Source organism: Macaca mulatta, chromosome 8 (assembly GCF_049350105.2).
Source record: "Macaca mulatta isolate MMU2019108-1 chromosome 8, T2T-MMU8v2.0, whole genome shotgun sequence".
Lineage (NCBI taxonomy): Eukaryota > Metazoa > Chordata > Mammalia > Primates > Cercopithecidae > Macaca > Macaca mulatta.
In genome coordinates, this window is record NC_133413.1 from 59,147,481 (window position 1) to 59,219,569 (window position 72,089).

Genomic DNA, 72,089 nt, shown 5'->3' on the forward strand with positions numbered 1-72,089 from the left:
AGCATCTATTCACATGGTGCTTAAAAATGATCTTCTGTGATTAAGAACACCATGGCCCTCTCTTAGTTCAAAGCATTCATCTCCATTATCAGAGATTTGCTTTCTTCTCCTTCCCCATGGGCTCTCTTTAGGGAGCCCTTACGTTTGCCTCTCCAGACAGATTCATTGCTAACCGCTGCCTCCTCTGTTCCTATCTGTTTGCTACGTTTTTGATTTTTCCTAATTTGATTGGTAAGATTACATCTTTGCTTTTCTTGCAAGGTGCGGTGGTTCACGCCTGTAATCCCAGCACTTTGGGAGGCCTAGGTGGGTGGATCACGAGGTCAGCAGTTCAAGGCCAGCCTGACGAACATGGTGAAAACCCTTCTCTACTAAATATACAAAAAAAATTAGCTGGGCGTGGTGGTGGGCGCCTGTAATCCCAGCTACTTAGGAGGCTGAGGCAGGAGAATCTCTCTCTCTTTTTTTTTTTTTGAGATGGAGTCTCGCTCTGTCGCCCAGTCTGGAGTGCAGTGGGGTGATCTCGGCTCACTGCTAGCTCCGCCTCCCGGGTTTACGCCATTCTCCTGCCTCAGCCTCCCGAGCAGCTGGGGCTACAGGCGCCCGCCACCTCGCCCGGCTAGTTTTTCGTATTTTTTAGTAGAGACGGGGTTTCACTGTGTTAGCCAGGATGGTCTCGATCTCCTGACCTCGTGATCTGCCCGTCGCGGCCTCCCAAAGTGCTGGGATTACAGGCTTGAGCCACTGCACCCGGCCAGAAGAATCTCTTGAAACTGGAAGGCGGCGGTTGCAGTGAGCCAAGATTGCGCCACTGCACTCTATCTTGGGCAAGGAGAGCAAAACTCCTTCTAAAAAAAAAAATCTTTGCTCTTCCCTCCATACACAAAAATTAAACATCGAAAACCAAAACGTCAAAGCAAAACAAAACCTAGATATTGTCTAGAGAATTTTTTTTATTTGATTACTTCTTGAAATTTCATTTCTATATAATGTGTTCTTACAACAACATTTTGCTTCAATGTTTGGCCCAAGGAAGACTTTACAAAATGATCATCTTTGTGACTTTCTCATTGGGTAGTCAGTAGCTAGTGGGGAACTATTTGATGAATGGAAGAGCATAGCTTTTAGGTTTTCTCTCTTGGAGAATGGAGCTATAGAGGAAAGTAGCTTTGAGGTATTCTCTCTTTCCAGAAATGCTCAGCTATGTAGTATGAATTAAAATTTTAAAATTCGTGACCTCAAACCCCCATCTAAAGACTGGACATTTTATCCCTGCTCCAGTCTTGTTTCTGAGGAGGTGTTGGAGGGAAGCAGAGTCAGGAGCATTTCCAGCCCCCTGGTGCTGCTGTGTGGACTCTGCTGGCTGTTTGATGATCAGATCCTTTAATGGAGGATGATTTTTAAGGGAAATGTAGGACTAGGCCCTCTGTGGGTAAGTTCCAATGACTGCTCGCCTCTTTTTCAGAGGAGTGAGTAATTCCTGGACCTTTGCAGTTGTTCACAGCAGTTCAGACTCCTGCAGCTACAGATAAGCAATGGATGAGAGTGGGCTCAAGCCTACTTAAGACTTGCGTGTGGTGCTAGCGATGCTTGTGTGAACATGGCATGCTCCATTAGGACTTCTGTAGGAAATGCTGCATAAACCTGTGGTGCCATGGTGGAGGAGGAGCTACGTAGGGAATGCTGAGAGGGCTGTCTGTATGATGGTCCCTCTGCCTGTCTGCCCTTCTAGATAACGCGCATCATGTCTGCCTCCTTTGCCACCATACACCTGGTTCCTACCATATTGGCTGGTGAATTGTAGGCATTCAGTAAAAAATGTGCTGAACGAATGAATGACCAGGGACATTCTTTGCTTCGAGAAATTGGGAAATATAGCAAAAATAGCAGAAAGTCCGAGTCTAAGCTGGAGGGATAGTAATTCAAATAATGCCCTTTCTCCTACCATTCCACTCAAAGAAGGCTTTGCCACGTAAACATATTTGTCATTATTACTATTATTGGGAAGCAGCATTATGCTACTACTAGTGGTGGTAATAGGAACTGGAGTTTTGCAATGGGGGTGATACTTGCAGACATATTGTTATATCATCTTCATCTTGTGTCCTACAGGCTTCTGGTTTTGGTTCTACCGGAAAAGGGCAGGTATCTACTGAACAACAAAGATTTCTCATTTTGAAATTCAAATTCACTTTTGGTTTGGCAACTTGATGTGCTGGAAAGCAAAACTTTGCACAGAGAGAGAGGAGAGAGAACACACACACACGCGCACACACAAACACACTTTCTAAATTCCTTAGCATAGCAAGTATGGGTGCTTCAGAGCATAGTGTCACCCACCAGCATAAAGAAGATGCCACCATGGTTGTGCTGCTCCAAAGAAAAGGAGGGCATTGACTGAGAGGTCAGAGAGCCCAGGGCCCCACTGCTTCTAGCACAGAGGTCTACAGGTCTACAGAAAGAAGGTAGAGCCTGTGTCAGTTCTTTTTTTTTTTTTTTTTTTGAGACAGAGTCTCACTCTGTCGCCCAGGCTGGAGTGCAGTGGTGTGATCTTGGCTCACTGCAAGCTCTGCCTCCCAGGTTCGAGTGATTCTCCTACCTCAACCTCCCAAGTATCTGGGATTACAGACGCACACCACCACGCATGGCTAATTTTTGTATTTTTGGTAGAGACAGGGTTTCACCATGTTGCCCAGGCTGGTTTTGAACGCCTGACCTCAGGTGATCTGCCTGCCTTGGCCTCCAAAAATGCTGGGATTACAGGCGTGAGTCACTGTGCCCAGCTTATGCCTGTTCTTTCTAAGAGCTTAAGGCCTACCTCAGGTGCTTTGCTTTAGAAACGTTCAGATTAGCGTGGGGAGTCTGGAGAACTCGAGGGCCGTAGGTATCCCTATCTCTCAGGATACGAGGGCTGTGGCTCATGGGAGCCCCATTCATAGCCACCAGGACGTGGGCCCTGTGCCCACCCTTGGCCCACAGACAACATCGGAAAGGCTGGTGAGTCCAAGTCATCCAAAGGGGAATGTTTGAAACAACCCTGGTGGGGGCTGTGAGGATGCTGGACAATCACAGTGCTGCTCATACCTTTCCTTCTTTGCTGGTTTGCAGAGGTAGGGAGTGACAAGGATTGTGGGCTCTCGAAGGCAGGGTACAGTCCCTGTCTTCAGGGACAGGTGCTGTAGCATCTAGCACATCGTCTAGCATGCAGAGGCTCCTCAATGAACAGGGGCACATCGACTACTCCTGTAGCAATGCTCAATACAGCTTTGTTTAAATCAGAATGGTCCTGTCTAGTCCAGATGTTCTCTTATTAAGGTTGTCCCTGACTACACAGAAATACGGGACTGAACAGCAGGCTCACAGCAGCCTTACTTATTGTGTATATGTATGTATACATATTTCTATTCTATTCTTCTGTATCCCTCTTTTACCAGGCCAATAATAGTTTATCTTTGTTTGGACATCTGTGGAGTAGTGGCCACAATGGTACTTCTGTTTTTGTTTTTAATTTTTCCATTTTTTGCTTCTAAACTGTGCAGATTTTTCCAGTGTATCATATGTACTGCTCTCACTTTACTTTTTCTTTCTCTTTCAACCTCTGTTCTTTTATTTTGCCTTCCCCTCCCATTCCCTACAAGGTGGTTACTCCAAGCAGTGATCCTAGCTGTGACTGCAGCTTGTTCAGGTTCCCCTCCTAGCTCAGAGCTTCCACTCATAGCCCACACCTCACCATCCCACACACAGCCCTCTGGCCACTGTCTCTCTGGGAGGTGGATAGCAAAAATAACCCAAATTCTCCCTTCCTTCCTGCAAAGATATCCATACCATTTGCAATGTGACTTTGCAATTTTCCCATTTGAGGCTGATCTATTTCCCTGGGGCTGCACAGTCTAGTGACTTGCTTTGGCCAATAGAATGTGACAGAACATGCTGGCTCCAAGGCTAGTCCCCAAGAGGTCTTGCATGCATCCTGTCTTTATTTTGGAACTCTACCACTGACTGCTATGAGAAGTGTCTGGGCTAACATGCTGGAGAATGAGTTTTTGTGGAGCCCAGCCACTCTCAACTGTCAAGCCCCAGCTGACCTACACAAAGGACCAACTCATGAATGAGGCTGGAGGACACCAGCTGAGCCCTTTCCAGATCAGCAGAGCTTCCAGGCCAATCCATAGCCCGTGACAAACAATACATCATTGATTTTTCAAATCACAACATTTTTAGGGTGGTTTGTTGGGCAGCAACTGCTAACTGATACAGTCAATAACTACCTTTTGTTGCTACATGGGAAGGATCTTTCTTATCAGTCCTTGTGGCAGAAATTGTAAAGGTTAACCAAAATCTGTTTCCTTTTCCATCACAGGCACACAGCTAGGTGATACTGCCTGTCTTGCTTGTGGCCATGTGACTGAGTTCTGGCTAATGGGATATAGGTAGAAGGATGCATGCCATGTCCGAGTCCAGTCCATAAATGCCTCCATCTCTTAATCCCTTCCCCATCTGCTGGCCCAGTGGAGAGGAGCTGGAGGAGGCCAAGCCACTGGATGGAAGATGCACAGTCACTGAGTGACCATGTGGATGACTGCAACTCAGCAGGGATGTCTACAGAGGACTTTGTGCAAGTGAGAAGCAAGTTTTCATTGTGTCGAGTCACTGATACTTTGAGGTTCATTATCACAGCCAGAGTTACTTACCATCACCACCCTCCAAGAGGGAGAAGGAGGCCTTCCTGTGGCCTCCCTATGGCCGTGAGCAGTAGATATCTCTCTGCTTTGTAACTCCTCTTCCCTTGGTTTCCTGGATGCCACACTTCATGGTTTTCCCACACCTGTATCAGTGACTCCCACTACCTTCCAGATAAAGCCCAAGATTCTGAACTTGGCTGAACTCTCTGCCCTTCCTTCTCACCACACACCTTCACACCCTGTGTGCTTCCCTAAACACACCATGCTGTCATTTACTCTGTGGGTTTACATTTGTTGTTCCCTCTTCTTGAAATACTGTTTCCACTTTTTGCCCTACTAACTGTTCAGGGCTGACATATTGCTTGTTCTGAGAACACTGGGCCCTGAGATTGGGTTGCTCCCATGGGTTCTGATGGAGTCCTGTGTTTGCGCCACCATGGGTCTTGCTGTTGTAACACTTCTCCTTCTCTTTCACCAGCTGACTGTGCAAGCTCTGAGTGGTTTCAGCCTGCTGGGCTCATGACTGCATGCCAAATATGTAAACAAGTACTTGTCACCTAGCCATACTAATCACCATTTGGTGAGTGCCTGAATTAATGGGCTTTGTAGGACTGGGGAACCAACAGGGCATGGAGTCTAGAAATTGGACTCAAAGTTCAATAACTGCTAATGAATGAGGAAGTCAACCAGAAAAAATGATGCTGCTTAACCTTCCTTGGAGATTATCTGTACTTGGTCCCTGCAACAATGACTAGACTGTTTGCAATTATAGGTACATAATTGCCTGCTTTCAAATAGTGTTTCCTTCTATCATCATTAGTGATGAAAATTGGGCAGGATTTATTTCACATATTACAATACAGAATTTGATGTTGTTTTTATGTGAACATAACTGCTCTGTAAAACCTCAAGCATTTTTCTCTATTAGAATTGGCAGAGGAGAGGTTATATAAACTTGTGGCCAGTTGAGAAGTTCCCAAAACATCACTATTGAAGTAGAGGGAACTGAGAGCATAGCATGGTGTGTGTGATTTACTTCTTTAGGATAGCTTAGACCCATGATTGCATCTGTTCTTGATTATGGCACTGCTTTTAACCACAGAGATGACTCAGCATGGGAAGGTTAGCTGTGCTGCCCAAGGTCACACAGCAACATGGGTTTGATGGTGTATCCAAAAGCAGGGATAGGTGTTTTATCCTAGGAGCCCACACTGACTCCCTGCCTCCAGCACATGGAATGAATCACAGACAACCTCTGTTGAGTCATAATGACAAACGTTGAAGTTGACGGCATGTACCCATGAGGTCATATGGAGAATTCCCAAGGGACACCCTAGCCCACGTTCACTATTGAACACAACGGAAGGGGGAATTATTGTGGTTCTTGCTTCGGTTGCCAAGCTGGTGTTGTCTGAGCCTGTCCGGCATGTGCTCTGCCTGCCCTGACTTCTGACCTCAGGAGAAGCATTCAGGGAGCCAAGGAACGGGTCCAGGCATTCTGCTAGTATCTAGCCATGGCAAGATACTAGATTTAACCATGACGAGAGCAGCTAAGCTTGGACTCTACCTAAGTGAGCTCACTGAATCCTCCGCCAGCACCACAAGGGGTTTCTATTGTTTGTCTCAGTTGCAGGTGAGGAAACTGAGCTGGAGAGGGCTTCAGTGGCTGGACCCAGGCTGTGTGGGCTTCAGACTGGTCCCCAAAAGTCCTCTTCTTACAGGGTACCTGTCGTGATGAGCTCTGCCCACTCTATGACACATTCATCCCCGGGGGTCTTTTCTGTGGCCAGGGCTCCTTTCCACAAGTGCTCTGTGTGTCCTGTCTTCAGAACAAATCCTCTTTCTTGTTCCCTTTCAGAGTCCATTCCCCAGATATCGCTCTCCCAGCCTCTGACTATTTAAGCTTACTTGATAAGGACTATTTCTTATGCCTGAAGTGAGGGCATATGAATGTGAACGTGCAAGGATGGAGGGTGAAATGATCCCATTGGGAGTAAATGAAGCATCCTTATAGCCACAAAATATTTGTGTTTGTATGGAGCAGATTGGCTGAGAAACCTACATTCTTTGCCGTTTATTTTTATGTTGATTTGAATATGCCCATCACAGACGGCAAAGGACGATTGCTGTGGATGCAGGCAGGAAGGGACTCTCCTCCAGGCGACATCCATCTCGTTATTTTGAGTGCATGACCCTCTTATGACTCGACCCTTCCACACAGACCGCTGTGCAAGACCTACTCCCACACATCCTGTTCAGGGTCAGCGTCAGACCCTGCAGAATTTTCCTTCTATTTTTCAGCAACATAATATGAGACAAGGGCCAAGAGCTGCAGAACTGCACACGGTGTTTAGAAGAGGCCGCAAGCTGCTGCTCTGCGGAGTGGGGAGGCACTTCCGGGCTCTGCAGGCTCCCTGCAGGCCATTGCTGACTGTCCGTGGCCTGCACCTGCCCTACCCACTGAGCCGCCCCATCAGCTATGCCTGGCTGTGGTTTCCTGAGCGGTCCCATCTGTATTGGCTGCCCTGTGTCCTGACACTATGATGGGTTTGCAAGTGGCAGAGTCCAGGGAAGGAGACTGGGGAGCATGGCCATCGGTCATCTGGGGGGCACGGAGGGTTCTGGCTTCCATCCAGGTCCACCTGCTTCATCAGCGGTGGTCACCAAGATTGCATAACCAGGACGATGACAACGGTGAGAGCTCTGTTGCAGTTAAAGACTTAAGAACAACTTGTGCCTGCTGACTAATACATTTTATCACAGGCAGTGTCAGGACTCTGAGGGCCTCTCACATGCTGCTGTCTTCTGAGCGAGACCTCAAGATTTGTCATCCAGCAGGCCGACCCCTGCCTGAATGGACCTCACATTCTTGCGGCAGGGAGAGATGTGCAACCAGCATGATTGATAAGCGATTTTCATAAGACATTACAAGTCATCAGAGCTTAGGAAACAGGGTGAGGAAGCAGGGGAGGAGCCGGAAGGGCCACCATTTAAAACAGGGTGGCCAGGATAGGCCTCTCTGTGGGGGTGACGTTGGAGAAATGGTGGGAGAGGGTGTGGGGTGGACACCTCTGAGGACAGAGTGTTCTGGAGACAGGAAACCATCTGTGCAAAGGTCCTGTGGTGAGAGGGTGCTAGGAGCCAGCGAGCCCAGTCTACTCAACACAGCCATCATTTTAAAACCTCGGTGAGCCCTGTCCCTTATTTTCTGCACACCCTCTCATGGAAGCTGATGTCACTGAGAGTGAAAGCTATGGTGTAGGGTGGCCTCCTCTGCATGCCAGCCCCGGCCCTCTGACCTCTTCTCCCCCATGATGGTCCCTTCTGTCAACTGGGTCTAGAGTGGACCATTGGGGCAGCCCTGGAAGGGGAAGGCTGTCAAGTTCCTGCTCACCTTAGTGACATACAGCAACACATTTGTTTCCCCGTGGATTCTGGGGATCAGCAACATGTGCGGGCAGGGGCAGGGCAGTCCTGCTGCTCCGGGATGGGCTGCCCCCTCAGGGAGGACTGGCCAGCTGGGTGGCTCTGCTCCTGGAGAGTGACCAGCCATTGGCTGGGTGGATGGGGTGACTCTCCTGGAAGGTTGGCACCATGAGAAGTATAGTCGAGGCAGCCCTTCATAGGTGGCTCAGGGTGCCCAGCGGGATAAGAGGTGGCCCTCAAGCTAAGCTTGAGCTTAAGCCTAAGCCTAAGCTTGCCACGCTTGGGCTAGGATGCCAAGTCTCCATGCTGGCCGCTGGTCATAGCTCTGTCCCTGTGGGAGAAGATGATTAAAGCCTGGCCAGACTGGGCCATCTCCCCAACAGCCACCAGGGCTTGCTGTGAGAGGGGGGAGCCGTGCTAGGGTCCCGCCCAGGGGCTGTTGGTAGACCTGGTGGGAAGCAGTGCAATTATGGAGATTTTCTGGACATAATCATCAACAGGATTTGCCGATGGAATGGACCTGGAATACAAGAAGAAAAGGAATCAAGGATGGCTCTGAGGTTTGGGACTTGAGCAGCTGGGACGGGGGTGCTGCTGAGCCAGGTGGGAGGGGAGCAGGCTCAGGGGATGCAGACTCCATTTGAAGTGGCTACACTAGAGATGTCTGTGGACATCCACGTGAAACGCTGAGTGGCCAAATTGAACATGTGGATCTGGTGTCCAGGGGAAGGTTTGGGCTGCAGATATAAATTTCGCCAGGACATATTTTTAGTGATGTGTAGACTGAGTGGGCTCGAAAGAAGCACTGGGTGTGCAGCCCCACTCTACTAAGCATCTCTGCCTTTACTGAGGTGTCTCCACTGCATCCTCGATTTAACAGAATTCAACTGGACCATCATTGAGCATCTGTTGTATACGATGAACTCTGGAGACATAAAAACTATTTGGGAAATGAGGAAGTAAATAAGTAATATTGATATAATTCTTCTATTAATAAGAATAAATTTATCTGAAAACAAAGGGTCTCTTAAGCATTTGAATAAAATGGAAAGCCTTTATTAACATATGAAGATAATTCCATACCCATAAATAAAAACCTGCACAATTGTGGGTGCTGACCAGTGTATCCTAGCACACCAGCACAGTGGGCTGGGTGTGGAGAAGGTGGACATTTAGCTTTCACAGCAGGCAGAGGGGGCCCTGCAGTGGAGGGTGCTGGCTCAGGACCACTGGCCCAGCCCGTGTTGGAGTCAGGCTGGCCTGCAGTTGGACACTCTTGACTGATTAAACATTAATAGGCGATTCTAACAACAACAGAGAGGACGGCGACTCCATAAGAAGGAGGGCCACACATGGGGGTGAATTCCTAGTCAAACATTTTTCCCAAAGAATTTGTTGTTAAACTTTTAATTTTGAGATAACTGAAGATTCACATGTAGTGGTCAGATATAATATAGCATGATCTCCTGTGCCTTTTACCCAGTTTTCCCCAGTCATAACATCTTGCCAACATAGCACTATGTTACAGTATGTCAACCAGTGTATAAATGGATACACTCACCAGTGTCACTGGGGTTCCTCCAGTCTCAGTTCATTTGTGTGCCTTGATTTCCTGTAACTGTATCACTGCTGTAGAGTAGGATGGCCACCTCTACAGTCAAGAGGCAGAACAGCTCCACACAAGGTTCCTGTCTTCCTTGCTCCTGGAACCATTAATCTGCTCTCCATCTCTATAATTTTATCCTGGGAGACTGTTACATAAACAAAACCACACAGTATCTAACCTCATGAGGCATTTTTGCACTCAGTAAAATGCCCTTGAGGCCCATTCACGTTGCTGTGTGTGTCAGAGCCTGTTCCTTTCCACAGCTGAGCCATGTTCCTGGTGTGGACATACCACTGTTTAACCAGTCGTCGTCGAAGGACGGCTGTCTTGTCCCCCATTTTCTACTATTACAAATAAAGCTTCCATGAGCATTCATGTACAAGTTTCTTTGTGAACTAAAGTTTTCAAGAAATAAAAAAAGAAATGTTTTCAAATGCTTGAGCAAATAGCCAAGATCCCAGGGCACCGTGGGAAAATGTGGAAGTGAGGATTTTTTTTTTTTTTTTTTTTTTTTTTTTGAGACAGAGTCTTGCTCTGTCGCCCAAGCTGGAGTGCAGTGGCGGGATCTCGGCTCACTGCAACCTCCACCTCCTGGGTTCACGCCATTCTCCTGCCTCAGCCTCTCCAGTAGCTGGGACTACAGGCGTTCACCACCACGCCCGGCTAATTTTTTGTTTTTGTATTTTTAGTAGAGATGGGGTTTCACCATGTTAGCCAGGATGGTCTTGATCTCCTGACCTCGTGATCCACCTGCCTCTGCCTCCCAAAGTGCTGGGATTACAGGCGTGAACCACCATGCCCAGCCGTAAGTGAGGATTTTAACCAGAAAATTGTATGACTAAAAATTACTAGTTGGCAACCTTGACCATGAAACTAAACTTCAGCATGGCTCATGTGGAGCCTGTGACTTCGAGAGCACTGCCTCCTGCTTCCGCCTCCCTCCAGGAACTGAGTTAGTGAAGGACGCTATGGAATATTACCCGTTTGAATGCTGGAGAATGCCTGCCAAAGACCACTTAGCTTTGCCACGGTCAGTGTTCTTTCTGACTGCACCGAGCTGACACTGAGTCTTCAGCATGCCTCTGCAAATAATACAATTATGCTACCAGCCGAGAAGATAGCTCCCATCTTTCTTTTGGCTTGGGCAGGATGACATGTGTTCATTTCATTTTTTTTTTTTTTTTTTTTGAGATGGAGTCTCGCTCTGTCACCAGACTGGAGTGCAGTAGTGCGATCTTGGCTCACTGCAACCTCTGCCTCCTGGGTTCAAGTGATTCTCCTGCCTCAGCCTCCGAGTAGCTGGGACTACAGGGGCGTGCCACCACATCCAGCTAATTTTTGTATTTTTAGTAGAGATGGGGTTTCACCATGTTGGCCAGGATGGTCTCAATCTCTTGATCTCATGATCTGCCCACCTCGGTCTCCCAAAGTGCTGGGATTACAGGCGTGAGCCACCGTGCCACGCCAATTTCAAACTTTTAAGTGGTTATTTTGAGAATTTAACACGTTGGGGACGAGGACTTTGGATGCTGCTGTATCTGTAGTGATACTGAGAGTTGTGTTATTTTGTAGTCATACCTGACACAAGGCCTCCTCTCCTTTCTGAACGTGGCATGCAGGGGAGAGGGTCTGCGCTGGTCCGCAACCCGGGTACAGCTGGAGTATGTGGCTGGCGCCAGGGTGAGTGCTGTCCTTGGAGACTGCATTTCCCAAGTGGTGCTTCAAAAGAAGTTCCTGGAATAATAGTGGAGGACATTTCACTTTGATTTTTTGGGCATCCTGTCTCAAATGTCCTTCATGCCCTCAGGCAAATTGGAAGTTGAGGTTGGTCAGATTTAGGGGTGTCTAAGACAGGCATCTCCATGGCGTGCCTTATAACGATAGCAGTGACATCATTGTTTAAATGATCGTCTCTGAATAATCAAACATAACATGTTATGTGTGGATTTGTCTGCTATCACTGAAACTGTTCTGGATTTGGAAGAACTGGACAGCAATGCCTTGAGTGACAGTCAGTATTTGAGTGTGAGGGCCATAATTTATCGCCTGAATGAAGTAGGGTGCCATTTCCAGAGAAGGCATGGAGGAAGCGGTGCTTCTTGGCTGGGTGCCGGCTTATCTATTCGGCCTGACACAGTTCCACATGTGCCTTTCACCAACACCAGCCCTGGCCTGCCCTGAAAAGCCGTGGTCTCTCTTCTTGGTGTGTTTCTAGACCTTGATGATCTTCCTGCCTGGTTTTCCTCTGAATATTGTGTGGCCATATATTATCTCCTCTTGAAGGTCCAGATTCAAACTTTTAGGAATTCATTCACCAAGTATTTACAATGTGCCACAGATTTTGTTAGTGTTGGGGATACAAAAGGCATAGTTCCAAGTGCCTTCAGATGCCTTCAACACAGACACAGGACACAATCTGCACACGAAGTCCTGGTGTGGTGGCCCTGGTTGAGAGGTGTGACGGGAGGACTGATGAGGGACCCCAAGCCACCTGGGGCCAGAAGGGTCTTTTCCTCTGAGACCTGCTGGGCCACTATCTGTTAGCTGGGTTAGTGGGTCTCCTCGCTAAGCATCCACGTGGCCCATGGCACACTGAGAACTTGACTCCCTGTCAGGCACATAGGCATTCCCTGTGTGTCTGTCTCAGGTCTTTCAACTGGCATTGCATTTGATTTCTTTTCAGCCTTTGGTTAGTATTCTCACTACAGTAGGAAAACATGTGAGGTGACCTCCACACAAATACACAGGACCATTAGAAATAACATCAGGAGGAAGGACCAGCCAGAGGAAGAGCGGCAGATGATGCCAGCAAGCGTCCGTCTGCAGGCTTCCCTGGGCTCCGGTGGCCAGCGTGCTCTGTCTGCCTTTGCATGATCGCCTACAAATTAAGTAGCTTAATATTTTTTAATTTTTATTTTAAGATAGTATCCCTCTGTCACCCAGGCTGGAGTGCAGTGGTGCGATCACAGCTCACTGCAGCCTCAGCCTCCCGAGCTTAAGGGATCCTCCCGTCTCAGCCTCCCAAGTAGCTGGGATCATAGGCACATGCCACCACGCCCGGCCAGGTGGCTTACTTTAGTGTTAGTTGGTGTGCTACTAAAGAATTTTGAAAATTATCAATGAAAGTGTAATATAGGCTGATAAAAGATTTAAAATGCTAGATCTTCCATTGTTTGTAGAAAATTTGGAATTCCATGTTGGGAATTCTAGAGTGACTGCGGCCGCCAGCCCTCATTAGACCCTGAGATGAAGGAACTCAGTCCTCTGGTTTGTTTTTAACTTCCTTTCTGTTTCTTTGTCCCTCTCTTTCTGAGCCTGGCTTTTTTTTTTTTTTTTTTTTTTGTCAATCTGTGTTTAATCCAAACTCCAGTACTTTTCCCTGTGCAAGTCTTCAGGATGTTCCTTGCTGTTGAGTCCAAGTATTTGCCTGTGAAAAACAGGGAAAATGGTATGTATCTTATGTTGATGTCACTGGGTAAATTAAATGATGGCTAACTATATAAAATGTCCAGTGAAGTGCCTGGAAGAAAACGAGTTCTCAGCAGCTCTTAGGAGTCCGGGTTTCAGTCCTGATCTGCTCACTTCCACTGGACTCCTGCTGGCACTCTGGGAGGTTAGAGGAGAGGAGAGCCATGCAGTGCACGGGGAGGAAGGCAACAGTGCCAGCTCACAGCTGGCAGGCTTCAGTGGCCCTGGTGTTGGGAAGCCCATATCCCCCAGCTGCTGTAGTGTGCTGTGACCCACTTCACCCGCACCCGTCTACAGACCTGCTCTCGGGGTCCCTCAGCAAGAACCAACTGGGATTCAACGTTAGCTGAAATGGAAAAGTGATCTATCTCTACACTGTAGATGAGTAAAAGACAAAAGCCTCGTATTTAATGATATCAAAGCATGGTAAATTATTCAAAACATTTTATATGGAGTAGTTGTTTTGAATGAGGTCCACTTAAGGCTACTCGATAATATCTTAATTTGTATATGATTTCACCATTAAGTCTATCATGGTGCAACCAATAATAGCAAGCATTGGTTAAACACGTGCATTATTTGTAAGGGGATTCCATAAAATATATATAGTCATTAAAATTTTTTTCAGTAGGTAGCACATTCATAGAGTTCCAAATGCAAAATGTACAAAAGTTTAAATAATAATATATTCTTCCACTCTTGTCTTGATAAATTCCCTTCCTATGAAACAGCCAGTTCCATAAATTTTCTAATATTTTTCAGAAATAGCTTACATCTCTACAAAGTAAGTCAATTCATGTTCATATTCTTCCTTCTTTATATAAGTGGTAAAAATACTGTACATGCTGTTCTGCCCTTGTAACAGCAATATATTTTCAGGTGCATTCCATATTACACACAAATAATCCTTCCATCCTTTTTACGGCTGCATTATATTCTATTGTATGATATGCTGTATTATTTAAAAGTCCTTTAATGATGGATATTTATGATTGTCTCCAACGTTTTGATCTTACTAATGATATTATAATAACAAGTATGTGTATATGTCATCTCACATGTATTAGAGTATTTCTGTATGTTAATTCCTAGAAATAAAATTGCCAGATAAAAAAATACATGCATTAGTAATTTGTATGTATTTTGCCAAACTGCTTTTATAGAGGTACGACCGGTTAGCAGCTTCACCAGCAGCACAGAAGCAATGTAGACATGACATCCCCACACTTTCTCACTGACACACCATGTTACTCAATTTTTTTCCTCAAATATCCTTGTTCTGACCATTATCCAATGTTTGATCTCTATAAGAGAGGTGAAAAGCAATGTAATATAATTTTATTTGACATCACCTTATTAGAAGAGAGGTCAAGTCTTCTTTCCAAATATTTGAAGGCCATTTCTATATTCTTCCTTTCCCCCCCACATTTTCCTACTCTGTTTTGACCCGTTGCTTGTTAGTTTGTAAGTGTACTGTATTTATTGGAAAAATTAGCATTTTTCTGTATGTGAAATGCAATTATGTTCCCTAGCTTGTCTTTTTTTTTTTTCCTTTTTTTTTTTTTTGAGACGAAGTCTCGCTCTTGTCGCCCAGGCTAGAGGGCAATGGCATGATCTCAACTCACTGCAACCTCCACTTCCCGGGTTCAAGCGATTCTCCTGCCTCAGCCTCCTGAGTAGCTGGGACTACAGGCAAGCACCACCACACCCAGCTAATTTTGGTATTTTTAGTAGAGAGGGGGTTTCACCATGTTGGCCAGGCTGGTCTCGAACTCCTGATCTTGGGTCATCCACCCACCTCAGCCTCCCAAAGAGCTGGGATTATAGGTGTGAGCCACCACGGCTGGCTGCTTGTCTTTTTTTTTAAGTACTCAGAGTGGTTCTTTTTTGTACAGACCTTTTTACAATTAAAATTGCTACAAAGTTATTTTTTCTTTTATATCTCCTGGGTTATATGAAGTAATTTTAAAAGGCTTCTTTCATTGGAAAATTATTAAAAATGAATTATTCCATACTTTTCAAGAAATGTATTGATATATATTCACATGGAATATGTATAAATATGTATATATAATTCACATGAAATATATATACAAATATACGTTCTGTATGAATTTTATTCTGATTATTAGGTGTGATATTTTCAATGAATCTATATAATACTGTTTTAAAAATTGTGTTACAATATATACAACATGAAATTAACCATTTTAAAGTGTACAATTCAGTGGCATTGATGGTGGCACACACTAGCCATGTGCACAACCATCACCACTATCTGCTTCAAGGCCTTTTTCATCGTCCCATGAAGAAAACCCATAAATTAAGTAGTCTCTTCCCATTGCCGCTTTTCTCTAGCCCTAGGCAACTACCAATCTGCTTTCTTTCTCTATGGATTTGCTTATTCTGGGCATTTCATATAAATGGAATCATACAATAATGTGGTTCTGGCTTCTTCGGTTAGCACGATGTTTTCAAATTTCATCCATGTTGTAGAATGTGTCAGTACTTCTTTTTTCATGGCTGGTTAATATTTACTGGTCTGGATATGTCACGGTTTTTGAATCCTCTCATCAGTGGATGGACATGAAGGTTGTTTTCACCTATTGTGGATAGGGCTGCTGTGAACATTGGTGCACAAATTCTCGCTGGAACACCTCTTGGCAGTTCTCCTGGCTGTGTACCTAGATGTAGAATTGTGAGATCATATGGTAATTTCATGTCTACTTGTTGAGGAACTGCTAAACTGGAATAGAAGGAACTTTTCAGAGCCTCTATTCCCCCGAGATGTCACGGGCTGGTTTTTCCTCCCAGGCTTTGGGCATGTCTGTTGTCCGCTGCAGCTGTTACTCTTTGCTCCCAGCAGCAGAGGCTTGCTCACTCACTTCTGCTGTTCTGGGAAGCCCTGTCCTCTTAGCCACCCGCTGAGTTAGACAAAGCAAGGACAAGCCCTGTGACCCGGGAAATCCTCATCGGGTCAAAACAGACACAATTCCCTGAGATCCCGGTCCGGTTTGCTTCCTTAGAGCCCAGTACTCACCCCAGGCATGGGAGCAGCCACCTCGCCAAGGAGGGCAGTTGAGGCTGCAGCGAGGGTCTTGGTCGCCTATGTCCTATCTGGGCTTTCACTTGGTTGCTGCAAACCATTGACTATCTCCCAGCATTCTGAAAGGTTGATTTGACATTTTTTGTAAATTTTTTAAAAAATTTTTTTGTATTTATTTATTTATTTATTTGATACGGAGTCTTGCTGTTGCCCAGGCTGGGGTGCAATGGCGTGATCTCGGCTCACTGCAACCTCCGCCTCCTGGGTTCAAACAATTCTCCTGCCTCAGCCTCCCAGTAGCTGGGGTTACAGGCACGTGGCAGAAACCTGGTTAAATTTTGTATTTTTAGTAGAGACAGGGTTTCACCATATTGGTTGGGCTGGTCTCCCACTCCTGACCTCAGAAGATCCACCCATCTTGGCCTCCTAAAGTGCTGGGATTACAGGTGTGAGCCACTGTGCTTGGCCTTTTTGTCATATTTTTCTGTGTTTTTAGGAGGGACAGAACCCCAGAGTTCCCTACTCTTCCATTTTTGCTGTACAATTTTTTAAAAATTTGAATAACTTCTGTCCCGTAGTTGTAGACTAACAGCAAAGTAAAAATGTTGCTGTGGTTGACTGTTCAGCTGCACGCTCTGTCAGGCTGGCAGCTCAGCAAACCCTCACAGGTGCTCGATAATTACAACCCTCGGAACTTATGAATGAGCCCTTAGATCATCACTGGAGGTCAGTGAGATTTTTGGCCCCATCATCAGTTGGGGATTTAAGCTCAGAATGCAAATTACCTTTGAGATGTCCTACCTGAAGGGGGCTGCCGGCTGTAGGGTCCCCCTTGTACCCGCCTCCTCCTTCTTGTCTCCTATGTCATGTGAGGCTGGCATTCCCACGCATGATTCCAGGCTTGTTCATCTACACAAAACTTTTAATACAATTTTGACAAAAAGCATAGAAAAGAATGACTTGCCCTACTGAATACCGAAATGAGCCATGGACTAACTATGATATTTCAAACAATCCATTAGCGGCTGAGACACAGACAGAAAAATCGATGGCCCCGCACAGACAGGGGAGAAACAGGCTGAGGAGCATGTCCAAGTTTGTATGGTCAAGAGTGTGCCTTTCAAGTCTGTGGGGAAATACATAGGGAAAAGCAAGACAGGAGTGTATTTCATACCACAGGGCAGAAAGATTCCAGACTTATGTGGCAGGAATAGAGTTATCACAATGTGAGGTTACATGGGCCTGTGGGGCAAAGGGCTTCCTAAGTATGACTTCTAAGGGAGAAATCATAAAGGAAATGCATGAATAATAAAAAAGGATACATTTTCTATGGTGAAAGAATATCATAGAAGGCAAACTGCAAACTGTGAAAATATATTTGCATCATATGTCAGATAAGGGTTTTATACATAGATATAGAAAAAATGTCTCGTGGTCAGGCACGGTAGCTTATGCCTGTAATCCCAGCACTTTGAGAGGCTGAGGTGGGTGGATCTCCTAAGGTCAGGAGATTGAGACCAGCCTGGCCAACATGGTGAAAACCAGTCTCTACTAAAAATACAAAAATTAGCTGGGTGCGGTGGTGCTTGCCTGTAATCCCAGCTACTCAGGAGGCTGAGGCAGGAGAATCACTTGAACCGGGGAAGTGGAGGTTGCAGTGAGCTGAGATCTTGCCATGGCAGTCCAGCCTGGGGGACAGAGCGAGACTCTGTCTCAAAAAAAAAACAAAAACAAAAAAACACACACAAACAGAAAAGAAAAGAAAAAAATATCTCACATATGGATATGTGTAAATATTAAGTATATGTAATCAAAATATATTTATTAAATATATATGTACATATAGAAAGGAAACGATAAATCTACCAACATAAAAATTAGTAAAAGACAGTCAAGCAATTTATAAAAGAGGAAAAAGAAAGACCAGCAACTAATAATGGAAAACGTTCAATCTCATTAGTAATCACAGAAATACAAAAAAATCTAGTGATGAGATGCCATTTCCCTTTACCAAATGACACAAGTAAAAAGAACTGATGGCACCCGGTGTTTTTGGGAAGGTGGCACATTTCTATACCACTAGGGGTATTGTAAATTCGCACAACTTTTGTGAAGGATAATGTGATCGGAGGCATCAAAAGCCTTAACATGTTCACTAACATTTTACCTGGCACTTACACTTACAGAAAAATATTCTAAAAATTGATTATTGATTTATGCAGACACTTTGTTGTGATGACACCAACTATAGTGCAGGCTAATTACAGCAGGGAAAACTTGAAGAAACTTAAAAGTTGAACATTTGAGTTTAATTGGATCAATTGTGAAATATACATACCATTAAAAATGATGCCATTGAAAATGATGTCATTTTAAGTGTTTTTATTGAAACACATGTTCTCAATACATCATGAAAAGGGAAAAAGAAGTTTACAAAACACTGTATTCAGTAAGACCACAAGACCCTCCTTTTGTAAAATGTGTATTTATGTGTACTAATAAACATATGATAGTGTATTGAATCATACTATTAAGTATATGCATGGAAAGCTGCCTGAGAGAGAAAACTCCAAAGTGCACTAAAATGGATTCTATCTGACAGGTTTGCTTATGGGTTATGTTTATGTTCTTTTTGCTTATTTGTTTCTGATTGTTTTATAATATGTATTTGTTGTGTAATAAATCTAGAACCAAGTGCTTATTTAAAAAAATAAAGTCCTTGAAAACTCTCCACTGTCTTATGAATTAGGTGAAAACTCCCAGGACTGTCACTGAAGGCTTTCCACAATGTGTTCCCAAAGTTTGTTTCCAGTTTTATTGTCTACCATTTCTCTTATAATGAAATCGGATCATGTTACTTCCGTGATTAAAACCTTCAGTGGTTTCCCATCGCATTTGCAGTGGAATCAGCCTCTACCTGCTGTGTAGCCCCCTGGTCATCTGGTTTGCCTTCTGCTCCACCTTATCTTAAGCAAATCTCCCTTCTGCCTGCTTCCACTACCGTGCTGGCCTGTCAAGAACAGGAATCTTGCCTCACACAGAGCCCAGCCAAATGCCGTATTCTCCACTTTTTATCTGCCTGGTGCCTGCTAATTCTTAAGGTAACTTTCTCAATGATGTTCCCCTGATATCCATCTCAAAATAACCCTTCTTTGCCCACGTGAGCTTTCTCTTTCATAACCATCTGTTTTTATTTAGAGCAATTATTTAATAGAATCACTGTTACAGATTTTTTAGTTGGTTAACTTGAAACATACCTGTCTCTCCCGTTAGACTTTGCTATGTGAAGGCAGGGACCTCCATCTGCTTTTTGAAACCACTAATATTAGACACTATTCTAATATTATTATTATTAATTATTATTAATAATATTAGACACTATTCTAAGCTAGTGCTTAGAATAGTGTCTGATATTTAATAGACATTTACACATTTAATGGACTTAGTGAATGAACAAGCTCTGCTTCAGTCAAGCATAATCATAGCATTTGAACACATATCATAATCACATACCTAAATGCTATTATTATTCTCTCCATCTCTGCCTGTCAAGTTCTATCTATCCTTGAAAGTCAACTCTAATTCTATTTATCCTGTTGAAGCTTTTTCAGATCTGTAAATGGTGGGAGGAAGGGTGGCAGATTATCACCAGAAAAGAAGAGAAGTGAGTTATTGCAAACATGCTAAGTCAGACATCTGCAGGAGTTACGATCCAGTGAAGGGCAGAGAGTCCCCAGCGTCTGGAAGAGAGGTTGGTGGAGGGTGGAGATGGGAGGATCAATGGCAGAGTTTATTGCAGCCTGAGGGGTGGGTGGAGTGGGTAAAGGCAAAAACAGAATGAGAAGATGTAAGGAGCACCCAGGAAATTTAAATTATCTTGCCATGGCCATATAATGTCATTTCATTTAGTAGTTTAAGTTTTAGTAAAAGTCATGAGATTAAAAATATTTAATCATGAGATTAAAAATATGTGAATTGAGGCTTCTGCTTCCAGGAAGTTGCAGTGGACATACTTTTCCCCGTTCCTTCATCTAAACATAACTAAAAATGCAGGACATTATACATGAGCCAATCACAAGAAGACTGTGAATGGTGGAGAGAAGGCAAACCTACTATGGGTCTTGGGACAAGAGAGAAGACATAGTCATGAATTCCCTGGGTTTTCTTTTGGCCCCATATATCCTAGACTTGGAGCTGAAGAAGCCAGGAAACTGGAAACAGTAATAGGCTGAGACCAAAAGCCCCAAGAGAAGCATGCTGTCTCCAACCAAAGCCAGGAAAAGGGCACCAAGGCAGAAAACATCAAGACAACACTGCTTTATTGTAGCCAAATGCCACTGAGCAAGCTGGGCCCAACCCTACTCATGCCAGCAAGGGCTGAGCAGAGAGCCTGAATTCTTGCACTTGGCAGGCTATAATGAGGCACCTCCACATTCCTGCCTGGATGGTGTCAGAGGAGACCAAATAGGATTCCTGAACTTTCACTCTTGCCAGCTGGTAATGAGCCCCTGCCACCTTGGGTCAGTGGGACCATGTGGAGAGCCTGGACTTTCACTCTCACCCAGCAGTGATGAGGCACCTCTCTCTACCAGCTGGGGTGGTATCAGAAGAAGCCTGGTGGAGCATCAGGACTTTCACTGTGGCCCAAAGAGAATGAGGCCACCCCCACCCGACTGTGGTGCCAGTGGAGATCATAGGTAAAGTTGGAATTCCCACATCTGCCTGGCAGTGATGAGGAACAACCCCCCTACCCTGCCCTCAGGTGCCAACAGAGACGCTGTGAAGAACAGGAACTTCTACTTCCACCTGGTAGTAATGAGGCTGCATCCTGCCCTCTTTCCTGTGAGAGTGCTGACCAAAAAAAAAAAAAAAAATTCAGCTAAATCAGAACACCCAGGCTCGAAACACGAATATCCCCACTAAGAGAGGAAATATCACTTGAACCTGAAAATTGCCCACCATTCAAAAACCCAGGAAGATCCTAAACTGAAGGACAAAAGACAATTTAATAGATACCAATACCTACACTACAGACAGAAATCAGAATTATCTGAGAAGGGTTTAAAGTAGCCATGACAAAAATGCTTCACTAAACAATTTGGACACACTTGAAAAAAGGAAAAAAAAAAAAAAAACTCAGCAAATACATAGAGAAGAGCCAAATGGAAATGTCAGAACTTAAAAATAAAATAACTGAAGTGGATGGGTTCAATAGCAGAAGGAAGGGAGCAGTGAAAAGAATCAGTGAACTGGAAGAAAAAATAAGAGAAATTAACCAATCTGAACAATAGAAAGAAAACAGAGTGAAAAAAACGGACCCAGCCAGGTGCGGTGGCTCACGCCTGTAATTCCAACACTTTGGGAGGCCAAGGCGGGTGGATCACAAGGTCAGGAGATTGAGACCATCCTGGCTAACATGGTGAAACCTCGTTTCTACTAAAAATACAAAAAATTAGCCAGGAGTGATGGCATGTGCCTGTAGTCCCAGCTACTTGGGAGGCTGAGACAAGAGAATCACTTGAACCTGGGAGATGGAGGTTGCGGTGAACTGAGATCGTGCCACTGCACTCCAGCCTGGGCAAGAGTGAGACTCCGTATCAAAAAAAAAAAAAAAAAAAAAAAAAAAAAAAAAGACCCATGGGAATATAACAAAAGATCTCACATTCATGCTATCAGAGTCCAAAAGGAGAGGAGGAGAAAGAGGGTGAGGCTGAAAAATGCACTTGAAGGAACAATTGCCCAAATTTCCTCAAATTTGGCAACAGAAATAAATCTACTGATTCAAGAAGCTGAGATAACTTCAAATAGCAAACACCTGAGACACGTTGTAATTAGACTTCTGAAAACTAAAGGCAAAGAAAAAAATAGTAAAAAGTAGTCAGAGGAAAACAACACCTTACCCATAGAAGAGAAGCAACTTTAATGACGAAGAATTTCTCATTAGAAATCATGGAAACCATAAGGAAGTGGCAGAATATTTTTCAAGTTTTTAAAGGAAAGAACTGCCAACCCAGTGAAAATTTTCTTCAGGAATGAGGGGAAAACCAAAACATTTTCAAATGAAGGGAGACCAAGAGAATCTGACACCACTAAACCTACCTAAAGAATGGCTAAAATAAGTTCTCCAAACAGGATGGAAGCGATAAGAGAAGGAAACTCAGAGCATCAGGAGAAAAGAAAGAACATAGTGAGCCAAAATATGGATATATAGAATAGGTTTTCTTTATTGCTTTGAGTTTTCCAAATTATGTTTGCAATCTATAGAGGAAATATTTATGATACTTAGTTTATAAGTGTAACGAGACACAAAGGGAGGTAGGATTTCTGTAATTTAATAGGTAAAATGATGGCACCAGTAAGAGCGTGATAAATTTTGTGTATATAGTGTAGTACCTAGAGAAACCACTTTAAAAGTTTTACCAAAAGAAATAAATACCATGGATAAATAAAAATGGAATTATAAAAAATGTTTAAATAAAAGTCAGAGGCAGGAAAAAGGAAACAGTAAGAAAAAGCAGAAAAAAGCTGAAAACAAAAAATTAAATGGCAGACCTAAACCCTAACATATCAATAATTAAATTAAATATAAATGGTCTAAATATTTGAAATAAAAAACAGAAATTGGAAGAGTAGATTACAAACTATGACCAACTATATGCTGTCTACAAGATACGCATTTGAAACATTACTGTATAGGCAGATTGAAAGTAAAATAATGAAAAAAGATATGTCATGCAGATACTAATTATAGAAGACAGAAGAGGCTATATTAATATCAGATCAAATATGTCTCAGAGCAAAGACAGAGAAGGAAATTATGTAAAGATAAAAGGGGCCAATCTACCAAGAAGGCAAATATACCAAAAATGGAGTTGAAAAATATGTGAAGCAAGCAGATAAGGCTGAAAGGAAAAATAGATAAATCTTTAACTATAGTTGAAGGCTTCAATACCCATCTCTCAACATTTGATAGAACTAATAGAGAGAAAATCAATAAAGAAACAAAATAACTCAACAATACCACCAACCAACAAGATCTAATTGACATATGTAGAGCTCTCCACCCAACAACAGCCGAATCCATATTCTGTGCAAGTGCCCAAAAATTATACAGCAACATAAACCATATCCTGGGCTGTAAAACAAACCTCAACAGGTACTGGAACTGAAGTGATACTGAGTGTTCCCCTGCCATGAATGGATATAACTAGAAATTAAAAACAAAAATGTAACAGGAATATCTCCAAACACTTGGAAATTAAAAAGCATGTTCTAAATAGGTCAAAGAAGAAATCAAAAGTGAAGTTAAAAAAGTACATTGACTTCAACAAAAATGAAAATACAACATATCAAAATTTTTAGGGCTCAGTTAAGGCAATGCTGGAATGGAAATGTATAGCACTACATGCACACATTAGAAAAGAAGAAAATGTTAAATTGGTAACTTAGGATCTCATTCTGGCCAGGCACGGTGGCTCACGCCTGTAATCCCAGCACTTTGGGAGGCCAAGGCAGGCAGATCACAAGGTCAGGAGATTGAGACCATCCTGGCTAACACGGAGAAACCCCGTCTCTACTAAAAATACAAAAAATTAGCCAGGTGTGGTGGCGGGTTCCTGTAGTCCCAGCTACTCAGGAGGCTGAGGCAAGAGAATGGCTTGAACTTGGGAGGCAGAGCTTGCAGTGAGCTGAGATAATGCCACTGCACTCTAGCCTGGGCAACAGAGTGAGACTCCGTCTCAAAAAACAAACAAACAAACAAACAAACAAACAAACAAAAAAGACCTCATTCTAAGAACCTACAAAAAGAAGAAGAGAAAGGAAAGCCAAAACCAACAGAAGAAAGAAATACTAAAGATAAAAGCAGAAATCACTTGAAATTGAAAATGGCAAAATAACAGAGAAAAATCAATGAAAGAAAGAGCTGATTCTTTGTAAAGATCAATGCAACTGACAAACCAAGCACCACTGATGAAGAAAAAGGAAAGAAAACACAAGTTACCAACATCACAAATGTCATTGTCACAGATAAGTAGGGACATAATTTAGACTCTACAGGTATCAAAAGGATAGTAAAGGAATACCATGAACAACTCTTCATACATAGATTTTGCAACTTAGATGAAATGGACCCATTCCTCAAAAAACAACAAACTGCCCAGACTCATCAAATATGAAATAAATAATTTGAATTATCCTATCACTATTAAGCAAATTGAATTCGTAATTGGATTCACGAAAAAAAATCTCAGGTCTGGTGATTTCACTGGTTCAGTTGACCAAATGTTTAAAGAAGCATTAATATAAATTCTGTAGATTCTCTTCCAGAAAATAGAAGAGGAGGGAACACTTCTCAATTCATTTCATGAAATTAGTATTATCTTTATACTAAAACCAGAAAAAGAGAGCAAAAAAGAAAAAAACTACAAACCATTGTCCCTCATGCATACAGAGGGATAAAGGAATATAAAATTCTTTAACAAAATTATTAGCAGATAAGATGTAGCAATGTATCAGAAAAATTGTACACTGTCACCAAGAGGGTTTTATTTCAGGGATTTAAGACTGGTTCAATATTCAAAATCAATGTAATCTTCCTCAACAACAGAACAAATTTACAATAGCATACATATATGATCATGAAAAGCATTTTGCAGAATTCAACAGCCATTCATAATAAAAACTCTCAGAAAAATAGGAATAAAGGGAAATTCTCTCAAGTTGATCAAGAATGAGCCTGTACAAAAGGCCCATAGCTAACATTATATCTGAAGATGACAGAAAGACAGAATGCTTTACAACAAGGATGTTAGCTCTTAAATCTCTTACTCAGCATAGTGCTGAAAGTTCTACCCTGTGTAATAGTCAAGAAAAAGAAGTAAAAGACACACAGGTTGAAATGGAAATGAAATTGTCTTATTTGCTGGTTGTCTGTGTGTAAATGCTCAAGAACCTACTGTTAAACTCTCAGAATTAATAAGTTACTTCAGCAAGGTCATAGGTAATATGCTTAAAAATCAATAGCATTTCTACATACTAGCAGTGCACATGTGGACAATAAAATTTTTAAAAATATCACTCACAATCAATCAATCAAAAATGAAAATTCAAGACTTGAATGACAAAAAGTACATATATTGATGAAAGAAACCAAAGATCTTAATAGAGAGACTGAGTTCGTGGATTGGACAATTCAATGTAATAAGAACGTCAGTTCTCCTAAAAATGATACACAAGTTTAATGCAATTCCTATAAAAATCCCAGCAAGCTGTTATCTAGATAGCAACAGGATTCCTCTAAGATTTATATGGAAAGGCAAAGAAACTGGAATAGGTAAAATCATTCTGAAAAAGAATAAAGTAGGAGAAATCAGTCCACCTGCTTTCAAAACGCACCACGCAGCTAAGTAATCAAGACTGTGGGATATTGGTAGAAGATTGGGCATTTTTATCAAGGCAAAAGAGTAGAGAACCCCAACATAGACCAACACAAATATGCCCAACTGATCTTTAACAAAGTAACAAAAACAATCCAAAGGAGGAAAGATAGCCTTTCCAGCAAATACTGCTGGATTGATTGAACATCTACAGGCCAAAAGATAATGTACTCTGGACTGTCTTACACTTGTACAAAAATTAACTCAAAATATATCACAGACTTAGATGTAAACTGTAAAATTTTAGGAAAAAAATTGGAGAAAACCTTTGTGATCTAGAGCTAAGCAAAGAGTTCTTAGATTTGACACCAAAGAAAATATGACTCATAAATAGAAAAATTGGTAAATTGGACTTAAAAAGTTTTTTTCTTTGTGAAAGATCCTGTTAAAAGGGTGAAAAGACAAGTTACAGGCTGAAAGAAAATATCTGCAAGCCGTGTATCTAACCAAGGGCCACTGTCTGAAATTCATAACACCTATAAGCCTGAATAATGGAAAAATGAACAACTAAAACATAGACAAAAGAGAGGAAAAGACAATTTACTGAAGAGGATATATATATGTGTCAAATGACCACATGGAAAGAGGTTCGTCATTATCTGTTAGGGAAACAGTAGTTAAAACCAATCTCCCAGGAATAATGATGCTGAGTGAAGAAAGGCCATCCCAAAAGTGAGATCTGTTTGACATCCTGAAGTGACAAAATTACAGAAACAGAAACTAGATTAGTTAGATACTGTTACACATTGATCAGAATAGCTAAAGTAAAACATAGTGACAACACCAAATCCTGGCAAAAGTTCAGAACACTTACACATTGCCTGACAGAACATAAAATTGTACAGCACAGAGGATTCTTAAGAAGCTAAACATGCAGGTGCCTTGCAACCCATAATGTGCACTTCTGGACACAGATTCTAAGAAAATGAAGGCGTACGTGCACATGAAAACCTGTATGGGAATGTTCATAGTGCCTTATTTGTAATAGTCACAAACTTGAAACAGTAAAGATGTCTTTCAAGGACTGAATGACTTAACAAACTGGGTCAGGTCCACACCATGGGACACAAGTCATAATTAAAAGGAACTAACTATTCACACACACAACAATCTCCCAGGATGAATCTCCCAGGAATAATGATGCTGAGTGAAGAAAGGCCATCCCAAAAGCGAGATCTGTTTGACATCTTGAAGTGACAAAATTACAGAAACAGAAACTAGATTAGTGGTTGGCTTTTATTAGGGAGGTATTGGGTGTGACAGGTAAATGGATATGTGGCTACATAATGTCAAAACATGGTGTCCTAATATCAGAAATGTCTGTGTCTCCACTGTACCATGTCTGTATCATGCTCTGCTATCGTACTATGGTTTTGCAAGGTGTCGCAATGGCAGAATCTGCATGAAGGGAACAGGTATCTCTCTGCTGCGCTTCTTACAGTTGCATGTGAATCTACAAATTTCACAATAAAAATCTGGTCAAAAATGAATAGTATATAAAGCTTTATAAACAGATTAGGAAATTGGGCAGAAATTTGGACATTGTCAATTTCCCCTCTGAAGCTGAAAGTAGATTGTTTTGAAAACATATTAATAAAAGAAGCCAAACATTAGATTCATGAAGAGATTCTTGGTCAATTTCAGAAAAATCCAACTTTTTTTGGCAGTCACAGGACCCTTCCTTCCCTTTCCTCACATAAGGGTTCTGCCGTGGTCCCTTTACCTCTCTGTAGCAGGGTGAGGGATATGAAGATTCTATAACCAAATGTTTCATTTCCCCCTCACTTGTTGACCACACTTCTGGCAAATCAAGAAAGGTATCAGAAGAAATTGACTTTGTGGAGTTTGCAAGTTTATTGGGGAAGTGTTAATAAAAGTAAGTGTGGAGGCCAGGCACGGCGGCTCACACCTGTAATCCCAGCACTTTGGGAGGCCGAGGTGGGCGGATCACGAGGTCAGGAGTTCAAGACCAGTCTGGCTAACATGGTGAAACCGAATCTTTACTACAAATATGAAAATTAGCCAGGCATGGTGGCAGGCACCTGTAATCCCAGCTACTCCGGAGGCTGAAGCAGGAGAATCACTTCAACCCGGGAGGGGGAGGTTGCAGTAGGCCAAGATTGCCGCACTGCCCTCCAGCCTGGGTGACAGAGCAAGACTCCATCTTGGGGAAAGAAAAAAAAAGGAAGTGTGGAAAGTTTGGGATCATCTCTTAAAGAACAAATATGAAAGTGACAGATACGGTAAAGCCTGGAGCATATAACAGCCTGCTTACTCTGAGTGGGTGTGTGTTCTCAGCTCAAGAATAGTTGTTCGTCGTTGCTGGAGGGAGAGGGGTTTTCTTGTAACAATAACAACAATAACATCAGTCATCACTTACTGAAAGAAGTCCTGCTGTGTCCCACAGCAACAGTAGCTAACAGTTATCAAGAGATCATTCCTATCTAAGTGCTTTACACTTATTAACTCCTTAATCTTCATAACCACCCCATGAAGTAAAGACTATTTTTTTTTTTTTTTTGAGACCGAGTCTCGCCTGTCACCCAGGCTGGAGTGCAGTGGCGCGATCTCGGCTCACTACAAGCTCCGCCTCCCGGGTTCACGCCATTCTCCTGCCTCAGCCTCCCGAGTAGCTGGGACTACAGGCGCCCACAACCGCGCCGGGCTAATTTTTTGTATTTTTAGTAGAGACGGGGTTTCACCGTGTTAGCCAGGATGGTCTCGATCTCCTGACCTTGTGATCCGCCCGCCTCGGCCTCCCAAAGTGCTGGGATTACAGGCGTGAGCCACCGCGCCCGGCCGTAAAGACTATTATGTTTCTCATTTTAGAGATAAGAAAACTGAGGCATAGAGAGGTTGAGTTATTTGCTGAGAGTAACTAAGGTAGTAACTGGTCAAGGTGAGTTGAACCCAGGCAGTATTTTGGAGATTCTAGAAAAGTCTTCCATTCCTGTTGGATGTCTGTAGAACGTGTGATACGATGTGAGTTTGGATTTGTCACTGAGGTGGGCCTTACATTGGCATTCGGTGTGTGGCTTCCGCAGGCAGCTCTGTGTGGATCCAGGATTAGCATCAGCTCTTTCTGCTGCAAGCACAGGGTCGCGTCTCAGCAGCCGTCCTGCAAGCGCACCTATTCAAATACACAGCCATACACAGAGCTCTTTGTCTGGAGAAAAGGATATAAAAGTCAAAGTACTTTTCCTGCCAGCTATTTGGTTGATCAGGATGGAATATATTGTATTGTAGGACACAATTCAGATTTGTGAGTTACTTCCTCTCACCCTCCCCCGGCTGCTGAACACACACTTTTTCTTCTGACTTTTAGGAAGTGTTTCCTGTGCAACCACATCTCACTTTTTGCAGCATCTCCCACAAGACCACCTGGCTCCTTCCCACACCGTCCTCCATCCAGAGTGCAATTCTTAGGTCCCCTAGGGTGGCATTCTTTTCACAGACATGATTCCAATCATAAATTTTTGCAGAGGTGTTCAGTGCAAATGGGACAGCTCCATTTCAGTGGCTGGGAGCAAGTGGGGAGCAGGGGAGTTTCCTGAACCCTTTGCCCTTTTTGGAAACTCAGTGAGATTCTTTTAATCGTCTGGATGACCCTGTGTGTCAAAGGTACAGGTAGCATGTGCTATCAGATCTATTGGTGCCTGTGTTCAATATGCATGTATAAAACTAAAATCTTTACTTACCCCATCGTTCTGTTTATGACAATGGGATCAGCAGTTGAGCCCTGGTGGCATTTAATGCACTATTGGGGAAATGTTAGTTGCAAGTGCATTGCATTCTTTGCTTGCTGTCTAGCCTGAATGTCATATTTTTATACAAAATCTTTTTTATTTACTTACGTTTTTATGTTTTTATTTTTATTTATTTGTGTGTGTGTGTGATGGAGTTTTGTTCTTGTTGCCCAGGCTAGAGTGCAATGGCATGATCTAGGCTCACTACAACCTCTGCCTCCCGGGTTCAAGCGATTCTCCTGCCTCAGCCTCCCAAGTAGCTGGGATTATAGGCACCAGCCACCACACCTGGCTAATTTTGTGTTTTTGGTAGACACAGGGTTTCACCATATTGGCCAAGCTGGTCTCAAACTCCTGACCTCGGGTGATCCACCCTCCTCTGCCTCCTGAAGTGTTGGGATTACAGGCATGAACCACCATGACTGGCAATGAAATCTTTAGGTGATAGACACACTTTATGTATCATACATCTATAATATGTATTTACACATACTCTGTATCTTTTCTTCTCTGTTTGGATAAGATATGTTTATGCTAACCCACATTAGCAATGGGGCTGCCGATCCCACAGCTTGCAGAAGCTACTGGAGCATGGGCAATAGGACCAGTGCTGGGCGTGGCTTCTCCTTGCACCAAGTCCTCTGAGTGGCAGTGCCGGCTGGTCTGGCGGGAGTTCTCAGGCTGCTGAGCAAATGCTGCTGCCACATGACCCTTCCTGATGCGCCTGCGAATTCCTTCCTTCTGCCACTTCATTTTGGATCCTCTCACTCTGATTTTTGCTCAGCGATGAATTGAATGGCCTGTCAGTGTTTTCCAGTGGAGATGAGCTGTTTTCCACCCTAAGACATGGCTTGTGTAAACTAAATTTGCTTTAGTTTCAAAATCAAAAGCGAATGGGCCCACCTTTGTGGTGGGAAGGTAGTGGGCACGGGAAGTCAAGGAGCTCCCTGAGAAGGCTCCCATGTCACTCCTCAAACAGTTTCTCAAAGGCTTATTTATCCTAGGCTGTCATGGATGTGTCAGCAGGGATGGTTTGGACACAGCTCTAATTCAGAGACCATACAAATAAAAAAAAGTTCTTGGCCAGAGTTAGTTTCTGAAATTCCTCCCTCAGTTATTGAGAATAGTTTTACTTTAACAAGCATTCCTTTCCCTCATAGCTCTGCTTCTCATTTGGCCCATCCTCTTGTGAAGTCATAATTTTGTGTTTATGATACAGCAGATAGTGACCAAGATGGAAACGATTATAATATCTTGGGTGCCCAACATGCATGTTTATAGCAGCACAACTCACAACTGCAAAAATATGGACCCAACCTAAATGCGCATCAATCAATAAGTGGATAAAGAAAATGTGGTATGTATATACCTTGGAATACTACTCAGCCATAAATGGACAAAATAATGGCCTTTGCAGCAACCTGGATGGATTTGGAGACCATTATTTGAAGTAAAATCACTCAGGAATGGAAAACCAAATATCATATGTTCTCATTTATAAGTTGGAGCTAAGCTATGAGGATGCAAAGGCATGAGGATGATAAAATGGGCCAGTTGCGGTGGCTCACACCTATAATCCTAGCACTTTGGGTGGCTGAGGCTGGTAGATCATGAGGTCAGGAGTTCAAGACTAGCCTGTCCAACATGGTGAAACCCTGTCTCTACAAAAATAAAAAATTATCTGGGTGTGGTGGCAGGCACCTGTAATCCTAGCTACTTGGGAGGCTGAGGTGGGAGAATTGCTTGAATCTGGGAGGCGGAGGTTGCAGTGAGCTGAGATCGAGCCATTGCACTCCAGCCTGGGCGACGCAGCAAGACTCCGTCTCAAAAAAAGAAAAAAAAGAATGATAGAATGGACTGTGAGGACTCAGGGGAAAGTGTGGGAGGTGGGTGAGGAATAAAAGAAAGACTACACATTGGTGCAGTGTACACTTCTCAGGGCGATGGGTGCACCAAAACCTCAGAAACTACCACTAAAGAACTTATCCATGTAACCAAAATTCACCTGTACCCCCCAAACTATTGAAATTTGAAAACAAATCACAGATGCCCAACACTAAGGATGGACTGCCATGCAGGACAGAAGTAGAGATCTGCTCCACCCTCAGCCACAGCCACTTGTCCTCTTCCCCACCCTGTCTTTTGCCAGATCAGCTCAGACAAACCAGTCTGCCTGCACTCCATCGTATTCTTACAATTTGCCAGTTGTGGCCTCAAAAGTTTATACAGCAATCTCTGGACCAGCTGTTAGCCATTGTCTCCCAGGGCTCTGGGATTCCTCTGGGAATAAAATGAGGCCAGTCTTTCTGGGACACCTTTCAAGCGGGGAACTCTACAGCAGATGCGCTCATGGGCGGCAGCTGGAGGAAGTCTGGCAGAGATGACAGTACACGCCTCTGAGAACAGGAATGGAGCCTAACCATGTACTTGGATGGCTCAGAAAGAAAAGAGGATTTGGAAGGAAAGAGGAGGGATATTCTATATTTAAGACTAACCTTGGAGGGAAGCTCACACAGGAAGAAAACTATGGCCACCAAAATTCCAAGTTACTAAGCTTTTCAGGGGATGTCTTAGCCAACAAATTTAACCTTTTGAACAATGCTCTTTAAAAGAAAACAAAAGAGGAGATGTTCACAATGTAATAACAGGAACAATGAGATTTTTGCTTGCGTGTACTGTTCTTGAACTTGATCTCATCCCGCATTACTGTTCCCACCACAGTGGGTGACTGAAAACCAAACCAGGCTGCTGCTCTCCTGGCCCTGAGGGTTCACGGGTGCTGGTGTTGCCAACTTCTTAACCCTTCTCTGTCGAAACCCGAAGTGGCTGGATGTCTCTTCTGTCATTTCAGAGGAGGGAGGACTTAAACCTCATGGGCATTTTCACTGAAACACAGAAAGCTCTGCTTTTCCACAGAGGCTGGGCTTTCTGAGCACATGCCCCACAGCTGTCTCAGATATCTGGAGCCGTCTCAGTTTTTCACAGAATCATCTGAGTTCCGTAGCATATGAGCAGGATTGGGAACCAGCCTTGGAAAACCTTTACTTCTTAGGTAAATGGAAATTAGTGTGACTGCATGTGAATAGTCAGGGCTGAGCTAATGCAAACTGACCGACCTTCTAGGCCAGTGTGGCTCAGTGTTTGCAGGAAAGTTCTGCCTGAAACCGTCTGATGAGGGCGCATGGGAAAGGCAACACTGATTTTGCCCTCACATGGACTTGCATTAGAGAAAATAACAGCCCTGATCTGAGAAGATAATTTTGAGGCATGAGAAAACTGAAACACTGTTTGGCAGATTTGTTTTCTGCATTTTCCTTTTCGTGTATTTTAGTTTAAGTAAAAGTTAGGGGTTAGGAATCTATCCTGTTGCCCGCGGGCTTACTTTAATCAAGCGAACACACACTGTCTCTGTCTTGATGGAGCCTGTGTTACATGTAATTGGGGGGTAAAAAATATAAAGAACTCTTGGGTTGAAGAATGAGGACTTTGAGCTTAGGACCACTGCAGTGTTGTAAACTATAATCCTTATTTCTGTGCAAAAAGTCACTCATAAACTCTATAGAGAAGGTTGATATTATAATAACACTCGGTGATAGGCATTCACCAGCAGATCACAGCCTGCATGGCTAACAGGACCCAGGCTTGCCATTTGAGAAGCGTTAGCTGGGAGGAGTTCCCCCAGGCAAGTGCTTGGTTCTGGAGCTGTCAGGGTCCATTTGCTGCGGGTCCATTGCTGTTGTGATCCATATGCTTAGTGTCTTCCCGAGAATCTGCACAGCCCAGAGTTTTTGAAGATTAACGAATGGATTTGATTTCCACTTTGCAAAAACATTCCCTCAGTGGAAAATCGTTTTTGCTTTCCCATTAAGTGCTATATGGAAGAGATCATCAAGTCTCCTTCTGGGAGTTTGCAAAGGAGAATTGTTAAGAGTTCAGTCAGGACAGAGTCAAGACCTGCATCCCTGAGGGTGGGCTGAATTTTCCTCCGCGAGGTGGCAGGTTTTGAATAATTCTAAATGCAGTTGGTGTCATTTTCACTGGGTGTTATGTCTGATGGTCATAAAGGATTCAAGGACAACAACTTCAAATGGGGAATTAACGCCATAACTGCCAGCCCGTCCTTCCCACAGGCATGCTAACAGGCAAGATGGCCGGCAATTGTGGAAAACAGTCTCAAATGGCAAAAATGCAGTTTTGAGGCTGTTCCAGATAATTGCTGCTGGAGAGTTTAAGCTTTTGGTAGAAACTGATTTCATGGGCAGATGCTACTGTGGAGCCAGAGGTAATTTAGGTCTGAAAATTGGCCCCGTTCTGAAAGTGGTTGCTGTGGATGATTTCAGATAAAGAATCCACTCTGCCAGATTGGACAAAACCTATTGGAGTATCATATCTGTTGCAGTCTCTCTTTACTATTCCTGAAGATATGATTCAGCTAATTAGAACTATGCTTATATGAGATTAGTGTATTGAATGGCGCTTTGTCTTTTGCCCCAAGATGACTTTTTTCCACTCCGTCTGGTGGTCTTCTGGGACTGCAGAGCAAGCCAGTGAGAACAAATGTTGTTTCTGTGTGCACAACTGTCCAGGCAGGTCCTCCCGTGTGGAGGACCCGTGGTGGAGGGTGTCAGATGAAGTTTCTGGGATGATGCGCCAGAAGGGCCTCTTACCATGTCGACTCCTTCTTTGAGTCCAAGATTTTTGACTTAAGCGTTAGTGTTTATCTTAACAGTAGTCTGATTTACAGTGGAGATTCTGAGTAATAGTCTAGCCTTGATAAGTCACTGAAAGATGAGACTCCGGGCTCTCTGATGGATGAAGGAGCAATGATAACGTTAGACTGAGAGGCAGGAAGAAGCCAGGGTTTGGGAACCTGCTTTGATAGAATTGCGCCTGTGGAGAAAGCCAAGTCGCCAGGCCTTGTTGGGCACAGCTAGGTCTTTTTTACTCTAGCCCCTCCAGGCTTGGGAAACACAGCCCTCTCCTCCTATGCTCTCACACGGGAGCCCCCAGCCCATCCCACTTGCACATCACGACCAGCTCCAGGGTCGAGCCTCTCCCCTACAGCCACTGCTCCTGTTGGAGTTCAGCCTGCATGGCCTCTGGCCTCCCTGCATTGGGGCCTTTTATCTATTCTCATCCACTCTACTACCAGTCACTTTCAGCCACCTCAGTCCAGCAACTGGTTGCACTCATTGAGGACAGCAGCAATGACAGCAATGGCTAGTGCCCAGTGCTTGCTTCCTGCACGGCAGGCACCTTCTAAGCACTTTACACATGTTGAGCAATTTATTCATCCTCCAATGCTAGTATTATCCCCATTTCATAGATGAATACACTGAGGGGTGAAGTCACGTAGATAGATAGCACTTGGTAAGTTGGGCCTCAGGTCCCGATGTCACACACTCTAGTGAACCAAGTTAGTTTTCAGCCATGGGTGGCCATCCCACATCCTCTAGGAACACCTGAGACAAGCCTATGTGTTTCCCTTTCCTTCTCAAATAGGCAGCACATCGGCCACAGGCAGCCTTGGACAAGAAACTGGAGTGCTGATCATCGCATTGCTCCCTCCCACCCTCACCCGGGGCCAGGAGCCCTGGCTGAGAAAGCCTTGGCCCGGATGCTAGACCTCAGCTTCTTATCCTCCCCCACTCCCAAGGGAACAGAGATGGTGAATAGATTCATCTTGAGTTCCACCCTGGAGGACTGGCTGGGCTGTGGAATGTGTGTGGAGGAAGACCTTGAGGTGAAGTCTGCCCTGCGCCCAGTAGGGGAGATATTTGCCAGCCCCGCCTAAGGGCAGTTTCTCTGATGTTTCATTTTCTGTGCTCTGTGAGAATCACTGAACACATGGCCAGCAGTCTTCAGGGCATTTCTTTTCCCTGTTGGAGAGACGCTATTATTACGCTATTATTGGTCCACAATGTGCTGACGCAGTGGTCCCGGCGTAACCCTCCCCTCCACACTGACTCGAGCATTGGCCTGGCATAGGCAAATGGCTGAGCCCTTCTGGATGAATTCAGGGCATCTCTGAGGACTGTGGACCTGGCCCAGCCCTCCGCAGGGTATAACCCTGCTCTCGGGTGAGCTTTCATTCACTGTGGAGCAGGTGAAGGGCCCATAGTCACGGGCACCGTCTACTTATCTGACACTGTAGTTCAGTGTTCTAGAGAAGGGGAAATGGGCCAAGTTGATCAGTTCTTACACAGCAGAAGGCGTCACTGCTTGTACTGAGATTTCAAAACTGTTACTGCCTCATTGATTCTGCAGTTTGATGTCTACCTTCTCAGTTGGAAAATAATGGACTTTCATAACTCATAAATGGCTTTATGAAAACCATTTCTTACTGTGGTAGCAGATGAGATGAACAGCTGACCGAGAAGGCATGACTGGGCAGGTCCAGGGCCAGCACTCCAGCCTCGCACACTGCAGACAGGGTTATGCAGCCGTGGTCTCTTGACCACGCTGCTCTTCCATAAAGACTCCACAAACAGCTGCAAAATCCAAAGGCTGGCCACCTTCTATGCCGATGTCGTGACCCCAGAATGCTAGCAAAGGGGAATCCAGGCACAATCTTCAGCTATTGTGCATCCAAAAGCGATTATGGAAATGATGCTGGTAAATCTCAATGACTTCCACATTGCCTGGCGCCATTCCAGAACTGCACGGCTCCTCTCCCTCCTCTGTCAGGCTGTTCCTTTGGTATCCTGTCTCTGTGGGGCTCTGACAATACGAAAGTGCAGAGATATGAAATGTGGAATTGGCATTTCCCCCATAATTATCTCTCAATCAGACATTATTTGAACAAGATTCCTTGGCCTTGGAGAGGGGGCTGGTGGAAGTCTCCGTGTAGACCAATCTTCTTTATTTATTTTTTTCCCGTTGCTCTGCTGAACCTGTGCAATACCATGGCTTATATGTGCCCATTGTCCTTCTAGTTCTTTTCTTCCCTAAAAAATGTTTTCAGGCTTCTCATCCTTTAAAGTAAATAGCATTTTAAATGTTTCTCACAGTTGGCAAATCTCAGTTTATATTCAAGGTGTAGAAGTTCTCATTCCAAACCATTTGATCTGGAAACAATTCTTCACATCTTCTAGGTAAACATATGCTAGCCTTTTGTTAACTGTTTACTTCACCACACCGTTTATTTTTCTTCAATTGCTCCACAAATACTAGGTTTTATACAGCGTCCAAATTCTGTGCATGCTCTTTCTCTTTGGTTCCTCCTTTCTCTCTTAGAAAGCAATCATGGGTGGGTAGGTAGAAAGAAACTACCCTTGGCTCCTGTGAGTGGCTTGCTCCTCCAGCACCAGGTTCTAGCTAACCATAAGGTTCCCGGCAATGACCAGGTTCAGCCAGCATACCACCGAGCACACGGCGTGCCAGTGGCCTTCCCTGGCTGCAGTGTCTTCCTTGCTCCATCCCTCCTTTTCCTTTTCCTTCACCCCTGGGCCACCACTTGGGGCTGTGTGACCTTGGGCAAGGTATTCCCCTTACCATATTTAAATGGGAATCATGGCAATACCAGCCTCAGACAGTTGTCCTGAGGGTTTTAATGAGCATATGTACACAGAACATTTATTATTTATTTATCTTTGGCTCTGTTGCCCGGGCTGGAATGTAGTGACACAATCATAGTTCACATAGTTCATGGCTGCTTTGAACTCCTGGGGTCAAGGGATCCTCCTGTGTCAGTATCCTGCGTAGCTGGGCCTATAGGTGTGGGCTGCCATGCCTGGCTAATTTTTTTATTTTAGACGGAGTCTCGCTCTGTCGCCCAGGCTGGAATGCAGTGGCGCGATCTTGGCTCACTGCAAGCTCTGTCTCCTGGGTTCACGCCATTCTCCTGCCTCAACCTCCCGAGTAGCTGGGACTACAGGTACCCGCCACCATGCCCTGCTAATTTTTTTGTATTTTTTAGTAGAGTTGGGGTTTCACCGTGTTAACCAGGATGGTCTCAATCTCCTGACCTCGTGATCCGCCCACCTCGGCCTCCCAAAGTGCTGGGATTACATGCGTGAGCCTCCGCGCCTGGCCGCCTGGCTAATTTTTAAGTTTTAGTAGAGACCGGGTCTTGCCATCTTGCCCAGGCTGGTTTCGCACTCCTGGACTCAAGTGATCCTCTTGCCGCAGCCTCCCAAAGTGTTAGGATTACAAGTGTGAGCCACTGTGCTGGGCCACAGAGAATATTGAGGCTAGTCTGGTGTGTGGCATGTGCTGTTCAAGTGTTTGTGATGATGCTCTTTATTACCATGGTCATTTTCTATTTCAATTTCTCCATGGCACTTATCACTAGTTAACAAACTATAGATAGTTCCTTACTTAATTGTGTTTATTGTCTGCTCCATTAGAAGGTAAATTCCGAGAGGGGCCCGGTGGCTCACGCCTGTAATCCCAGCACTCTGGGAGGCCGAGGTGGGCAGATCACAAGGTCAGGAGATCAAGACCATCCTGGCTAACACGGTGAAACCCTGCCTCTACTAAAAATACAAAAAATTAGCTGGGCGCGGTGGCGGGCGCCAGTAGTCCCAGCTACTTGGGATGCTGAGGCAGGAGAATGGCGTGAACCCGGGAGGTGGAGCTTGCAGTCAGCCGAGATCTCGCCACTGCGCTCCAGCTTGGGCGACAGAGGGAGACTCTGTCTCCAAAAAAAAAAAGTAAATTCCATTAGGGTGGAGATGTTTGTCTGTTTTGTTCACAATAGCATGTGGAGTCTAGAGGAGATATCTGGCAGGTGCTCCACAAATGTTTGTGGATGCAACAGGTACCACCAGGCTGTATAAAAAAACAGTTTAAAAGGCCCAGCAATTTTGAATAGGGTTGTGTTAGGAATGTCATTTTGGGGGCCTCCTGTTTTTGCAGACCCACCTTGGTACCTAGGATGCAGACTTCTTGGGCTCCAAACCTCCAGGACAGGGAAAGGCTTGAGGTAGCTATTTGGAGCTAGTTCCCAGTGAAGTGTTTGCATCACTTGGAGTGTGGGCTGGAGGAATAGGGACACAGGGACCCCAGACCAAAGCCACGCAGGAATCCAGAACTCAGCACTAGGAAGAAGGACTTGGGGGGAGCCAGATTCTAGGAGAAATGTGCCATGTATCTATTCAAATCAGCTACAGGAGGTGAAGGCAACAGCCCTTTCCCTGGAGTTGTTCAGAGTTGAATAAGGTTAGAATCCAATAATGCAACAGAAGAAAAAAAAGCTCATCTATCACTGATAATTCCAATAAAACTCTGCACTCTCTTTGCAGAAAATGCATCTATGAGCATCAATTCACTGTGTCCTGCCCAGCTTCAGGGCCTCAGAGGCATCCTAAAGAGCATCCCGGGAAGCCTTAGAGCCATGGGCTCCTCTGCTAAGAACTGGTGATGTCACGCAGGCCGGAAGCTGACAGTTTAAGTCAATTCACTCTCCAAAAATGTTACACCCCTGCTGCGCATTGAGCTCATTAAAGTTGGCGAGTTGAATGAACTAATGTTCATGACTCGCTGTGATGCAAATGTGCCTTCAGAAGGGGAGAGGGTCCTTCCTTGGGGGCTTCCACAGACTTCATGGAGAGCAATGCTGTAAGGTGATGACCCACTTTACAGTCCAGAGGGGATAGAGGGTGGGGACAGGGAGATGGAGGCTTTGTCAGAATACCTGGCACACCTCCTGGGCAATTGGAGCTCAAGTCTGTATTTTGCGAGAAAGTCACGCAGAGCTGTAGCCCGGCGAGTTGCATTAGTCGGTGCAACAGCGGGGAAGACGTTTCCAAAGAAAGTGCAGTCTTGCCTTGCATGTGGAGAGATTTCTTGGTTTGATGAAAAAACCTGGGAAGGGAATAGTGTGACTGGAGGGACTTGGATCAGGGTCCTCTGGCGCAGGTGGCCTGGGCCGTGGGAAGCCCTGGGTGCACCCTACTCTATGCTGAGCTGGGCTCTGGGAAGTCTCTGCGCTTGTGTCTCACCTCATCGCCCTCTGAGCGTTGCCCCTGTCTTACCACTTTCTCTCCCAGCCTCATTTTGTCCTCTCGCCCTGCACACCAACCTCAGCCTGGGCCCCTGTATCCTCCACATGAAGCTTGCACCCAGGAGATCTCATCCAGGGTCTGGTTTGAAATTCCATTTGTATACCAAGGACTTTTCAATCATTTTGTCCATCCTTGGCCGGACTCAGAGCCCACTCCCTCCAACCCCGCAACAATTCCACCTGTCTTCTTGCCATGCCCACTGGGGTATCCAATGGGAATTTCAAAGTTAACATGGATACAAGCTAAGTTTTCATCACCATCCCCTCTCCTTCCCCCACCCCCAGAATTCTCATTTCAGGAAATGAGACCACCACCCACTCAGTTCACTTGAGTGAAAACAATGGGGCTTCCGCGATTCCTTCCGTCCCCACTCCCACACACCCAGCCTGCTGACGAGCCCCACTTCCTCTCCCTCCAAGTGCACCCGGGCATCCTCCTCCCAGCCCCGCTGCCCTCAACCCCCTCATCCTGTCCAGCCCAGGCCGGCAACAGGCCCCCACGTGGCTTCCCTGTGCCCCTGGCCTTCCACTACAGAGTCCCCACGCAGCTGCCTGGAGGATCTTTTGAAGTTGTCATCAGATGACCGCCCTGCTGCACAGGAACCCCCAGCGTCCTGATAACATCAGCGTGGTCCTTCTGCCCTGTCCTGGCGTATCAAGCTCTGATCTGCCCGCGTCTTCCTGCCTGATCATAACTAGTCTTCCTCTTCCTGGAGCACAAGCTGGTCCCTTCGTGGGCCTGGCTGCTTTCCCGGCCCAGGACGCGCCTGCCTTCACTCCCCATGCCTAGGTCCTTCAGCACCCTAAAGCCAGCCGCTGCAGAGGGCTCTCTGAGCTGTAACCTGAAGGCAGCACCTGCTCTGGGCTTTCCAGCCCTGTTCGGTGGCTGTCAGTGTCAGGCATGGCTCTGGGTAGTCTTTGATGCCTTCCTGTCCTTTTCGCCAAATCACATCTGTGCGTATGAGCTGAGGGGAGTTAGTACACACCCAGGCCCTGGGGTGGCACCTGGCTTGCAGCAAATGCTCACTGCATCTTTGTGGAGAGCTTAGCTTTGATGAACGGCCCCTGAGGCCCATGCCCCCGTGGACTCACTGCAGGCTGGGTGGGGCACTACCATAACAGTTGTCTCCTGGGGGACCGGCACAGCTCAGAGCCCCAAGGCCGCTAAAGAACTAGCTCAGGGGACCCCATTTCCCTTGGCTGAGGGACCCACAGCCCACACCTCCCAGGGCCATCTCTCAGGACAGGGGTCTGTGCGCCTCTCCAAAGGCGCCTCTGTGGAGTGCTGGGGTGGGGGTGGAGGGGTGGGAAGGATGGGAGACTGGGCAGTACTGGCCTCCCACCTCCAGCCAGACCCTCTCTCTCCCTCCCCTTGGAGCAGAGAGGACCTGATTCAAAGAGCCTAGGAAACCTCTGGTGTCCCCAGCGTCCTTTCGGGGCCGGGGATTTTATTTCAGAGCTTTGTCAGCAATAAACCTCAGGGATTCCTAGTGCTGGTCCCCAGTAGAACAACCTTAGCTGGGAGCTGGGCGCCAACTGTATGTGTGAGAGTTGTGAGTGTGGGTATTCATGTGTGTAGATGTGTGTGTATTCATGTATGAATATGTATGTGTGTGAGCATTGTGCATGTGAACACTTGTATGAGTGTGAGACTGTGAGCATGTGGTGTGTGTGAACATGCATGTGTCTATGTGTATAAGGATGTGTTTATGTGTGTGGTGTATGTTTATGTATGTAAGAGTGTATGAATGTGTGAGTGTGATGTGTGTGAATTGGCTGAGTGTATGAGAATGAAGTGTATGCAAGTGTGTGAGCATGTTCAAGTGACTGTGAGTGTGGTGTGTGTAATATGTGTCTGAGATGTGTGCAAGTGTGTGAGCATGTGAGTGTGAGAGGTGTGTAAGTGCAAGTAAGCGTGTTGGTATGTGTGATGTGTGTAAATGTGTATAAGTGTGTGAGTGTATCTGTGTGTGATAGGTTGTACAAGTGTGAGCATGAGAGGTGTGTCTGCAAGTGACTGAAAGTGTGTGGTGTATGTAGTGCGTGTTTGTGTGTAAGCATGTGTGTGAGGTGTGTGCAAATGAGCGTGTTTTTGTGTGTGCTCTTTTGCAAGTGAGTGTGTAAGCATGTGAGTGTGAGAGGTGTGTGTCTGCGAGTGTGTAAGTGTGTGTGTGTGAGAGAGAGAAGGAGGAGAGTCAGTGGCTACAATAAGCTGGGCTGTGGGGTATCTGAGGAAGAAGGGGCCTTGTTGAGGGGTCACGCGGGCTTTGGAATTGCAGGTCGTGTCCAGAGGGCATTGGTGTCTGTGTGTGAGGACCTGGGACACCATAAGGGGTGAAGGAAAGACAAAGAGGGCGTCACAGACCCAGGCTCAGGGCAGCTGCCCAGTTTGCCCCTGTGCACGCTGATCGGCTGGGGTTCTCATCCTCCTCACTCCCAGCCTCTGGATCCCACAGCAGGCGCTGCAGATTCTCTTCTCCCGGTCCCGGACAGTCACTAGGATATGTGCGTTTCTCCTCCCCCTTCCCACAGACTTTAGTCAACTTTACTTATTTTTTATTTTATTTTATTTTTTGAGACAGAGTCTCGCTCTTTTGCCCAGGCAGGAGTACAGCCGTGCTATCTCGGCTTACTGCAACCTCCGCCTCCTGGGTTCACACCATTCTCCTGCCTCAGCCTCCCGAGTACCTGGGATTACAGGTGCCCACCACCACCATGCCTCGCTAAGTTTTTGTATGTTTAGTAGAGACGGGGTTTCACCGTGTTAGCCAGGATGGTCTCAATCTCCTGACCTTGTAATCTGCCCGCCTTGGCCTCCCAAAGTGCTGGGATTACAGGCATGAGCCACCGTGCCTGGCCAGACTTTAGTCAGCTTTATTAATCATCTTTCTGGAATGTAATTTACAGCAATACTATTGATTCTAAGATGTTATCCGGTGTGACACATTCCAACTTCTGAGGAGTGAAGAGGTGAAGTTATAAGAGATGGTGGCCTGTTTGTCCTCTCCTGCCTTGGGAAGCCCAGGGGCTCCCAAGGGCCTGGCCACTGCCTGGGCTGTCAAGCTCAGGAGCTCACCCCGGCTTCCAGGGCCTGGGGTGCACAGGCAGGGATGGGGTGGAGGGACCCAGGGTCGTCCTGGTGTGCCGCTTCCTGCCCCACACTTCAGCTGCTGTCTAGGAAGTCTGCTATGTTGGAAAAGGCTCCAGGAGCCCCCGGATCATTCTGGCCTAGGTCCAGTGTACTATTTTTCTGGGATCTTTGGGAAGCAACCTCTATTCCACAAGGATCTCCCAGTTCAGCTGTCCCCAAACCAATGCCCCCAGAGCAGTTTTCAGTTCATTCGGTGAGTACCTGCGGCACAGGCCTGGGCCTCACTGTGGGCCAAGGATGACTCCAGGCTTGAGGGCCACTGTGCCTCCAAGCACTTCCTGACGGACACATGCATCCTGTCTAATACGTTGGATACTTAGGATACATATTGCAATTATTAAGAGTATATGCACCACAAAAATAAGATCACATTGCGGCTTCACAGTCTTGACAAATTACACTGTAACCCTGTAAAAGAAGAGAGTAAAATAATGTTTGATTTTTATTTTTAATGAAGTTTTTATTTTGGAGTAACTTTGTTTTTCGTTTGTTTGTTTGTTTGTTTTTTGAGACGGAGTCTCCCTCTTTCACCCAGGCTGGAGTGCAATGGTGTAATATCGGCTTACTGCAAACTCCGCCTTCTGGGTTCAAGCGATTCTCTCTCCTCAGCCTTCCGAGTAGCTGGGATTACAGGCGCCCACCACCGTACCTGGATAATTTTTGTATTTTTAGTAGAGGTGGGGTTTCACCATGTTGGTCAGGCTGGTCTCGAACTCCTGACCTCAGGTGATCCTCCCACCTTGGCCTCCCAAAGTGCTGGGATTACAAATGTGACCTAACTTGGATTTTTAGATAAGCTACAAGTACAAGAAGTTGCTGTCTACCCTTCACCCCATTGTCTCATGTATTAATATCTTACATAACTGTGCTATATTTGTCAAAATTAAGAGATTAACATTGGTAGATTACTCTTAACCAAGCTCCAGACTTTATTCAAATTTCACAAGCTTTTCCACGGATGCCTTCTTCTGTCCAAGGATCCCACTGAAGATGCCACGTGACAGTGAGTTGTGTCTCTGGAGTCCCCTCTGAGACAGTCGCTCAGGCTTTCTCTGTTTTTTTCATGGCCTTGGCAGTTTTGAAGAGTAGTGGTCATATGAACCGGTAGAATGTTCCTCAGCTTGGGTTTGTCTGATGTTTTCTTGTGATTAGACTGAGGTTACAGGTTTGTGGAAAGAATACCACAGAGGGAATGTGCCCTGCTCCTATCAGAGGTACATGGTGTGAATATGACATCACTGATGTTAACCTTGATCACTTGGCTAAGGTGCTGGCCGCCAGGAATCCTCACCGCAAAGTCACCGCCTTTCCCTTCCCACACCCTGTTCTTTGGAAGTGAGTCACCTGGTCCCACTCACACTGAGGGAGGGGAACTGAGCCCCGCTTCTGGGTGGGAATCCGCACAGATTATTTGGAATGCTTCTGGAAGGGCAATTTGTTTCTTCTTTCCCATTTATTTATTTACTCAATGATTTATTTCAATCAGTATGGACTCGTGGATATTTATTTTATTCCTTAAGCTATAATCCAATGCTATATTTTGTGTTTTGATGTTTGGATTCTTCCAGCTTTGTCCACGGGCAGCACTCTCAGGTTGGTTCCTGGTCCCTTTGGCATGCCTTCATTTATTTGTTTTGTGGGCACTTCCTTGATTTCTGGCATTATAAGATGCTGAAGGTCATCTTGTGTATCCCCTGCCCTAGGCCTAGGATTAGCCATTTCTCCAAGGAGCCCTTATTTCTTTTATTGGAGGATGTTATGTAGAAACCAAGATCTGGCCATAGTTGTACTCATTGCTACTAGGGTGTCATTCTGTCTAGGCCTTCCCCAACAGACAGAACTAGGAAATACATGAGTGGCTATTAACCCATGTGTACACATGTATTTATAATTACTTCTGTATTCATGTATATCTCTCTCTATATAATGATAAACTAAGTGTTAAATTTATACTGATATATACTAATCCAGTAGTCCAGGGTTAATTCTAGATTTCCTCTCTTGCTTTTTAAAAATAACTTGTGTTGTGACAATGAGAAACCAGACCCCTATTGTCTGCCATTTGTTCATTTTTCAATCCTAGTATAGACATAAAGTACTTTCTGAATTGTTAAAACAGATTTAGCCACTACAGTATAGTGTATATACAGTTTTAACTTTTAAATAAAATAAGAGTTTTATATGTACAGAAAAACTGGAAATTGTACAGAGAGTTATCGTATAGTCTTTATGCAGTTCTCCTTGTTATTAACATCTTATATTAGTATGGTGCATTTGTGATTAATTAATGTGACAATTAATGATCTTAGTACATTTGAGCAGCTATAACAAAACACCATAGACTAGGTAAGGGAAAACAGCAGGCATTTATTTCTCACAGTTCTGGAGGCTGGAAAATCCAAGATCAAGGTGCCAGCATAATCAGTGTCTGGTGAGGTCTTGTTTCCTGTCTCACAGGTGGCATCTTCTCTGTGTGTCCTTATGTGGTGAAAGGGGTGAGGCAGTTCTCTGGGGCTTCATCCCATTCATAAGGGCTGCACCTTTATGACCTGGTCACCTCCCAAAGGCTTTACCTCTTAATATCATCACATCAGGATTTAGCTTTCAGCATATGAATCTCTGGGGTATACAAACATTCACAAAGCCAATACCTATTTCAAGTTTTCTTGTTTTCACCTTTTTGCATTATTTCTGTCCCAGCATCCCATCTAGGATACCATATTACATTTAGTTGACATAGCCCCTCATGGCAGTGACGATTTCTCAGACTTAGCTTGTTTTTGATGAGCTTAGCAACTTTGAGGAATGCTGGTCAGGTATTTTGTAGAATGTCCAGCTGTTGGGTTTGTCAAATGTTTTTCTCATGATTAGACTGGTGTTGTGGGTTTTCTCCACAGAGATAAACCGCCACTTCCATCACGTCGTATCAAGGTTACGTATTATGAACATGACTCATCACTGCTGATGTGAACCTTGGTCACCTGGCTGTAGTTGTGGTGCTCAGGTGTCTTCTCTGTGAAGTCACCCCCTCCCATCCTGTGCTCCTTGAAAGGAGGTGACTGCACGCCCACACTTAAGGAGTGGGGAGTTAGGCTCACCCCCTTCAGGGTGAAATGTCTACATAAATTATTTGGAATTCTTCTGCACAGGAGATGTGTCTCTTCTTCCCAACTATTTATTTATTTATTTATTCAGGCATTTATTTAGTTATGTGAATATGGACTAATGGACATTTATTTTATACTTTGAGTTATGGTCCAACACGACTTAATTTTGGTGCCTGAATTGTTCCAGCTTCGTCCAACGGGAGCTATTTCATTTGGCTCTTGTGTCTCTTTCACATATCCACATCAATTAAAAAACATTTTTTTTTTTAGCACTTTCTTACTTTCTGGCACTACAAGATGCTCCTGGCTCATATTACGTATTTTCTATCCCAGGCCTGGACTCAGCCAATTCTCCAGTGTGCCCTGGTTCTTCTCACTGGAGAATGGTGTTGAAAACCATGCTGGTGCTCCTGGCTGGGGTGCATTTGTTTCTGGGTGTTCTCAGCCTACAGAGTGTGGAGGTATGTGTGTGCATAGTAACTCTGGTATATACACTTATCTGTAAATAATTATATATAAAACTAGCTGTATCTAATTTATACTGATGTCTCTTATCCATTACCCCCTGAGGAATTCTAGTTTTTCCTTTCGCTGATCTCTAACCTCCCCCTTCAACAGTAAGAAGCAGGAAGCAGGCTCCCACCGTCTGCCATCCATTAGTTGTTCATTTCCAGTGTTCATCTGTAACAGTATCAGAATTGTTAACCGGTACCCCCATGGGAAACAGCTTTATCAACTAAAGTAGAGTGCTTACGGACAGTTTCTTTTGTCTGTAGTCTTATAGACCCTGCTCATTCCTAGAGTTGCTTAGGCCAGCACTTTTCCACCCTAATCCCTTTGGGGAGGTTGTTTGTTAATACAGCTAGATTCTTTTGTCACATACTGCATTCCATCCTGGGGTACCTCGACCTCCTGAACAATTTTAGTTTTAAATTAGCATCCATTAAGATTCATTCTATGTGCCATAAAGTTCTATGTGTTTTGACAAATAGCACTCTGCATCCACAATTATAGGATCATACAGATTAGTTTAAACTCTTAAAACCCCTATGCTCCACCTATTAAACTTTCCGCACTTCCCCAAAATTTCTGGTACCCTTTGATCCTTTTAGTGTCTCTGTAGTTTTGCCATTTTCAGAACATCCTATAATTGCAATTATTGGTATGGGGCCTTTTCTGACTGGCCTCTGCTACTTAGCAGTATGCATTTACACTTTCTCTGTGTCTTTTTGTGGCTTTATTTCTTTGTATTGCTGAATAATATTCCATTATATGAAACTAGCAAAGCTGTTTATCCAATATTGGTTGCTTCTAGCCTTGGCAGTTATGAAGAATGCTTCTATAAACATTTGTGTGCAGGGTTTCTTGTGAACGTGCCTCTTTAATATGCTTGGGTAAACACCTACGAGTGGATTGCTGGGTTTTATGGTATGTCTGTTTATAAGAAACTGCCAAACTATCTTCCACATTGGAAGACATTTTGCTTTCCCACCAGCAGTGAATAGGAATTATTTTTGACTTGCCTTCTAGATAACATTTAGTATTACTTGGTTTTAAGATATTCACCTTTCAATAGGTATATAGTAGTAATTCATTATAATATTAATTTGCATTTTTATGATAATTGGGGTCTACATGCTGTTTACCATCTATACATCATTGTTGAAATTTGCCCCTCTTTTTAGTGTTATTTTTTATTGTTGAGTTTTAAGAGTTCTTTATAAACTCTGGATATGTTTCTTATCAGATATATGATTTGTGGGCCAGGTGAAGTGGCTCACGCCTGTAATCCCAGCACTTTGGGAGGCTGAGGTGGGCAGATCGCTTGAGGTGAGGAGTTCAAGACCAGCTTGGCCAACATGGTGAAACATCGTTTTTACTAAAAGTACAAAAATTATCTAGGCATGGTGGTGCACACCTGTAATCCCAGCTACTCAGGAGGCCGAGCCAGGAGAATTGCTTGAACCTGGGAGGTGGAGGTTGCAGTGAGCTGAGATCCAGTCTGGGTGACAGAGTGAGACTCCATATCAAAAAAAAAAAAAAAAAAGATACATGACTTGTAAACATTTTCTTTCAATCTATGGTTTGTCTTTTCATCCTATATTAGTGTTTTTCATAGGTGGAAAGTTTTTAATTTTAAATTTTTTCTTTCATTAACAGTGCTTTTGGTATTGTTCTTATCTTAATCCCATTCTTTTAACATTTGTGGATTGGATGTGTGAAGTTTCTTAGATTTAAAAGTTACCTTGTCAGTTTTCAAAAATATTCTTTTGGAATTTCAAATAACCCAAGAAGAGTCATTCTAATTACATAGCAAAGTTGAATCTGGTTAATAATTATAGAAAACACCACGAAACTTCCACAGTCTTTTAAAAATGACCATATGTATTGTTTCTTACAAAAGTTTTGAAAACTAAGCTAACATGTTTGTGCATTGTAAAAATTTTTTTGAATTGTTATGATACTATATTTATATTAAATTTCTTTATGAATTGCACTAGTTTAGGTGCTCTTTAAACAGGCCACTTATGTAGAGTCTGCCCTTTAATACCTGCATTAATAACAGTAGCACGTATTTATTAACTCCCTCTGTGTGGAAGACATGCAAAGCACTTCACATGAATTCTTCTATTCACTCCTCATCATTATTGTAGGCAGTCAGCATTACTGTTCCTGTCTTATAGTGGAGGACACAGTGCAGAGAGGCTGGATGCCTTGAACTTGCAATTCACAAATGGAGAGCCAGGGAACTGGATAAAGTCCATTGCCTCTATAAGATGCCCCTGAGAAAGCAGGAGTACCAATGAACAGCTCCATGGAATCCAGATACAGAATTATAGAAGCACAGAGCTGAGAGGGACCATGGACTTCTTGTAGTCCAGAGTTGGTACGTTTGGCTGCACGTCAGAATCCCATGGAAAGATGGGATAAAATACGAACACTGCCCAATCCCAGCTGTGACCTCATACCTTTAACCATTTCATGCCACATGGTTCCAAGATTTCACCTTGCCACCGGGAGACTCTGATTTGATTAGACAGAGGTCTGGCCTGAGTAGAGAAAAATGTTAAAGCAGCCAGATGACTCTAATGTGCAGCCAAGGTTATGAACCACTGGTGTAGTCCAAACTCCTGCTGAATGTTGTCATTCTTCTTCAGAATTATCAGCCGGCCTCTGACTTGAAGATTTCTAGCAATGGGACACTAAGATGTGTTGACAAAAGGAGCGTATTTCATCTCAGGCAGCACTTTCTCTGCCTCATTGCATTTAATTCTCTTCAAACAATCATGATGTACTATTAGTCGTACCTATAGTAGGAATCCCATCGTACAGATGAATGTGTTATTGTCTTTTTCTTTTTTTTTTTTTGAGATGGAGTCTTGCTCTGTCTCCTAGGCTAGAGTGCAGTGGTGGGATCTTGGCTCGCTGCAACCTCTGCCTCCTGGGTTCAAGCGATTCTTCTGCCTCAGCCTCCTGAGTAGGTGGGATTACAGGCACACACGGACACGCCTGGCTAATTTTTGTATTTTTAGTAGAGACAGGGTTTCACCATGTTGGCCAGGTTGGTCTTGAACTCCTGACCTCGTAATCTGCCCGCCTTGGCCTCCCAAAGTGGTGGGATTACAGGCGTGAGCCATGGCCCCCGGTCTGCATCCCTATTTTTCACAGGCTCAGTGCCCATCTGAGCTGCAGGGCAGTCTGGCTGGCTCCCCTACCTGTCGCACAGGCCTTGCTCACCACTCCTGACTTTTCAAGGCAGTTGATTTCACTGTTGGATAGTTCCCTATTCAAATAAAGCTCTTTACTCCAGTGTTATTCGTTGCTCCAGGTTCCATTTGTAAAGAGCAAAACTGCACAGACCTGTCTGCTCCGTTGAGGCAGTGAAGGCCATCTCACCAACCTGCCTTGGGACTCGCTTCCACATGACACCTCTTCTGTTCCTTTCACGGTTCCTCACAGCTCCAGGGCCAAGATTCTCTCGGGGCTGGTTCCCTGCCTCGCAGTCCTGCCTGACATCTTGGAGCCTTGGGGCAGTGACTCGAGAGTTCGAAATGGGCAAGTCCTAGGGCTGAGTTTTGATCCTCTCAGAGTTCAGTGGGTCTCACCGCCGCCCCCCGCTTTCTGCTGTTTCTGCAAAAGGTTTCATGGTAGCCCTCCGGACAGCTCCATCAGAGAGTGGCTCATATTGATGGATTTTTCCTCATGAACTTCTGGCAAACAACCTGGTTTCCCAAACTTCCATTTAGATAGTTGGTTTTTTTAGGCCAAGCACAGTGGCTCATGTCTGTAATCCCAGCACTTTGGGAGGCCGAGGCAGGTGGATCACGAGGTCAGGAAATCGAGATCATCCTGGCTAACATGGTGAAACCCCGCCTCTACTAAAAATACAAAAAATTAGCCAGGCTTGGTGGCGGGCGCCTGTAGTCCCAGCTACTCAGGAGACTGAGGCAGGAGAATGGCGTGAACCCGGGAGGCGGAGCTTGCATTGAGCCGAGACCGCACCACTGCACTCCAGCCTGGGCGAAAGAGTGAGACTGCGTCTCAAAAAAAAAAAATTAGTTGTTTTTTTAAGAAACCCCAATGCAGAAGTCTCATCTGTTCTTGTTAAACTTAAGCATTCTCATTTCCTACATTATTCTTATCTATCCAGATTGTTTCATAAGATTGTCAAATATACTACCGTCACCAATTATTCGGTTTTCATTTATTCAGTTTTCTCACAGGGTTATTTTTTAAACATTTGTTATATGCTTCAATAAAATCCTGATATATATTTTGTAGATACTAATTTGCTTTGAGTTATGCAAGCTACCATTTTTCCTTCCAAATTTTTAGACACTATACCTGACCAATTCTGCTTCACTTACTCTGCTGTCCGAATTATCTTTAGTCAGAATGGGGATTACTTCAGTCTTTCTACAGACTCAAGCAATCTCTGATCCATCCCCTTCTAAGTTCACATGCTCCATGCCTGTAGCATCATGTATTAGTCATCCATTGCTGCCTAACAAATGGCCCCAAAATGTGCTGGTTTAAAACAAGAAAAATGGATGATCTCACAGTGTCTAAGGGTAAGGAATTCACGAGTGTCTTGGGTGGGAGGCTCTGGCTCAGGAACCCCCTCATGAGGCTGCAGGCAAGGTGTCAGCAGGGCCTGTACCTTCTGAAGGCTTTCCTGAGGCCAGGGGCTGCTTCCCAAAAGGCTCACTCATGCAGCTGACAGCTGGAGGTCTCAGTTCCTTTCCATGGGCTGCACAGTGACTTCTAGACAGGGAGATTAACTTCCCCCAGAATGAGTGACCCAGAAGACAGAGAACACCATACCTTTTATGACCCAGTCTGTGATGTCAGTCACTGTCACATCTGCTTTATTAAGGTCATTCAAAGTGAGCCACTAAGCCTAGGCCATCCTCAAAAAGAGCAGAATTAGATTCCACTTCCTGCAGGATGGAGTGTCAAAGAATTGTGGATATATTTTTAAATTAGTACACAACATATATCAGAAGTTTTCTCCCCAGTGCAAATAAATATTTATAGCTTTGCATGCATATTTTTGAGACCAAAAACTAGCCCTGGGTTTGTGATAAGGAAGGCATGTACAAAAATACAGCTGGAATGTGTATTGCCACACAACTAGCATAGAACACTCTCCTTTGCTCTCAGAGTACAGGACTCTGCACCCTATGATCACTGCTCTTGTCTCCCATAGCAGTCACGGTCCTGCCACTTTTTGGAGAATTCTAAGTAAAGATGGGCATCTTCTTTCCTAGCATGTGATCATGTGTTTGTGTACTGCTATGGTTTGAATATGGTTTGTCCCCACCAAAATTCATATTGAGGTTTGGTCCTCAATGCAGTGGAGTAGAGAGGTGGGGCCCAGTGGAGGTGTTTGGGTTCTGGGGCTAGATCCCTTATGAATTGATTGATGCCATCTCTCAGGAGTGGATTTGTTCCTGAGAGAGTGAGTTATAAGGCAAGGCTGCCTCTCCTGTTTAGTCTCTTTCACAAACACCTTTTTTCTTCTGCCTTCCACCATGAGTTGAAGTAGCATGGGGCCCTCACCAGATTGGCTGCCTGATCTTGGACTTCCCATCCTGCAGAACCATAAGCTAAATAAACCTCTTTTCTTTATAATTTATCCAGTTGCAGGTTGGTATAAGTTCCATAAGAGCAGATGAAGGCTTTACCCAAAATGTGAACCATGTCTAGAAAGTTCATTTAAAATCACCCTTTTTCTTGTTTCATTTCTTATTTTTAAAAGTAAATTTTTAACTTTAGAATAGTTTTACATGTATAGAAAAATGCTAATATAGTACAGAGAGGTCCAATATACTCCATACCCAATTTCCCTGATTATTAACATCATACATTTGTATGGTGCATTTACTATAATTAATGAACCAATATTGACACATTCCTATTAACTAAAGTCTATATAGATTTCCTTGTTTTTACCTTATGGGCTCTTTCTGTCCTGGGACCTACATTATGTTTAGTTATTGTGTCTCCCTAGGCTCCCATTTGCCATGACAATTCCTCAGAATTTGCTTGTTTTTGATGAGCTTAGCAACTTTGAAGAAAGCTGGTCAGGTATTTTGTAGAATGTCCTACTATTGGGATTTGTCAAATGTTTTCCTCATGATTAGATTGGTGTTGTGGATTTTCTGCATAGAGATAAACTGCCACTTCCATCACATCTTACGAAGGTTACATACCATGAACATGATTCATCACTGCTGATGTGGACCTTGGTCACCTGGCTGTGGTAGTGCTGGTCAGCTGTCTCCTCTGTGAAGCTACCCGCTCCCCTCTCATGCTCTTTGGAATGAGATGTAACTGTGTACAGCCCACATTTAAGGAGTGGCGAGTTAGGCTCACCTCCTTCAGGTTGAAATGACTGCATAAATTATTTAGAATTATTTTGCACATATTTGTCTCTTCTCTCTCATGATCCAGTATTATTTCATTTTGTTGCTCAGCTTTATTCCAACTTTGTGTAGTGGATACATCTGGCAGTACCTTTTATATTCCCTGTTCCAGTCTTTGAATCAGTTTCTCCAATCAGTTCTGATTCCTTTCCTTGGGCAATGGTGCTAAAAGCCAAGATCTGGGTGCCGGGTGTGCTTATTGCTATTGTGCTGCCTTTGCTTCTGGGTCTTCTCAGCCTACAGAGCAAGAAGATATGTGTGTGTATAGTAACCCCTATATATACACTTATTGATACATAATTGTTTATCCATGTATCTATTTATTTATCTCTCTATCTATCTCATACATATGTATTTAATGAAACAGGAGTTTATTTATCCAGGTGTCTCCACTTTCATCCATTACCCCGTGGATGATTCTAGCTTTGTCCCTTTGCTTACCTATAACCTCCCCCTCCAACAGTGAGAAACAGGTTCCCACTGTCTGACGTGCATTTGTTTCATTGTTCAGTTCCTGTGTACCTCTATACAGTATCAGAATTGTTAACACATGCCCCCATGGGAAACAATGTTATTAATCAAAGTAAAGTGCTTATGGACAATTTATTTTGCCTTTACACCTACAAACTTCATTTATTATTATTTTTTCATTGTCTGGTCTCTGTGAACCTACTTTTCTTTTTTCATAAACTTCATTTGTTTTTAAAGTTACTTAGGTCAGCACCTTTATTCCTCCAACCCCTTCACTGAAGTATTAGAATTTCTGGTGGATAATCTTATTTTATGTGAATTTCAGCTCAAAATATTTGGATGAAGATGAATAAGTGTCTGAATCCTAGGATATAATTTGGGATTTGTTCATTGCCACTTAAAATAACCCTGATATGTTTCAGAGTCTGAAACGTTGACACGAACTCCTCATGGATTTCATCAAACAGCGTTTGCGGGGAGAAGCTACATGACTATTTTTAGCATTTATGAGGTCAGCAATAGGTAAGTGTATCTTGGATGAAAAAGAAAGAAATGGGGAAAGCTAGGCTTGGTGGATTCCTTGTGTTCTGTGCTGTATGTCCACACAGGCAGAGAGGCACATGGCATTCTAGTATCCTTAGTAACACTGGGGATTTGTGTAAAAGAGCAAATGACAAGGGTTCTTGATTGAGAAGAGAATAAATACATTGTATTGCTCTGGAGCCCTGAAAGATGAAGAGATTTTTCCTGTGCTAGACCATTATTTATGTTTCTTCCATTGAAAATTTTGCTCTAGGAAATTCCTTCAATATTTCCCCTTTTCTTATTTTAATGAGTGAAGTCTTCTCAAAATAAAATCTGGGGGTATGAGTTATTTGAAACCCTCACAGAGGAGCCAAGGTTCTGCTATTCCTTGATGCACAAATATGTGTGCCACGTTGGAAAACTGACCCACAATGCTTCTATCCCTGTGAAGTGGTGGATTTCCCCAGATTGAGCACAAGCCATATTCCATCCTTCTGGTCTCCAACTTCACTTTCTAATGTGCTTTTTGAGTGAGCGCCTAAGGATAGGGAGAGGAACTCACCCTTCGCCTTGCCCGTTGCTGCTCACCCTGAGCCTGCACCCAGCAAGTGCACATCACTTGACCCCGCAGCTGAGCAACTTATTGGTCTAGTAGCATTCACTTCAAGCTCACATTGACATTCACTGAGTTCCCAATGCCAGGTATTTACTGTCCCCCTAAGATTTGAGCTGTCAGTCAAAAGAATAATGAAGAATGCCATCCAATCCCTACTTTAGAATTTTCTAAGTTCACATCTTTCTAAAACATCAGTTTCCCATGTAACGAATCAGTCTGTGCTATGCTCTTCAGTGCTGCCTCAAATCCTATGTGACCACTTGCTTCTATAGCTCAGGAATTCTCCCTTTAAAGTTGCAATAGCCCTATCTGGGGATAGCTGGATGGAGCTCCCCTTGGGCATTGCTTGACTTGGGGGTGCCGGGGTGTAATTGATCCTGCAGCTTTTTGCTTATTTCACAAAACGTACCTTGTGGTGATGCTGAAAAGTTCCAGAGCTGCAGGTTTTCAGAGGATGACTGGTTTTGACACTGCTGCATATGTAGGTGCTCTCTTCCATTGCAGACCTGGAACTGGATTGCTAATACTGACACTGTGACCACCTGGAGAGCTAGAAGCTTCTGGATGTCAAGGTTATGCCACCCTTTTGATAAGGGAACCGATACCTTCCAACCAAGCTTAACATCTTATTCTACACTTTTTACTCAAATGTGAATACCATATTTGGGAAGAGTCCTTGTCTCCTAGAGGTCTTGGCTACATTGAGAACATCCAAAGCTCTGGCAATACTCATGGAAATAACCTTGGGTGTTCATTCATGCCAGGCCTTCCTCTCTTGGTTAAGACCCACACCAGAGCCAACTTACATGCACCGGGAGCACATGTGATATAAGGGAGAATGATGTGAGTGTGCCATTCGGTTGTCTTCCTGTAGCTCCCACCTTTTAGCTCTTAATATTCTCCAGTTATCCCAGTCAGCAACCAGGAAGACATCTCCAACTCATGCCTCACACCTTCTTTCTCACATTGAATTCGCCAAAATCTTGCAGACATTTTGTCCCCAATATTTGTGTCTTCCCAGTTCTACTACCATTGGCCCTAATTTCACCCTTTCTCAAATCTAGCAGGACCCTGTAGCCATCCACCCCCCAGTTTTGTTCTCTTGCAATCCATCCTTCACCCAGTTCTCAAAGTGATGCAGCCCTTATTGCTTCCCATGACTTCCACAATGAAGTACTTGTAGGATTTTGTTTGACTGCCTGCTTACCTCCTGAGCTGTGTTTACACACTCCCCACCTCATACTTGTTGCTTTAGAATGGTGCTGTCCAATACAGGAGCCACCAGCCACAGTGGCTGCTGAGCACTGGAATGAGGGCCAGTCCAAATTGAGATGTACCACCAGTCTAAAACACACAGTGGGTTTTGAAGACTTGCTATTTGAAAAAAAGACTGTCAAATGCCTCCTTAGTAATTTTTGTCTTGGTATCATGACAAAATGGCAACATTTTGGATATACTTTAAAATTGATTTCAGCTGTTTTTCAATTTTAGTGCAGCTACTAGAAATTTTTAATTTTAGTGTGGCTATTAGAAATGTTTAAGTTATACTAGCAGCTTGTATTTGTGGCTCACATTAGATTTCTATCGGGCAATATGCTGTCTAGGAGCAAACTGCTGTCGTTTCCCTGAACACATCGTGCCACCTCAAGCTTCCATACCTTTGCTCTTGGTGTTTCCCTTGCTTGAAACCGCTCCTCACCCTTTCTGCCTAAATTCCTTATTGGTGAAAATTGAGTGAAATAACCTGTACATGAGCTTCCAGAGTGCACTTGCTTACCTTTATCATAGCACTTACAACAGGAGATATGTTAACTTATTTGTCTTCCCTGCCAACAGGAACAGGGATGGTGTTTATTTGTTTTTTTGTTCACAAACACCTGCCACATACACCTAATAGGCCTGCATTAAATGTTGCAGAACTGAATTAAGAAACAGTTTCGAGTCTTATATGAGAAAGGGACAGCATGCTATCGTTTTAAAGGCCATAAAATTTAAATGCTGATGTAATTGAGCTTTACAATCATATTATGTCTCACTTGTAAATATACACTCACTGACTCATGAAAAATTAGTAAGAATTTATGATACAGTGTATGGACTAAAATGCAAATCTTGTTTTTTCAATATATAAATCGGAGACTAGCATTTATTGAGACTCTCCCTTGTATATAGAGCACTCACTGGTGTGTTTCACTGATTCTACAGTTCTTCCACTTAGGGCAGAAATCATTTCTGTGGGCTGATGATTCTTTAAGATAATCTCAATTCCATTATTATATAAAGTTTGGTTGCCCTTATTTAAAAATCATGTAACATACTCTGGAATTCTCTACACGATAAAGGCCCAAAACTATGAAAAGTATTTTAAAATGGAAAGCACTTTTTTGTTAAAAGTACCAGATTCCCAGGCATTCTTAGGCATCTCCTATGAGGTTGGCCTCCCTGCTACTGAGTCCACTGTAATAAACATCTCTTTTCCCATGAACATCCTGTCTGCTCCACCGTGGGGTGAAAGCCCTCCCAGTTTCCTATGGGGAACCAACCTTTTCCCACCTCAGTTCCTTTGGGGACGCTTCATTTTGGGGAGATCACAACCTCAGACCTCCCCCATCACCTCTGTCCATCTACCTTGTCACAATGTTTAGTTCAGGGATGCACATAAAATCTCTGTGTGGCCAATACATGCTAGGAATCTCCTCAAGTTGCTAGTGGTGGGGAGTCCTCTCTTTTCATTGGCATTACTAAGTATAAGGGCTGTGGTGTCTTGGAACCAACTTTGACCCCATAGTGGGAGCTGATTGGCCTCCCCTCTTGTGTGTACTAGTTTGAGTTGGGTTATGTCACCTGCATGCAAAGACTCCTGGAATATCATCAGGTGAACCTGAAGCCATGTGTTCTTGAGCCTTTATATCCCCGGAGTCCCTGGGGCCTGTGCTTCCTGGAATTGACACCACACTGCAGGCACAGACAGGATAGCACACAGAGACAGAACAGAACAGCACTCAGGCTCTGAAACCCGTCTATGTGGGTCCAACCTGACTCCACCCATTCCTAACTGAGTGAACTTTGCTGTTTTCTCCACAGTAAGACTCTGTTTCCTCATCTTTTGACAGGGAATAACCAGAGAACCTGCCCAACAGGATTCTTAAATAAAGATTAAGTGAGTGTGTGCATATATATATACACACACACATATATATACACACACACACACACACAACACTTAGTATTGGATTTGGCTTATAAGTGTTCCATAAATGCCAGCTGCCATGAAGCAGCTGGTGATGAGGATGATATTCTGATACTTCTTCCTGACAGTTTCTAGGGTTTCTGAAGACACCTGAATGTGTAGGATGATTGTGTAACATGGAAAGTGTAAGTTGGTTGAAGATGGAGTCTTCCAGAATCAGGCACTTTTGTTGTTATTTTGGCTCAAACCTCCTACCTGGGCCCTGTCTCACCAGCAGATTGACCATGAGTACAGAGATCTGAAAGTTCACAGGTTCATGAGTGGTTAATGCAATTTAAAAACTTCCTGCAATGTTTATTTCTGCAAAATTCAAGCCCAGAGAAATGTTTTTGTGGTATGAACCACCTTCTTAAGACGTTGCATTAATATCTCACAAGTGACAATGGTTTCAGCCTTTATGATGAAACTATATAAACAGAAATATATAGTTTCTGTATCTGTATCTGTGTCACAAGAATCTGCATACTATGATACAGATTATAGGGACACAAAACCCAGGCTATCTTTTTGACAGCATGCTACACTAAAGAAAGCCAGTTCTTCCCTGCCTATAGATACTTGACAAATGATTAACATCTCTCTGGTTGTAAGTAATAGAGGGAGTTGGGGGAATTGTAGAGAAATGAAGAACAGTTTTCATTTTAAAACATCAATAATTAGATACCTATTGCCTTAAGAGAGTGCTTTTCATTCTAGTGGAAGTCCAGAAACTGTGGCCAAGGGGCTGTTTAATTATGGGCTAATTGGTAGCCAAAGTACCTTTTGAAAAGAGAATTGCTACATCTTTCCTGCAGACAGTAACCTAAGAAAAAAACCCTGGAAACCGCTGGGGCTTAAGAAAGAGCAATATCCTCTCCAAAGTTGCTAAATTACCCCTTTGTATTTAAGTGATTCATCTTGATAACGCTAAGTAGGAATTCAGACTCTTCAAGATTTTCATGTTTTTATCTTTTGAGTGATTGGGAACATTCTAGAGTGTTGTGAAAATGTGTCTGCATGTCCTGCACTTGGAAGGCTCCCGGCCCCTGCCCTCTGGCTTATCTCCCTGGGAAATGTCAGCTGGATTTCTTGTGGCTCTGGGATCCTTCACTGTCCAGCTGGACACTGGTGGAATGTCCAGCTATGCAGCCCCAAGCGGCTCTGTTCTTAATCCCACAAGGCAGAAGTGCCAGGAGACAAGAGGCGTAAGCTCTGAGGAGCCGGGATGGCATTTCATGTGGCTCTGGGAAGTCACTGATATTCAGAACTGGGGTAAAGCTTAAAGAATCTCCTCCTGCTCCTCATTTGCAGATAAGAAAGTGAGGCCTGAAAACACTCCCATGTGCTGAGGTCGTGCAGTGGGTGGATGGCAGAGTTAGGCTGGATCCCAGGTCTCCCTACTGTAGGGCCAGTGTGCTTGCCTCTGAAAGGTTTTTGTAGGAGTATTTCCTGATGGGGAGAGAAATAGGGAAATAGAGGAAATATACACGAGGGAGCTAATATTTTGACAAAGAATAAAATGCATTTTTCAAAGTAAACATAAGTGAAAGGCCATTATTTCCAATTGACAGTAGTGATGCAGACTTTGGTACACCTTCTCGTGCTAGAACTGGGAAATGCATCATTTCAGTGGGAATGGTGTGCAGGCACACACTGACTACAGGTTGCACAGTGGGACTTGCCAGATGTGGAGTTAGGTGGATTTTTGTATGCAAGACATGACTGGGCCTGGGCACGAAGGCTCACGCCTGTCATGCCAACACTTTGGGAGGCCAAAGCGGGTGGATCACTTGAAGTCAGAAGTTCAAGACCAGCCTGGCCAGTGTGGTGAAACTTCGTCTCGGCTAAAAATACAAAAATTAGCCAGGAGTGGTGGTGCATGCCTGTAGTCCCAGCTACTCAGGAGGCTGAGGCAGGGAGAATCGCTTGAACAGGGGAGGCAGATGTTGCAGTGAGCCAAGATCACGCCATTATACTGCAGCCTGGGTGACAGAGCAAGACTCTATCCAAAAAAAAAAAAAAAAAAAGACGTGACTGGGTATCTCACTTCTGTGTACTCCATGGTGAAAATGAAAATGAATTCTTTTTTAGACTCTTCATTGTGTTTGTTGAATAGACCTATTAGGAGAGAAATTAAATGTGCTGAGTTCGTTTGGACTACATGATGAAAGTCTAGAGCTCAAGTGAGAATAAAATTATAGGATTTTAAAATTCCTAAGACAGAGCAGTGGAGCAAATGAGAACCCTCCTGGAAGCTGCACTCCTGGAAGACAGAAACTAACTTTGGTAAGAATGAAAATGAACAGCCCTACCTAATGTCCACGAACAATGGACTTTAAAGTTAAGATGAGCAACTTTAGCATCAGACATGTGATGAACAAACCTTGATTTTGGTGGGGCCCATTTGATGAAGCCCCAGAGAAAGGAGGTTTCAGGTGTGGGGTGAAGGATGGTTGCTGTTTTCAACTCAATTCTTTATGGTTTTCCTTCTTTTCAAATCAGAATATTTTTGCATCCTTCCTTGATTTCTAGTTGTAATAACAATGTTTGCAAAGATACAATTTTTATTTTATAGCATGCTTTCACATGTATTATTAATCCTTAAAACAGTCCTGTAATGTAGGTATTATTAATCTTACTTTACAGATTAAAAGACAGACCCAAAGAAAAGGGCAGAACATGGTGGTTAAGAGTCCATGATACAGAATCTTGGGTCTGGATTCCCGCTCTTTACTGTCTGGGTTGGGCAGATGTCATCTTTCGAAACCTGTTTCCTCATCTGCAAGGTGGGCATCACCAGATGAGTGTCATCAAAGGCAGCTGAGAGAAGTGAGGAATGCATGAATGCATGCCAAGCAGTGAGCACAGCTCCTGGACGCAGCCCACATGAACAAGGGCTGCTGCCCTCACCACCACTCTCTACCAGAGCCTTATCATGTGAAACCGTAAGTGGCAAAGCTGACACCAGTTCCTCCCGTGCAACTCTGTGCTCATTCCAACAGGGCACATTTCCACAGTTACCTCCTGAGTCTGCGGTCCTGGAGGATGGGGTTTCTGTCTCCCTTCCTTCTTCTGTCTCCTGCTCCTCCCAGTCCCAGCGGGCCTGGGATGCCTCGCCATGCTTTGGACACCACTGCCACGAGGAACGTGTGCAGCCTACCCAGAGGGTTTGGAACCTGGATGGCAGGTTTTCTGATGGATGTTGTCCATTGTCGGTCTGCAAGGACAGTGGTTTTGTCCTTTGTTTTCCAAGCATGTGCTGGGCTGGGTGAGGGTGAGAATGGGCCTCCCTCACACCCTAACCTCCAACAGGGGGTCTACTCCAGACACCACTTGCCTGGGCAGGATATATGGGGGCTCCATCTGCCCACCCATCAGGTGTTGCTCACTGCCACCCTCCCCTCCAGGGGTTCCCCGGAGGATACCTGCAGTGTCTTTGCCTCTAAGGCTGGGCCCCAGTGTGGAGGAGGGACAGGGTGGGGAGACCCCCTGACATGCTTTATACAGAGATGATTTATAAATTCGTGTGGGATGGAGGGCCCGGTGCTTATTTCCTCATAGCTGAGAACAGCTGACAGGTTCACATGAGGAGGTTCATGATCACATTTCCTTCAGGTCTTACTGTTTGAAAAGAGGTCAATTCCAGTTAATATCAAAAGAGGAGGCTGGCAGGAACAGAGAGGGTAAGAACACGCATGCCCATCCCCCGCCCCCCACCTCTCTCTCCTTTCCCTTTTTTAAAGCATAAAACCAGGAAATTAAGCAAAACCAAAAACAACCCAAAACCTTTAAAACGCAATCTTTAGAGTCCTTGTATCGATCACATACGTTTCCCTTGGGGTGACATGCCAGCTTGTTTGGGCGTTTTGCAAGGTCTTGCATTTTCAACTCCTGATGTAGGGGGTCCAGGCAGCAGCACCTCCCTGGGATTATGTAGCCCTATCTGTCTTTACACTGCAATCAGACCCATGGGTAGTTTCAGTTTGCACAAGCTGCTCGCAAGGAGTGGGCATTTGCCGTTTCCGACACCGAGAAGAGTTACAGGAAGCAGAGGAAGCGGGACGTTTGTTCCCAAGACGCAGCCCAGGCCCGCTCACTCCTGGGCAGCCCTGGCTGCAGCTAGGGCCAGGTCTGCTCTTATCATGCTTTATACCAGACAAAGGGAAAGTCTTTAAAAACACAGGCTTTGTTTCCATAATCCCTGTGAAAAGCTCACAGATATGTCACGGAAATGGAAACAAAGCTTTTAAGAAAAGTTACAGATTTTGAAAATCAAATTTCCAATTTCCATGTAATTTTAAAATCCAAATTACTTGCATTTGTGGCAGTTTATTATAGCACTGGGAATTCAGGAAAGTTTATATTTAGGTGCTCAGATGTCATTTCAGATCTTTAAGTTGGTCTGTAGGATGAGATGCACTAGAAGCAGAAACACACATAAGTTTTCCTTTTGCTCCCACCCCATCCCTCACTTCCACTGTGGACCATGAGGAAGCAGGGCAGGCTCTTCAGAGCCCCAGGCTTGAATCCCCTGGGGCAGGGCTGTCTGTCACCTCATCTGTCCATTCCTTTCCTTCCTACGAGATCCTGGCTCAGTGAGGACAGCTTTCAACACCCAGCACTCAACATAGTGCCTGGCCTGTGGCAGGTGTTCAGTAAATCTTCCTGGAAGGCAGAGAGGAAGGACATTTGGTGGCTGTGGCACAAGGTGTGGACGTCAGCCTGAAGAACATGGGAACCGTAGGCACAGAACGAGGCTCCTCTCAGATTCCTGCAGCCCATTGGTGGGCTCAGTGAAAGGTGGTGTGAGGATGGAGCCAAGGAAGCATGGAAGGACCTCCCTGGCAGAGGGAGGGCAGAGGAGCCCACTGGAGGAAGGAGACAGCAGGCTGAAGCCCAGGGAGGTAGACCAGAAGACCAGCCGAGAATCGCTGCTTCCCTAGGAGCCAAGTGTGCCTGGTCTGGGAAGCCTGGTTTTTGGTTTTGAGATGTGGGATGTTTATGGGTAACCCTGAACATGGAGTTGAGAACTCAGGCAGCTTGGGGCCTGTGCAGCACCAATGAGGTGTATCCAGTTTTGTGCAGGTTACAGAACTCTAAGTCTCAGTTTACACATTTCTAAAATGGGCATTGATATAGAACCAACTTCAGGATTCAGTGAGGAAAATGCTCATGGAGTGTTTATTTGAGAACCTGGTCTACATTAAGTGTTCAGTTAGTGAGAGTTGCCATCAAGGTCTTAACTATTAATGGACTTTACTGCATGGAGGAGAGGCTTTGGTGGTGTAGGAGAGGTTGAAGATTAGCAGGGAAAGGAGATGATGGATGGAGAGAGGCCTGCACGGGTGTGGGTGGGAGGGACAGGCTGGGCGCAGAGAGCAGAGAAGAGGGCAAGCTGTAGCTGTGTGTGGGGTTCCCTCTGCCTCCCCTCCAGGCTCGGCATTATTCTCCTTCTGCAGAGCCTTTGTTGCACGCGAGAAAGGCGAGCTTCCATGCACATCCTAGGATCAGAGACCCTTGAGCACTCCCAGGACCACGTCTGGGTGTGAATGAAGTGTGCCTTCGAGTGCATATGTGCATGGGTGTGTGTACGAGTCAGAGACTGAGGACAGGAGGAAAGTCTGCAAAGCCATTGGGCCTTTCACTTATATGCCACATTCCTCTCCATTTCCCTCCCAGACTCTTGGAAGACCGTTCGTGTTTGGCACAGTAATGGGCCTCAGAGGGACTGTGACTCATGAGAGCTGTGAATCAGGTGGTTTTTGGACCTCTCCTGAGCCACACCTGGCTCTGCACTGGGGGCACTCGGTGGCCTGTGGGCCTTGTTCCTGAACACAGGCATCGGCTGGGCGAGCTGCTTCTCCAGTTTTCTTTCCATCAGAGTTGGCACCTCTACCACATGTGTGATTCAGAAAGCAAAACCCACTTCTTGGTAAGCAGCCTGACATGTGGCACACATACACAAAGAATTCATACACGGATGGGAGGAGGAGGCTTGGCTGCACACTTAGATCACTTTTCATGTGATGCGTGCAAAAATCCTCACGCACCCATCTTTATATTTAGGAGGTGATTTCACATTTCCAGAATCCTTTTGCAGTAGTCCCAATTGCAATGATACATCCTTCTTCTATATATTAATGAAAAGAGATGGGTGGTTCTTAGGATACAAATAAAGGGGAGGAACAAGGGAAGTGTGATCATGAGGAATAAACTCTCCCATCCCTGTCCCAGTGAGATGGTCCGTATAGTGTTGACTCTAAGTTTATTTGCCTACCTTTCCAACTTCCTTTCTTGCTAGGCTCAGGTTGTCAATAGCTGACTTAAATTTCATCTCAGAAGTTCTAAAAAAAGAAGACTTTGGAATGAATTACGCTGGGCATCTCAGGGTTTCCATGGCAAAAATGCATGTGGAGGGTACGACTCCAGTGCCAGACCTGCTGACTCCTTCAGACTCCAGAATTCATTAAATATTTTAAAATAACAGAACAAGAAATGCTTATGGCATAAGTCTGTTAAGCACTGATATTTGTTAGGCCAGGAAGGGCTTTCCCAAGAATAACACAGAGCAGCCTCATGGCGGAGTAGAGAAATCCAGGCGAGGCTGTTCCTTCTGGCCTTGCGGTTAATCTTTTGTCCATGAGTCTGAGGGTAAAGGCTCCAATGGCTTTGCTTTCTGAAGAACAGACACAGTGTACTAGGACTTGTGTTTTACTACCGTGTTTTTTACAGGGAACGAGGACACTGTGTAGACTGTGAAGACTGTAAAATACCAAATTGCGTTTGGCAGCATGCAATACTGAAGACGGGAGTATAACCTTTCCTTATCCCTGGGGGAATTTCCACAACTTGTGATGATTTATATAGCTGGGGTCTTCTGTGCTTAATGTAAAGGATTTTGCCCGCTCTGAAGCTCCTCTGTAGCCCGAGGTGCGGCCTGTAAGGGGAGAGCCTGAGGCCAGCTGTGGGCTCAGTTCCCGGAGGCCCTCGAGCAGGTGGTTTGAATTCTACTGACAGGTGTTATCTACTTCCTGTGTCAAGGACAGCAAGCTTGCTCTCTCTTGCACAGATACTGGAACCAAAATATTTCTTTTTAAGGAAAACTTTTCAAAGCCAAGCAGATTTATTTCTACCACAATCTGGAGGCTAATTCCCTATGTGATGTTTGTTATAGCCTTAATTACACAATATCAAAAGTGCTAGCTCTGCACCTCACAATGTGCCTGTGGAATCACTTGATTTGTTTTGGCCCAACTCTTCTCGCTTGCTCAATAATATGAATCTTGGCAAAGAAAAGGGAGCCAGAGTCCAAGTGCATATGACTTGGAGTTTGCAACCCAAGGATATGTGAGGTCTGTGTGTGTGTGCATGTGTACATATGCATGTGCGTGTGTATGTGAGCATGTGCCCACTCACCACCTTTCAAACAGCTCTGGAAGTTGGATTACAAAAATGTTTAATTTGTATATATTGGGGAAGAAAAGGAAAAGAACGTGATGATGACGGAGTGACCAGGTGTCTACACTGGCTGCAAAGGGTGCTTGCCGAGGGCTGTAGCTCGAGCAACCCCAAGCCCAGGCAGAAGCCAGCACCAGCCTGACAAGAAGCACCCAGGGGCAGGGTGGGGACAGCAGGACCCACACCCTCTGGCATCCTTCTGCGCTCTTGTCATCGGCTCTGTGGCACTCTTGTCACCTGCTGAACTCCGTGGTGTGTTTGACACCAATAAGGGCACGAAGGTCACTAGTTCTAGAGAGGTTTCAGGAGCATTTGCAATAAGGGCCAGGGAATATCAGATGACAGGCAGCTCCAGACCAATGCTGTGGATGGCGCCGACTCCTTGGGTGGAACATCAGGGGTCTTCATCCAGAACCGACCTTCTTCAAGGTCATGACACAGCAGGACTCAGCCGGGAGGGTGCGTACAATGACAGTATCTGATGGGGAGGATGCGTGCGTGAGAATTGAGGGGTTTTTTTAGTTGATTCAAGTTATTAAACAATTTTTTATTAGCTGGACTAAAGTTTGCACATTCTAAAATATGTTGGAAGGAACAAAATAACTTCCGGAGAACTGAGGTTTGGTGCCAAACTCTTACAAGGGGAAAATGCACAGGGGTTTTTGGAAGACAATTCTGAAAGTGATTCTGTAGCAACTAGTTTATAAAGGACTTTTGACCAGAAAGAAATAAGTATAAAGAAATCTCAATAAATTCATTATTTTGAAATAATTTATGGTTTTTATATCTATTTCTAAAATGTACTCAAAGACAGGAAACAATCTTCTCCAGCAAGATGAGAGGATCAGAAAGGTTTACAGAACACTCAAGGATAAAGCGACTTACTGAAATCAAAGCACAAAGTGAGTCATAAAATAACTGAAGTTTGTATTCTACTTTAAAGTTTACAGATTCTTTAACATGCAAAGATTCTTGGGCACAGGAATAAAAATTAAATGGTGAATAAACTTCTTTTCCTTTCTGGACAAATTTTGGTGCTGTTAATTTCTTTGATTGTGAAAGTAGCACTGTTGAAAATTTAGGAAAAGAAGCATAAAAAATGAATTCAAAATCACTGCTCCCATGACATATAGACCATGATGAACATTTTGGAATATTTACTTCTGGTTAAGGGAGTGTCTAACTACAAATGGGGAATCATGTTGTTCTGTACCCACTTTTTTTTCATTTACATCATGGTACAAGCATTTCCTCGTGCCATTAGATACTTTTTACAATCATGAGAGGAGGCAGGGTAACCGTTCAAATCTCTGGTTCCATGATGATTTCATCATGCAGCCTGAGCTCCCACTCCCTCCACTGCCAGCTTCAGGGTCCTCTGTCAAATGGCAACTGAATGATAGGAGACTGTTGTTACATCATTGCTATTCTATGAACTCTGTTAACCGCTGTAAAGGCTTGCTGATACCACGCACCTGCACCTGTGAGCTACTGTTCTGGATGGTGAATGGTTGCATAGTGCTCCACTGCATCAAATCATCTGCATCTTCATTCCGAAGACCACCTTTCTATTGTTCACAATGGCTCACCCAAATAAAGAACACTGTATTGAATATTCCCACACATCATGCCTGGGGTCCTCTCCACTTTCTTCATTGAATCCCCGCCCCTCCAGAACAGATACTTAGAGTGGATTGCTGCATGGCTGTGTAGAACTATGCTAGGACTACCTTAACAGCTTGCCATTTTCATAAACAAATACGTTTCCACTTTTCCAGAAAGAGTTTCCCCTTTCATAATATTTGTTTCACCGCGGTATGATGGGAAGTGCGTGCCTGAATTTTCATGGATATGAAGGTCTGTGCGGAAAACAGAGAATGTGTCTGTCTTAGGTGGCTTTGCACCTCCAAGCCCAAGATCTGCAGGAGCACTCAATAGTTTGTTCAATGAACAAGTTGAATCCTCAAGTCATTTTAAGTGAAATGGCTTTAGATGTTCCAGAAAAGTGTTCATTTCCAGAATGTTTGGAAATGAATTTGTTTGGAAATCACCCTAATGATGATGACCTCCTTTCTACCAGGACGCCCATGGTTGCTCCAACACCACTTTTTCCTCTTGGCTGTCCTCTTGGCCCTTTCCCTCATCCCCCATCCCCCAGGTTTCATTTCCAGCTGGTTCTTTCTATTCTGCCCGAGCACTGAAGGCTACCTTGTCCACCACAACAGCCAAAATAAGATACAACTCCAGTGCTTCCGTCACACTGGTCCCATTCTAGGTGCTCAGTGGGCACCTCCAGGGACGATGCAGAGCCAGGGCATTTCTCAGGGCGCAGGGGGTCAGCTGCATGGTGCTGGACTGTGGGACATTGGGAGGCCGTCCCATATCACTGCATCACCTCCACGGGGAAGGCTGCCTGGGCACAGTCCCATCATAGCCCTGCATACTTCTTTATGAAATGTATGACAGTTTAGATTCATCGTTCACTTGATCATTTTTTTTTTTTTGGAGACAGAGTCTCTGTCGCCCAGGCTGGAGAGCAGTGGGACAAACACGGCTCACTGCAGCCTCAATCTCCTAGGCTCAAGTGATCTTCCCACCTTAGTCTCCTGTGTAGCTGGGACTACAGGCTCATGTCACCACACCCCACTAATTGTTTTTTTTTTAGTTATTTTTTTGTAGTGATGGGGTCTTGCTATGATGCCCAGGCTTGTCTCAAACTCCTGGACTCAAACCATCCTTCTGCCTCGGCCTCCCAAAGCCCTAAGATTACAGACATGAGCCACTGTACCCAGCCCTGACCATCTTTTTACATGTGATTCATCTGGCATTGAAACTCCCCAAATACAAGGATTATATTTGCTTTATTCGTGGCTGTATCTCTGCACCTAATCTCAAATCTGGTATATGGCAAGTTCTCAGTGCTTAGGGAAAAAAGGAAGGGAGGGAGGAGGGAGGGAGACCATGTGGAGGCAGGCTGCTGCCTGGAGTGGAGGCACTGTCTTGAGCTGGCTCAGTAAATATGACATTGCCTTGTGGTTCTGCAGTTGTGGCTGCTGGTGTGGGCAGAGGATGACTGGCAGGTGATCAGAGAGGAAGGAGCAGATCCCCAGCTTGCTTTCTCTTCCAGCTCCCCAAGGAGCTGAAACCTGAACTGGAGGAGGAAACTGGAGAGGTTTGGGTTGGATGGGAATCTATGTTCTCTTAACAATGTGGTTTGAACACTTCAGTCTTAGGAGGTGTCATGAAGAAACACATGTACATGCTACCATGTATTTTTTTTCTAGACTCTAAAACTTCTCAGCTTAGTTTGGAGATGTTTTCTAAATATATATAGTAACTTAAGCTCTTGGTAGTGTGGTTCAGAAAAGAATGGATGGTAAAATCCATCCTGGATTTGTTATTGTCTAACACTGAGACTATTCTAAATCGTTAGCCTCTATGGGCTTCAGATTATCAAATGGAAAGTAAAATGAAAGCCTGGATGTGATGCACTCTGGAGAAGTGTGTGTGCATCTGTATATATATGTAAATTTTTTTTTACAGAAATACAATATATTATATACAGGCATGCAATGCAAGAAATACATATATATTATCTATATATGACAGTACAAAAACACTTGCAAAATATTCTATGAAAATATGGCCTTACAGAAACACTCATAATCTCTTCTATGCGTATATGGCATTAGAGAAGCACTCAGACTTCCATGATGAATCTCTCATTCATAAACTACTGAGTGTTTCTTTAGTGTATTTAGAATCCAGTCACATTTCCCTTGCACCCTTCCTGGAAGTGCCTGGAACTCGTGAAGACATCATTCCATCATTTGGTGATTTCCTTGACCTTCACTCGTGTCTAGAGGGTGCCTCATCTGAGGTTGCCTTGCTCTGGACTTGCTGATTCTAAGTCAGACACCAGGTTGTCCAAGCCCTGCCCTCTGCCTCTCCAGTGGGGCGGGGAAAGGTAGCTGGTGGGTAGGAGACCACAGAGGAGTGGTGGGGCGGCTCTGGGTGCCTCCAGAGTGAGGGCAACAGGAGGGCCCTGGGGCTTGCACGGGAAAGAGGGCACTGCTGCCTCTTGAGCGTGCAAGACCCAGAGTGCGTCTCACACTCACACTCCACCTCGCGTCCTGGGCCGTTGAGACCATCTGGAATATCTCACATCTCCCGGAATTGTTGCTAACCAAAACAATTTTGCCGGACAGCCAGCTTCACAGACAGGCCACTGCATAGTCAGTCCCATCACTAATATATTAAATATAACACCCAGTTACACAGACACAGGCAGTTCCTTCCTTTTTTCTCTCTTCCATTAACCTTGCAGCATTCCCATGATGACTTAGGGTAGAGTTTTGTTGCTTATTTCAAACCAGTTTTAAGGCATGCATTTCTTCACCCTCCACCCTTGGGGTTTTTCCCTTTAATAAATGTTTATGAGAATGCCCTGTCAAACAACTCCAGGGACCTCAGGGAAGGGGGCCCAGGCTGCCAGGAGGTCGTGTGCTGTGTCCACGGAAAGAGCACACTGGTTAGCACTGTCCTCCTGCTGAGTTGCACCCATGCTGTCATTCCAGGACCCTCAAAGGGAGTATCTGTCCTGCAGAGCTCTCATATCTTTAATAAAACATCTATAATTTTCCTTTAGGTAATATTTGAAGCTTAGAGGAAGGTTGAGGTCAGCTCCGATTTTTTTTCTGAACTAATATTAACCTAGCCATAATTAAGGAACTGGAAAAGAACAACTGCACATGGCCCAGCATTCGCCTGGTCATTATTCAAAGGGCAAGGCTAGTGTGGAAATGATGCTGAGGCCATCAGCTAAGTTGAACACACTGGGAGATGCCTGCTCCACACTGACTCTGACTCTCCTGTACAACCTGAAAGACACTGGAAAGAAACGTGCATGGGAACGTTCACCTGAACTGTCTACTTCCAGGCTTGGCTTTATGGTTGGCCATAATTTAAAATGTATTTTATATCTATTAACTTATTTTCTATAAATTTGTTTATTCACAAAACATTTTTTTCGGTGCTTGCTCTGTCTCAGGTATTGTAATGAACTGTGGCAATGAAAAGAAATTCAGAATTCCCCCCAATCAGTGGGGAGACAGGCTGACTCTAGTAGTAGCAATTAGTAGCAGAGTGAAGGAGGGATTTGAAAGTGTGTGTACACAAATGAGCAACCTGAAAGGCTTGGGCCAGACCACCAGACACAGAATCGGTTGTAAACATGTGTCCTTTGTCATCAAGAACTGGCACAAGCTTTTCTAAAATGGTGGAGCAATAACCACAAAATTCCATGGAATCTATTAAGAACCCATCCTATTCCATCAGTATGTTCTCCAACGTTTACTTGTTTTATTTCTTTTATTTATTTATTTTGAGACAGAGTCTGGCTCTGTTGCCTAGGCTGGAGTGCAGTGGCACAGTCTCATCTCACTGCAGCCTCCACTTCCCGGGTTCAAGTGATTCTCCTGCCCCAGCTTCCGTAGTAGCTGGGATTACAGGCCAATTTTTGTATTTTAGTAGAGACAGGGTTTCACCATGTTAGCCAGGCTGCTGGTCTCGAACTCCTGATCTCAGGTGATCTGCTTGCCTTGGCCTCCCAAAGTGCTGGGATTACAGGTGTGAGCCACTGTGCCCAGCCCCGGCATTTATTTATTTTTTTAAAATGTTCCCAAAGAAGAGAGAATATAGGATGTTGGGTATCCTCTATGTGAAACCCTGTGATGAAGCATTATATGAAGTCAGGAATTAATTGTCATTCCAATCCTTTGCCCCGATTTGTAAGTTTATTGTTTTAAAATCAGATTTTCATAAGCATGAGCATGCTATATATCTAGATCTACATCTATCCGTATCTATAGCTGTTGCAAGCCTATAGGTTACTATTCATTTAGTTAGGCAAAAGGTTCTGTGAATCAAAAGCTAAGACAATAAAAGTAGAAGATTGTGACAGAGTTCCTAGGGGCTTTGCAACTAGATCTGTTTGGCTTGAATCCAACTTATGCTTTTTAGCCTGTTTCCTCATCTGTAAACAAACAAACAACAACAACAAAAACCAAGTTATTAACTACTTTCTAGGTTTGTTGTGAAAATTAAAAGTAAATTTATTCACAGGAAGCATTTAGCAACGTACCTGGCCTTTAGTAAATGATTACTACATACATGGTAACTTATTTTATTGTAGCAGGTTTTAAATGAGATAATGTAAGCAGAGCATCTAAAGGAGAGATCTGTCGGGGGATCAGCAGAGAATAGGAACCTTTGCTTTCACCCAATTACATGTGATTGCAATGTGGGGTTTTATCTCTCCATTTTTTTCCCCTGAATTAGGCAGTCTTCCTCATTATCTTGTGCTTGATGACATCATTCTCAAGGAAACACTAGTTTTTGAATCTCTTAAATAGATAAGTAGAAAATAACTTCCAGATTGACTTAACTCCAATACTCTCCAGCATGGGTACTCTTTCTGGCTGAGGGTCCCCAGTGGAGACGGTGGGGGATCCACTTCCCACATTCTGCTCAGGTGAGGCGAGGAAGCCACACAGCTGGGCTTTTCTGTCCTCAGGAAGGAGAGGGGTCACATGCCGCTCACCACTGCGTCACCTCCACAGTGGCCGGGGTGGAGCTGAGCTGCTGGTGCTGACTCTGGGGATATCCTAGACAGGATGCTTCATTCTGACGTAGTGCCAAGTGCTTCACAGGACCTCAGACTCCTTCTAGACCAGATCTAGAGCTTCGCCATACAGTGCAATGGTCACTAGCCGCAGATGGCAATTTACAGCCAAATTAATTCATATCAAATAATACTGACACTTGAGTTCCTCAGTCACACTGGCCACGTCTTAAGTGCTCAGTAGCTGATGTGATGAGTGGCTCCCTATTGGAGAGCACAGACGCGGAGCCTTCGGTCATCACAGAGCATGGTCTCTGGATGCTTACTCCATTTTCAGTTTGGGACGGTTTTTGCTTAAGATCAGCATAATACAAGATGTCCAACATCATGTTCAACTTCTGTTTATGCCACGCAGCACATCAAATCACCTTTCTTTCTTTAAAAGCTGACAATTTCACTTTGGGTCAGAAGGTATTTTTGAATTCCCTTTTTCATTTTCTTCACTGAGCATCTGTGAAATAACCCAAGTGGCACAGGCATTTGGAAACTTAGAGCAAAATGGAG

At 44.3% G+C, this 72,089-nt stretch overlaps 2 long non-coding RNA genes and 1 pseudogene across 2 annotated transcripts; 2 read left to right on the forward strand and 1 right to left on the reverse strand.

The window, feature by feature from the left end:
- The first annotated feature begins 1,835 nt into the window (after nt 1–1,835).
- Nucleotides 1,836–7,406, forward strand: LOC144330577 (uncharacterized; annotated as a pseudogene).
- A 5,302-nt stretch (nt 7,407–12,708) lies between these two features.
- On the reverse strand, nt 12,709–35,958 carry LOC144330604 (uncharacterized). Its single transcript, XR_013396892.1, has 4 exons — nt 35,756–35,958; nt 17,030–17,147; nt 16,223–16,347; nt 12,709–13,141 (listed from the first exon to the last, which is right to left on the reverse strand). It is a non-coding gene; the product is annotated as an uncharacterized LOC144330604 (long non-coding RNA).
- Nucleotides 35,391–38,881, forward strand: LOC106999756 (uncharacterized). Its single transcript, XR_001446655.3, has 2 exons — nt 35,391–35,517; nt 38,657–38,881. It is a non-coding gene; the product is annotated as an uncharacterized LOC106999756 (long non-coding RNA).
- Nucleotides 38,882–72,089: the final 33,208 nt, after the last annotated feature.